Below are 72,089 nucleotides of genomic sequence, written 5' to 3' on the forward strand. Positions count from 1 at the left end.
TGCCACTAGGTGAAAGGTCTGCGTGCATGTAAAGCATGAATGCCGGTGCAGACTAGAGTTACATGACACGCCTTGCTGCTTTCAGTTATTAATGTTTTAGACATGCAGCACCAGCTAGCACTCTCGCCTTCCTCTGGCAGGAGCATGTGACGTCTCCATCCAGCCCAGAATGTGTTCATGGGGCAGCGGTGCCGAGACCTCTCCTCCTGGTAGGAGTGTTGTGCTTTGTGTCACGTGGACGTCTCTCCCCCACCACGGAGAAATGTGCGCACGAACCATGCTAATAAGGCTCCTTGAGCGATGTCCCAAATACACGACAGCATAATCTGTCTTCCAAAAGTGCGTGAGGTAAAAGGATCTAAACCCCTGAGCCCATGCCTCTGCTCGAAGGGAAGGGGGAGCAGACAGAGAAAAGATAGAAGCAGTCATCTGTGGGCATTACAGCTGCTGCAAAATTGCAGTGCTTGTGTCACAGCAGAAGCACGGAGGCGCGCGTAGCATACGGGAGTAAGAGACACAGTGCTTTGCTTTCCCTTTTCTCCTCTTTGTACATCGACACCATCTCAGTCCCCATTGATGCAAGGTGTGATCCTGGTACAATGACATCGCATAATGTTTCATATTTGCCAGTGTTTGTGGAGTGATTTGGTATAACCCTGTAGCAGACAATGGGCAGGAAATTGGCAGACTTAGGGGTCGTACCTATATTGACTGTTTAACAGCGCACCATTTTATAAAACGTTCAATATGTTAATGGAAAAGTAATGGTTGTTTTTATTTAAACATATCTTAATGCCCCATACCCCTAACTACTTCCCGGCTTTTAGAATGCAGCGTGGTGTTTCAAAGGTACAAGCTTGAACATATGAGATGGAAGGGGGGAGGACGCTTAGTGTCTGACTATTTGTCTGCATTATAATTCCTATTATAAGATCACTTTGGGTGTCTCTGCTTTACAGTTTCAAGACTGAGATGTGTCTGTTTGTGTGTATTTGTCTGTCTACTTAGCAATCCTCAGTAGAGAGGAGTGTGTACACCTGTAGTGAGCATGAGTCTCTGTGGAGCTGGGTGAAGGTACAAGAGCAAAGCTGTGTGAAGTGAGGGGAGGTGCAGTGACCGATCTGTTTATTAGGTCCAGCACTAATTGCTTTATTAACCTTCCTGCTACCTCAAATTTGCTTAAAAATGCACCGTTTGTCCTCTCTTTTTTCAAAATTTTCTTGGGATGGGGGAAGCCCCCCAAACCTCCAGTAGGTTGTTCGAGCTCGCTCGCTACCCTCGCTCGCCGCAGTACGACAATAATGTTACGCCTCACCACTTTCAAATGTCACCAGCCGCCACTGAAAGAGAGCAACATACTAATGGCCTAGAGCGGAGCCCCTCCCATGTGAGGTGCTTATTAGCATTCTTCCTGAAGAAGTCAGAATTGGCATTGAGGGATTGTCCTAGAATAAAGCCCCAGGTCCTGATGGGATTCCCCCGGACCTGTTTCGAAATAATATAGATGTGTGAGACCCATTCCTGACTAGGGTATTAAATGCAGCAGTATTGTCATCTATACTCCCATCTTGGTCTCCTGCTATTATTGTCCTGATTTTCAAAAAGGGTGACAGGGATAACCCTCACTGTTACCACCCTGATCGACTCTACTGCAAAGGTTATGGGTCGAGTCCTATTCAATAGGCTATCTGAGTAGGCAGATATAAATCAAATCATTTCGGAGGTTCAATATGGCTTCCGCATAGGTAAATCAACAGTAGATCAATGTCTGAACATTTATCTTTTGACATCTAAATATACAATCTCCAAAGCAGGTTCTATCTATCTAAGTTTTATGGACCTTACTGCATCGTTCGATAGAGTGAACCTCAATAAATTGTGGATGTTACTAGATGAGTTAGCAGTCGAGCACGCAATTATAAACATTTTAATATTACTCTTTATGCCCATACAACAGCAGCAATCAGATTTACTCAAGAGAGGGGACTCACTGACAATTTTAAATATTCAAGAGGAGTGCATTGAGGGTGTATTCTTGCCCTTTTTTATTCACTTTATACATCAATGGGTTAGAATCTGCCCTGATATCCCTGGAGGCCGGTACCCCGAGAATACGCAGTAGATCAGTGCCAGTTCTGTTGTATGCAGATGACGCTGTGCTTATAGCACATACTCCCAGAGCATTGCACATCCTAATTAATAGGTTTGTTTCCTTTATGAATGGGCTTGATGTGTCTCCTAATTTCACCAAATCATTTGTGATGGAGCTGGGTTGCTGAGAGACTAGTATGAAAACTTACAAGACAGGCACTTTTAGTTTAGCCAAGGTCCCGGCTTTCGCATATCTTGGTGTTTTAATTGATGCCAAACTAAATTGGAATAACCTGAAGGCAGAGAAGCTAAGGGACATGAACAAATCCCTGGGAGCCATTGCAAATTATGCACACAGTTTGGGCACATGGTCCCGGGGGGGTGATCATAAAATTATATCAGCCCTTTTGTATTTCCAAGGCCCTGTACCGGTGTGAGATCTGGGGGTACACGGCAGTCAACAAATTACAGACGTCGCAAAATATATTTTTTAAGGCAGATTTTAAAAGTCCCCCAGGGAACCCCCGATTACTCTGTACATGAGTAACCTGGGACTAAGTATTTTACTGATTTAGCTGAGTTAAGCCTCTATTGTGTTGGGTGAATGTTTGGTCTAAGGAGGAGGTATCTTTTAATCGAGCAGTGATTTTGGACTGCCTTGCACTGGACAATGTTTTTAAACTTCCATGGTTAAAATAAATTAAGGAAACCCTCCGGAGCCTGGGAAGATCAGACATCTTTACGAAATATGACACACTGAAGTGACAGGATAAAAAATTGATTAAAGATTTGTTTTTTTAAAAAAGCCATCTCAAAGCGTGAGGGCATGGAGCTCAGTAAACCCACTGTAAGAGCACATGCTCTAGTCAAATCAGTGCAGAGAATGGAGACTCATCTTAACATTTTAACTAGTGCCCATGATAGATTTTTAATTACTCATTTTAGATTAAATATGTTCCATCACTTAGTGGCTTCTCCTCCAGGCTTTGTATCACAAGCTGAGGATAGAGGGCCCTGTGGCTGCGACAATAGGTCTTCACATGATATTTAACATTTTATCTTTTTATGTAAATATTTTACGCACCCTAGGCAACTGTTTCTTAAACCTTATTTAGAAGAAATGGGACTCAGGCCTGCTCGTATCGCTCTTTTGCACTTGCAACTTTTGCAGAATGCCCGCACACTGTTTGTTGTTACGAATTTTTCAAGAGTAATATTAAAGATCAAGAAACTCTAGATACGATTGAGATAGACAGGGACATTTGTGATTTGTATTGTGATGAAATATGGTTTTAATGGTTTTGTCATTGTATTTTTTTTGCTCTATTGTATATTTCATGGCAGTGTTTTACTGCTGAATAAAGATTGTATATGTGTATATATGTGTGTGTGTGTGTGTATTTATATAAATATATACATACACATGATAGGGATTTATAGTAATAAATTAAAATACATTAAAAATATATATGTGTGTGTGTTAATAGATATAGATAAAATACATACACAAAAACAACCATTAAAAAATTATACAATGCAATGCCAAAATATATTAATTAATTTATGCAATAGATAAAATATCAAAACCTTAAAATCCACAAAAACACATTTATGAAAAACACTATAAACATTAAAACAAATATAAAAATAAAAACAAATAATAATATAAAATCTATTTAACCACCATCAGAAAAACAATTGAGGTCAAGACTATTAGATATACTATTTCCGCTCCAATTTATGCAACAGAAGGGAAAATGGTGGAACTGGAATGGGTTAAATATTAAATGAGAGAACACAAAAATAAATATATTTATTTATAAAGAAATGGCTAACATATAACTTGATTAAGAAAACAAACAAAATTGCAGATAATAATAACAACTTCAATAACTATAAAAAATAACTCCATAATAAATCATCACTTATTTATTTATTTTTAAATAATGAATGAAAAATATATGACCGTTTTTCAGTGATTCTCTTCAACCTTCTATTGCCATTTTATGTTTTCTCTCACTTGTTCTGGATCAAAGTCTATGGAGGAAAAATAGGTGCCAGTCCCCAGAAATGAGTAACGGGGAGCCCCACCTGTAAACACCAGCTCAAATTAAGCATTGGACCCAAATCAAAAAGCACCAATGAGTCAGAGTCTTCCTCACTCAGCTCCCTCTAAACCTTTTGAGAATGAGAGGTAGCTTTGGTAGAATGGATCAGGAAGGGAGAAAGACTGCCCTTATACTTCAAGGGACATACTATATCCTACCCTCCATACCTCAGTGGCTGGTCATTATACAGCACCTCAGGAATGCTTTGGAATAGGAATGGGCATAAAATTCCGCTCTGTTCGCAGAGCTTGCGGATCTTTCCCTACTCTGCTCTCTGCGTAGCACACAGTGTTTTCCTCGCTCGCACTCGCTAATGTTAAGTTGATGAGTGAGGAAAATCTTACTCCAGACCACCTCCATGCAAGATTTATAAACTTGGCGGTCATTCATGGCCGCTACCGCTCGTGGTGTCATTTTAATGCCTATTGAATTCATAATTGGCTCTACTTGTGGACATCTCTAAATTAGCAAAACATTGCCACCATGTTGCAGATTGTCATGAGCGCGGGTGTTGACAATTAAGTGCCGGTGACCTGCACCAGCTCATATTAAGTACTTTACTCCACTCTTCAATCCCAACTCTGAGGTTTATCACACATTCCTCATTCCCCAACAGTAAGCATTTAGTTTCCAGGAGCCTGGGTCAGCTGGGAACATCCCTGTAAGTTCCTCCTCAAAACGCATTGCTTTGTGGTCTTACAAGTGGACAGCAGCCATAGAGTTTTATCCAGGCTTTATCTCTCAGAAGGTGAACCGGAAGTCAATCTGGGAACACACTGAGGCTTCAGGGTGACTGTTGGAAACATTCCTGGCATTCACCGCCAGGCCTCCAATGACATCCCATCTGTTTTCAAATTGAGTAGAGGGGTGGGCCAAGGCCCGGGTAGGAGGGGCATACCAGGTTTATATTTCATGAGGAGGGAAGCTAAAGAGGCTTTTTTAGGCCCTGGGATTCTATCCTCCGAGGGCTGCTGAGATTAAAATTGGGCCGAGGGAATGCACCACCCTCCCTGAGCCTCAATTAGGCTACGGGCCCCCATCATCCCTTAGGGCTGATATTTATAATTAGAGGAAGGAGGCATGCGGTCCCCCTCCCCAAGCCTCTTAGAAGCCCCAGAGACCCCATCCTCCGGGGTCCACATTCCTAATTAAGCAGGGGGTATAGGGCCCCCTCCCCAAGACCCAATCCCCTAGAGCTGACTATAAATTTAGGGAGAGGGCTGTGTGGCCCCCTTTCCTATAACCTCTAAGAGGCCCCAAAGACCCCTCCCCTGGGGCAGATATACTTAATTTGTGGAGAGGACCGATTTGGACAAATTTGGATAGGGGGATATGCAGCCCACCTCCCCAAACTAGTCACCGGTCACGAGGACCCCATTCCCCAGGGGTCAATGTTAGCAATGCCCCGCAGACTCTATCCTCTGGGACCTTGCTGTTTCTTGCATGGGAGGGTGCGGGCATTCCCTCCCCAGGGCTGGGGGCAGAACTTTGCTCCTGCCTGTGTGGGAGAAGAGAAAATGCTGCTCTGGCTGGGCGGGAGAAGAGAAAAAAGCTGCTCTGGCCGGGCGGGAGCAAAGTGAGAGTTGGCTGCCGCCGGCACCATAATGGGTGGTGGCTGGGAAGCCGTCAGGGGATGCAGGGGCCTTGGGCTTACACCCCCCACTCCAAGTAAAAAGCGCTTTTTACTTAGAGCACTCTGTTACTTTGTAAAAGTCTCTAACATACCATATTATGGTGAAGACTGGTTTGAAAACACAGGTCTCTGAATGAACAAATACGGAATACGTTGCACTTGGAGTTACAGATAATCTTCCTATTTTATTTTTGCCCTGAGGAAGTCTATGGGTGATGTCCCAATGACGAAACACATGTTGGCTACACTTATCATCTGGCTGTGACTGTATCAACCCAGTGTATTAGTGAACTATTGGATGTGATTCTACTGAAATACAAAGTGAACATTTGGAATTAAAGAAGAAGTTTTCAACAACAACACATATACATACTCTTGGACATTATTATTATTTTTGCTCAGGATAAATACTTATTGTTACTTTTGACTTTGGGGCTTTTTAGTCCACACATTTTCTTAAAATGAGGGGTGGCCGTTCTTCCTTTATCCTTAGGAGCATACAGTGAATTTGACGAACGTTGATTTAACCTACGGTTCTTTGTGCAGAATTTGACCCAGCCATGCACGTCATGAAAATAATCTCTTTCCAGTTGTTCTAAATCTAACAAGAGTTACATATCGGCAACGACCATATCTGTTCCCGTTGCTTCTCCACTTCCTTTTGGGAATATATATATCATAATATCTTTATCTATTTATCTGTTGGTTTGCATTTGCTTCTTGAACTCAAGAGCCAACTGCATTTTCCTGGCAGACAAGTATACTGCCACTAAAAAGATAGCTCGGTAAAAATAAGGATGAAGGGACTTTGTCAACTAATGACTGATAGTACCTATGAATACTGGGGGGCTTATTTATAAGAAATTGGCATAGGGCAGTGCTGCAAGGCTTCTTGCAGCTCTGCCCTATGCCAATTCAAAAGGGCAAGAATGCACTGTATTTACAGGATACGATGAATTCCTGTCCTTTCAGCCAGTGCAAGGACACAATTAGCAGCTGTGCACAACTCAGGCACTCTAGCAACACGCTGTTCAAGAAAGATCGGAAGGTGCACTCGTGGCGAAGTCAGACACGTAAGCAGTGATTCCAAAAATACTTCTTTTATTCAATTAGTCTCTAAAACCGGCACACAGCCAACAGGTTTCGTTCCCAATTGTGCCAAGAGGGAACTTTATCAGGGCTGTAACAATCATAGACAAGACATAACATTACTAATACGTAACCAACGTTTAAAGAATCAACACACAAAATTTACAAAATGACCCACAAATTTAAACAGAAATTCATTACCACATAAATATATACAAACATATCAACATAACAATAAAAATAAAGACCACACAGATACCTCAAAACTATATATATAAAACACTATTAACATACTTAATGTACGTAAAAATCTTTCCTAGACAAAAAATGACATATTCATCAATAAATACAAGAGAGAAACACGACACCAAAAATAATAACGTGACCATACCCTGGGGGATAAAGAAATATAATAACAGTGTAACATAGAAGAGAGAGAATTGCAAGGCTGTCAGGTACATGTACTGCAAATGCTTTCATATTAAACAAAAAGAAAAAATCATAATGCTTATAAATAACACAATAATCCCAAAGAAAGCAAAACAACAGCATAAATAGTGCTATTACAAACTAAAACAAAGGCCGATTGTAATTTGAGCACGTTTTTCCACTATTTCTCACCTCTATCCAATCAATAAGTGGTAATAAACAATGTGTTTGGAGAAGTAAGGTCTTATTGGGCACAATCCACCTGAGACAAAATATGTGAAGTAGAAGTCTAGAACAAAAAAAAACATCATTTTAAAATGCTGGAGCGTAAAATAGTCTCGGAACACAGAGATATGTCAAAGTACATATAGCCAGTCAAGGTAAGAGCAAAAAATATAATACTGATTTAGCAATGAAAGCCGCTGAATATAAGTACCCGCTATATCATGACAAGAAACTGAAAAGATAAAAAATATGTACAAGGAAAACATAGTACCCCTGCAGTGAGAACAACACTGGTAGTATTGGAAGAAAGAATGAGGGAAGAGAGGACAAGGCCAGGATGACATAATTAGGTCCGCCTCGCTTTCTGGTGAATGTAAAAGCCGATACTATCAAAACAGAAAATATAAAATAAAACCAAGTTAAGACTCACCTTACACCGAATAATTTGTAGAAATATCTTGGAGGATTCTCAATAGTAGTAAAAGTCGGATTTCGGGTCACCACTTATTTACCAATAGATCCTGACTCTATTAGACAAGGAAAGTACGAATGTTATAAAAAGCACTGCATGTGCCGTTGCATCAAAAATCAATAGAGATCATTATATTAAGTAACCACACTATAAGAAACGTGCGGTATCTACATTCAATACAAAAAAACAATAATGCCGAACAAATCAGTAACATGAACCTAGTGTGGTTGTATGACGTAACAACGCATTCCGTTGCAACGCATGCCTTTACAACGCATGCGTTACAACGCGAATGCCATTGCTACGCATAACCTTTACCACGAAAATGTCTTTACCGCGCATACCTTTACATTGTAAAACGATGCGTGGTAATGGCATTTTCTTGGTATAGGTGTTCACTGATCTCTACCCTTATTCCTTTCACTGCTTCTCTGTGCCCTCCCCCCTCCCGCTCTCTTTTTTTAAATATATTATCCCTTCCCTGTACCCTTGTGCGACCTTCTGCTCCAACCCACAAACCCTTCTATTAAATATCCCTGCGCTACATCACTCCCTCATTCCTTTATTACTTTTGAATTTAAACCCCCTTACCTTTCCACGTCCTCTTTTCTTCAGGCTCTTCAGTGGTGCGTCGCACGTCGTAAAGAGGAAGCGGAAGTGTCTTTCCGTTTCCTCTTAACGACGCCGATTGCCTGCAGAAACAGAAACAGGTGTGTTTTTTGGGGGGGGATACCCCCAAAGCCCCCTTTTTTTAACACACGCTTTATATTTTCTTGGGGGGGAGACACCCCCAAGCACCCGTTTTTTACGTTTAGCCTTTATCACACATTCCTTTACTACGTATCTCGTAGTAAAGGAATGCGTGGTAAAGGCTATACGTGGTAACCACGCATGCGTTGTTATGCATGCGTGGTTAAGGTTAAGCGTTGAAATGGCCGCATTGTAGTGGCCGTTTCGCCCCTGGTATGACATGCCCAAGAAGAAGAAATAGCAATACGAGGAGCAGATACCGATGGCCACATTGAGCTCTCATTTAGCTATAATGCATCCTAAGCGTCAAGTTGGAAATATGGGAAGAATAATTTTTAAAACCTAGGAATGTGTTATCTTATCAGCATGCCAGCAAGCGTGAAGCGCAAACACGTGAGGGGGAAAAAACTCACAGCGGTATAACATGTCCTGGATATTGCTTTATAAACATAAGGAGATTTGAAGTACGAAAAGAGAAAATAACATCTCCTAACGCGCTTGCATAAAAGATCTATTTTAGGTATCATTAAATCAGCATAAACACAAGTGTGAAGCGCAATCACATGGAGGAGAAAATCTCATGGCAGTATAACACAACCTGAATATTGCTTTAAACATATTAGGAGTGAAGAAGAAAATCATCTCCTCTTAACGCGCTCTCTTATGACGAAACAATATCTTATTAGCTTTCCAAAGATGGAGATCACAGACACGTGCTTTACAACAAAATGGGCTTTAAAGTTTAAAAAAGGGGGGGAGGAGGTGTAATGTCCCTGTACCCGTAGTTCGCTTACCTCTGAAGCGTGTTTCCAACGGACGGCATGATAACCGGCAAAGCTACTCCATGTGCGGTCGCGCCATTATTTAAAGCCAAAATGGTCTGCTACGTCATGTCGACAATTCCAGTTGCGTGAACGTAAATGTCGGCGTGATGGCAAAACCTAAGAAATAAATGAGGGACATATACCGCAGGTAGTCCTCTTTGAGGAACATATGGCGGCCGTCTTATAGTGACAAAAGAAGTGTCGGTTATCTAGCAGGAAAAGTGGAATGAATCAACTCAGTTGAACATGTGCCTAAAGACTGATGAAGCAGAAACAAAAAGTGTCAAAAGGGAATTGTCACCAAATAGTCCACAAATAGTACTATTTTAAGTAACTTATGGTGGCCATCTTATAGTGGCAGGAAAGGTGCAGGCAATCTAACAAAGGAGGAGGAATGATCCAGCTTAGTTAAGTAACAAAGTATAAAATCGGCAGAGTTGATTTTTTATTTTTGAAAAATGTACCTTAATGACTAATGAAACATAAACAAAAAGTAACAAAAGAAGCATGTCACAAGATCATTTTATTCAAGACGCGCAGTGGTGGCCATCTTACGCTAGCAACGAGGTGCCAAGAATAAAAGAAATGACAGAGATAGCGAATCAGATACGTAATTGACACGCTCGCAAATTATTTAAAGGAATATATCTTAATGCATAACATTTAGTTTAATCCTCAAAATACAGAAACTAAGGAAAAAACAAGAAGCATGTCACAAGATCATTTAATTCAAGACGCGCAGTGGTGGCCATCTTACGCTAGCAACGAGGTGCCAAGAATAAAAGAAATAACAGAGATAGTGAATCAGATACGTAAATGACTCACTCTCACATTATTTAAAGGAATATATCTTAATGCATAGCGTTTAGTCTAATCCTCAAAATACAGAAACTAAGAAAAAATAAGAGAAAAGATTGTATCAAAAAGTCATCAACACAACAGAGCCATAGTAAGTCCCAATTCACCAAGTGACATATACAAAAGCAGAAGAAAAAACCGTCTCACCAAAACGGGTCCTAGATAATTCCGGCCCATCAATAGACAATCACTACTTTTCAAGTTCAAAGATGTATGCTAACACTCTCAGAAAGGAGTCCTAGCTAGTATGGTTTAGAAAAAAAGCTAGAAATGTAAATGGACACCCATGACCTACTGTACAAAGAAGAGTGAAAGGGGCACAAGAATACAACCATCATGCATTATCCCAAAAAGTAATGTAGTTCCCCCTGGACAGAACACATCGTGTACTGGGAGAAGTACATAGACGGCATTATCTGCCTATGGTCAGGATCCAGAGATCAACTGCAGCAGTATTTCTTGTACCTTAATTCTAATGACTTCAATGTCAGGTTCACCATGAACTGTGACAAAGAGAGAATTAACTAGCTCGACATACAGTTTTACGTCAAGAATCAGGTAGCTGAAAGTACCCTTTACAGGAAGGATACTGCTTGCAATGGGGTGCTCCATGCTGGGAGTGCTCACTCGCGGTCTGTCATTAACAATATCCCCTTTGGGGAAATGACAAGAATCCGCAGGAACTGTAGCAAGGAAGAGACATATCTGAATAACTTATATGAATGTGAACAAAGATTTTTAAAAAGGGGATATACGAAGGAGATTTTATCCAAAGCACTTAACAAGGGAAGGCACTCTTCGTGACAACCCTAAAACAAGCATTTACAATGCAATGGTCTCGGCAATATTATAGGTAGAGCTATTGGTATTGCTCATTATTTTTTTATCATTTTTGTATCCCTAAATAAATGGCATTGTCATTTCTATTGGCATTAGTTTTTTTTTTTGCATATGTGATACCTATTGCATTAGCAGAGAGAGAGTGAGGTAGGCAGATAGAGAGTGAGGTATTGAAATAGAGAGTGAGGTAGTGAGAGAGAGTGAGGTAGAGAGTGAGGTAGTGAAAGAGTGAGTTAGTGAGTGAGGTATTTTCTGATGTAGTGAGATAAAAACAGTGAGTGATGTTGTGAGAAAGATTGAGGTAAGGAAAGCGAGAGTGAGGTAGTGAGGGATGTTGTGAGGTATTAAGATAGAAACAGATAGTGATGTAGTGAGGTAGTGAAAGAGTGAGTGTAAGTGACTTAGTGTATTTGAGAGAGAGAGTGAGGTAGTGAGATAGAGAGAGTGAATTAGTGAGTTAGAAAGAGAGAGTGAAGTTGCGAGGTAGTGAGAGAGTGATGTAGTGAAGTTTTGAGAGAGTGTGTTGTGATATAGTGAGGTAGTGAGAGTGAGATAGAAATAGATAGTGATGTAGTGATAGAGAGTGAGGTAGTGAGATAGAGAGAGAGTGCATATAATGTATTTTAACCTGCGTGATTGTTGGGAAATCTGACGTATATACCCCTCCCCCCCAATCTTCCTGAAGAAGTTACCCCCGTGCATTATGCGAGGCTGACTGCAAATAATCGAGTCCTGTATTTCACAAGAAGCATTGACCAATAACCACTGACAAGAAGAGCTTGTGCCCCAAAAACTTGCCCAGGGCTGTCTGCCTTGCAGGCCAAAGAAGGCAGAGTTCCCTCCCAAGCCGTGATCTTCGTGCGAGCAAGCAAGTCCTATCTGCCGCCATTTACTGTAACCTCACAGACTTCACTCAGGCGTCCCTGCAAAGGACCCCCAGGGGTGAAGCTTCCATTGGTGCAGCAGGTGCAGTGGCACCAGGGACACACTGAGCCTTGAATATTATTGTATTTCACACTTCAAACAGCAGCCGGGGAGGCATGTCCTTCCTTGCACTAGGACCACTGACACACTGACTACAATAACAACACTGTGAACCCCGCTCAGTCAGGGGGCAAGCCTCGATATCCGCATCCGGCACGAAGGCGCGGTCCGACTGAGGAAACTGCGCACTCCGTGCCCCTTTGAGGAGGGAGATAGACAGTTGTGTCAACAGAGCTCAGTCCTCAGGGGGACATTGTGGCGACGAGATTAGTAGCTTTCTCAGTACTGTCTGTAACGCATGCGGGGCCTGAACTCAGCTCAAAATTCATATTCAACATCAGAAATTAGGTATTGCCTGAAACCGACTCAAGCGGGCATTGACTGCTGGTTCACACACACTGGACATAGACGCGCCGCTCGTCCGCACTTAAACTACTCTGATAACTGCACAACGTGCACGTCAGTTCTTAGGTTTCACGCGCTAGAGGAGTTTATGGAAACTGTAACCATTAGGGAAAGCCCCTCTGTAATGGTCACGGGGACACTACACCCTCAGTGCTCAGTCTTGTTAAACACTGATATAAACTGTGTCGACGGCGCATCACTTGTTAGTATGACTGACGCAAACTGACCACAGCTCAATTTTTAGTCAAAATGTCGTTTTTGTGATATAATGAATATTTCTTGTAAACTGTAACAGTTACTTTCGCAAATCTTAATTTTCCATTTGAATGCCATATGGAGTATTTATTTGTCATTTTGTTTGAAAGTGTGCACTTGTGGTATTTACGTGGGCTGCATACATGCACCTCGCTGCTCCGGTGTAATGTGATGAGAGTGGTATATTGTTAACTTTACCCACGCGGTGGGACTCGTGGTACACAAGTACCGATTTTAAAGACGCCCCATGTTCATAATGAAGCGCTAGGATTTGCATGTTTGTTGTATTGGCAAAATGTGCCCATTCTGTAGTACTTTGGGTAGACTGGCACAGACTCATTCAACACACGCCTCGGTTTTCAGAATAACCCCGGCGAGGACTCAGCAAGACCGGGGCATTGTGTTGGAATGTGCGAAGATGCCCTTCCGGGATGGGGCATCTCTTGAATGTCAAAGCCCCTTTTCCAGGGGGTCCGGGCTTTGTTTATATCCAGATGGCGCCGATTACTTCCCAGTAGGGACAGTGGGCGGTCATTAGCAGCTCACTGTGAGGTAAATTGGTAGGGGTCGCTAGGGATACAGTGGGGGTGCTCCCGTGTGGGCGGGGGCGTGCCTAAGGTGGTGGTGGGCTGCATGGCTTTTGTAAGTGCGTTTACATAGCGCCTCAAACCTGCCGAGGCGCGAACAATTAGGGCGTCGATGTTGCAGGGTCAGATTCAGGCAGGGACAGAAAATAGACCCGGGCTGATTGACAGAGACTCGTTGCACGGCCTTTTCACAGAGCCTCGTTCGCGTCCTTTCAGCTGTGGATTACGGGCGGGGCAGCCCCACTTCTGTGGAGATTTACGTGGCAGCGCGCGCAGCCAGTCACCCTGGCAGCGGGCGAAGCAGCAAAGCTAATGCCGCACAGATGGTGGCATGGCGTGTGTTTCAGTCTGGAGCAAAACAGGGCTTTAACAAAACATTGATTTGCACACTTGTATGATTTATTGTCTCTTTCTAATGTATGCGTATGCTCTAAAGTGCTCAGATGCCCCATATTGGGATGAGAGAGGTATTAAAGAATTAAATTAAACATAAATTAGTGCATTTAACTTGTTATTTGTTTTGGTATTCATACAGACAGATATATCCGATATTCTTACAGTGAATGCATATCTCTTACACACAAAGTCAAAAACATGTCTCCAAATCACAGTTTCTTTTAAGAATTTATGAAGTGATAACCTAAGAGCCTTTGTTTCCCTCCATTGCATTGGCATTTAGATGCTACGATCAAGATCGCTTCCAGCCAGGACGATACTGGAACACAAGTGAGACTGGTGGCTCTTTAAGTGAGGCCTGTGCGTTTGGACCCAGTTGTAAGTGAAAGTGGGAGAGACGCCTCGTCACCGGCAGGCTGCTGCTCTCTACGGAAAGCATACCATGCTACAAGCACATCTAGAATGCATCCCGGTGTTGGCAAATTCAGCATACTCCATCAGGCCAGCAGAACCAGAGCAGGCTCCATAACAGCTGCTGGTTCCCTGATCTAGCTTGACCCCCTCACTTCCTGCACTGCCTGCACGTACCATACGAATCTATGCAACAAAGACATTAACCCACTGAGCTCAGCTGTCTTACATAAAACACATCTGTAACCGACATTTATAGGCGATGCTGTGAAGCAGGAACATTAACCTGCTGTGTTATTGTAAGAGCTAAACATGAGATGAAAGCCCACGCAGGTCACTCCTGCAAATGCATTTAACACCACAGTCACCGTCTTCCACCCAACAAGTCCTGGATACGCACCGATCGTTGCAACTGGTGCCTTACCCCGTAACCTAGTGTAAAACAGAGCCTGCCTGTGACTAAAGTAAGCCAGAAGAAATAAAATGTACTATCCAACTTTTCCCTGCTGCTAATTTCTCTGAGGAGGGAGTTTGTAAAAAGAAATAACACATAGCTCTCATGACTACCGAATTTCTGCAGCAGCCTTCGCTGAATATATATCGATTGTCCGAGCATTGTTTTATTGCTCATCACCCCTGCTCTCGGTTGCAGCTAGGTACATTACTCTATAGGGGGACTGGAGTTCGTAGCTATCACTTCTGAAACGGTGAAAGCAGCAGCACCGAAACATGAAGGAAAACACACGACGAGCCAAGAACAGCGCAGACACAAGCAAAGCCGGAGTTCGTGGACGGCGCAGTTCTCTGCCCGGCGGGTCTGTTCCCAGATAATAACATCGCACTGCGGTCTGCGGCGGGGTACGCAGGACAATCTCTCGGAAAGGGAGGCGCTGGCCGAAAGTTCATGCACTCTTTGGAGAACCTACTTTCATACACGGACCCAAAGACCTTTCATTTGACAGTCATCCCATTTCGACACTGCGCACAGTTTATTTTAGTGTGCAAACTGCATGTAACCACGCTGGGCAACCTACACTCGGATGGTGGTGCTGTGTCGTATCACAGCCCCCGTTTTTCAAGGCGGGCCCGACTTGACGTTATGTTACGCCTTATCACTCGCTCGCTGTAAGCTGAAGCGCCTCGCGCTGGAGGCAGATGTCGCCTGCCACACAACGGAAAACAGGCAGGGATTTGTAGGAGAGCTCCATACAATTTAGCGATAACTTCAGGCTCGACATGAGGCTGCATCACATAACAAACACCTACCTGGTTACTCCTAAAGCAGGTCAAGCCACTTAAAGTTTTGTACGCTCAACATGAGAGGACTTAATAAACCGGTAAAACGCAGGTGCTACTGTCCTAGCTAGGGGGAGAGGACGCCATGAACACCACCGCCTTTCTCGAGCGAAGAAGAAATGCCTCGGAGAAAGGCAGCGGCCGTTTCAGATTCGGGGGCGTGTTTCTTTTTCTCTCCTCTTGCCATTGGCTGGAGGAGAGAAAAACACGCCTGAGAAAGGGCGTGGCTAAAAAGTAGAAAGAACAGCAAGAACACGCCCCCGAATCTGAAAAAGACGGAGCCTATTTGGAGGGACGGCTCTCTCCTCCAATGCCTGGCCTCCGTTTAGGAAGCCAGCCAATGGATGAGAGGCAAAAAGAGAGGCGGGCTAAGGAGCCACTCTAGGAAACATTAAATCTCGACTTCCGGTTCTGCCTTCGGCAGACCGGTAGTCCTCGACCTAAAGATGAAGGATACTGTACCAGATAGGCCAGTCAGCTTAGTCACACAATATAATCTTAATAGTGGCAAAGTCCGGAACATTTTGAAAAAGAACTGGGGACCGTTATTAGGTGTACCAAGTTTGAGAAACAGTATCTCAACTTTGACATATCGTAAAGGTAGAACATTACGCGATACCTTATGCCCTAGCTATGTCTTCAACAAACAGGGTCATAACACTTGGCTCCCCCCTAAACCTTTGGGTTTCTACACTTGTGCTTCTTGCAATATCTGCCCTTTTGGCCGCAACAAAATCAGCAGTTTTACATACAATAACTCTAAGTCCTACGACAACGGACACTTTTTAAACTGTAATACGACCCATGTTATCTATGTTTTAGGATGTGACTGTGGTACCATTTATGTTGGTAGTACCGTCCACTAAAGGCATGTATACAGTAACATCGAAGGGCAATACTCAACAGTGACAGTCGCTACCCCCTTAGTGACCATTATAGGGACATACATCCCAACAACAACAATTTCTGGTTTCATGGTATTGACCATGTCCCCTCTGGAAATAGGGGTGGGAACCGGGAACTGCTGGTTAGACAAAGGGAGGCAAAATGGATCTGTCGCCTCCAGGCAGCCCTGATGGGACACAATACAGACAGGGAACTACATTACTTTTTGGGATAATGCATGATGGTTGTATTCTTGTGGCCCTTTCACTCTTCTTTGTACAGTAGGTCATGGGTGTCCATTTACATTTCTAGCTTTTTTTCTAAACCATACTAGTCTAGGACTCCTTTCTGAGAGTGTTAGCATCCGTCTTTGAACTTGAAAAGTAGTGATTGTCTATTGATGGGCCGGGACCCACCCAGGTCTCTGTGCTGTCTTACGGTTCCTATTTTCTTGTATGCAACTTACATTATCTAGGACCCGTTTTGGTGAGACGTTTTTTTCTTCTGCTTTTGTATATGTCACTTGGTGATTTGGGACTTACTATGGCTCTGTTGTGTTGATGACTTTTTGATACAATCTTTTCTCTTGTTTTTTCTTAGTTTCTGTATTTTGAGGATTAGACTAAACGCTATGCATTAAGATATATTCCTTTGAATAATGTGAGAGCGAGTCATTTACGTATCTGATTCGCTATCTCTGTTATTTCTTTTATTCTTGGCACCTCGTTGCTAGCGTAAGATGACCATCACTGCGTATCTTGAATTAAATGATCTTGTGACATGCTTCTTGTTTTTTCCTTAGGTTCTGTGTTTTGAGGATTACACTAAACGTTATGCATTAAGATATATTCCTTTAAATGAATGAATGAAAAAATGTATTGTTCAGTTAATAAAAACTTACAATTAAAACACCATTATGCAATTCTTCTTACATTTCACACATTATTAAGACCACATAATAAAAAGATACTTTACATCAATTTATATAACCAAGTATATATAAAACCATCCTCATTGTCCACAGTTAAGCAGTTTCTTCTCCACTTTTTCTATAAACTTCAGAAGTCTGCCCGGAAATTGCAAAGTTTCTCCTTGTAAACTAGCTATGACTGCTTGTCAGCATGTTCGTATCATTTGACAATTAAAGTCCAACCTTAGCAGCCTCCTACGTTCCTCTATTAGTTCAGGGCAGCTACAGGTGATATGGCAAATATCTTCCTCTTGCAATTACAGAGGCGACACAACCTCTCACTACTCATCAATTTCCATGCAGGGGCGTCTCCAAGAAATTGGCTATTTCCAAATCGGAGATTCATAAGCTTCAGCTTTGCCCTTTGGCTAGTTGAGTCTCCTAAATGATTCTGAGGTTTTAACATACCATACGAAGCAATAACTGTCCATGCATGGGATCTCTTTGCCAGTACTGCTTTATCCCATAAAGACGACAATTTTTTGCTGCACTCATTTATGGCTTTATTAAAAGCCACCTGTGAAAGAGGTAAGGCCCATAGTTGTTCTGCCTTGAACGTATCTATCACCAGTTTAAAATATTCATGTGTCTGCTTATGTTTATTATCGCATATTGCCTCCCAGACTATTGTCATAAGCCAGGAATTATTATCCCTTCTAATTTTATGGCAGAATTGAAAATATGCTCTTAAGCTATTTAGGTTCTGTCGTTTAAGTCCAAACTCAAGTCGGATTTGTGCTGGTGAAGTATGTTGCGGAAGATTAAACAGGCGTCGGTAGGTCCCTGTCACTGGCTTATCTATGGTGTTGTCAGCACATCCTCTTAAGGTCTCTACTCCATATGCGAGAGTTGGCACATGTTTAACTGACATAATTTGTAATAGTTGGTTAAGGGGAAGCCCTTTTAAGTTATTCTGGAGTATGGAAAATGCGTCAGTTAATGAGTTATTTCTTCTCTGTAGGGCCGCGCACTGGTTTTTACCCATGCCCCTAGTATCTATTATAACACCCAGATATCTATATTCAGTGACCGATTCTAAAACAGTACCTTCCATTCTCAATTTTGGTCTTACAGCCAACCCCCTTGTCATCAGCATTGTTTTTGTCTTTTTTATGTTAATCTTTAGGCCATGAGTGGCGGCGTACTGTGCACTTTCATTAATTATTCTCTGCAGTGCCACCTTGGTGTAACTTATTAAAACAATATCGTCGGCATAAAGTAAATGTGAAACATTAGAACCTGCCACAGTCGGTGAGTGAGAGTTAATTTCACTATGCCTTGATGAAATCCCAGCTAAATACAAGTTAAATAAGGTTGGGGCCAAAACACACCCCAGCTTCAGCCCGTCCCTTATCGCCATTTTGTTAGACAAAACTGTGCCTTGGCCCAACCTTACTCTCGTCCAAGTATTAGTATATAACAATTGAATCGCTCTCAACAAACTCGGTGAGATTCCCATTTTCGTTAGTTTGTTCCAAAGAATATTTCTATGCACAGTGTCGAAAGCTGAGCTAAAATCAATAAAACATAAATGAAGGTTCATCTTACGGCTTCTGGCCATTTCCATTATAAGAACTAGCATTTGAATATTAATAATCGTCCCCATGCCTTTAATAAACCCTGTTTGATTTTTTGGGAGTAAATTACTGGCAGCAACCCAAGCCATGAGTTCTGTTAGCAGACACTTAGCAAAAAACTTTGCTTCACAATCCATTAAAGCTTTGAGTCTATAGTTAGCAGGGTCCGAAGCTTGACCAGCTTTGTAAATCAGAGCCAAAGTTGAACCCCTCCATTTGTCTGGGACTTCTTCCTTCATTAAAACATGATTGAATAAGTTTGGCAAGTTATTTGCCCAATATTGTGGATTTTCTTTAAATAGTGCTTCAGGAATGCCATTTGACCCTGGTGCACTACTCCGTCTACTATTCCTTTAAATAATTTGAGAGCGAGTCGATTACGTATCTGATTCGCTATTTCTGTCATTTCTTTTACTCTTGGCACCTCGTTGCTAGCGTAAGATGGCCACCACTGCACGTCTTGAATAAAATGATCTTGTGACATGCTTCTTTTGTTACTTTTTGTTTATGTATCATCAGTCATTAAGGTACATTTTTCAAAAATAAAAAATCAACTCTGCCGATTTTATACTTTGTTATTTAACTAAGCTGGATCATTCCGCCTCCTTTGTTAGATTGCCTGCACCTTTCCTGCCACTATAAGATGGCCACCATAAGTTACTTAAAACAGCACTATATGTGGACTATTTGGTGACAATTCCCTTTCGTCACTTTTTGTTTCTGCTTCATCAGTCTTTAGGCACATGTTCCACTGAGTTGATTAATTCCGCTTTTCCTGCTAGATTGCCGACACTCCTTTTGTCACTATAAGATGGCCGCCATATGTTCCTCAAAGAGGACTATCTGCGGTATATGTCCCTCATTTATGCCGTAGGTTTTGCTATCACGCCGACATTTACGTTCATGCGACTGGAATTGTCGACATGCCGTAGCAGAGATTTTTGGCTTTAAATAATGGCGCAACCGCGTATGGAGTAGATTTCCCGGTTATCATGCCGTCCGTTGGAAACACGCTTCAGAGATAAGCTAACTATGGGTACAGGGACATTACACCTCCTCCCCCCTTTTTTAAACTTTAAAGCCCGTTTTGTTGTAAAGCACGTGTCTGTGATCTCCATCTTTGGCAAGCTAATAAGATATTGTTTCACAAGTTCGTCAAAAGAGAGTGCGTTAAACGGAGATGGTTTTCTTCTTCCCTCCTAATATGTTTGAAGCAATATTCAGGTTGTGTTATACTGCCATGAGATTTCCTCCTCCATGTGATTGCGCTTCACGCTCGTGTTTATGCTGATTTAATGATACCTAAAATAGATCTTTTATGCAAGCGTGTTAGGAGATATTATTTTCTCCTTTCGTACTTCAAATCTCCTTATGTTTATAAAGCGATATCCAGGACATGTTATACCGCCGTGAGTTTTTTCCCCCTCACGTGTTTGCGCTTCACGCTTGCTGGCATGCTGATAAGATAATACATTTCTAGGTTTTAAAAATAAGCGCACTAGGAGGAGTTGTATTTACGTCTATTCTTCCCGTATTTCCAACTTGGCGCTTAGGATGCATTGTAGCTAAATGAGAGCTTAATGTGGCCATCGGTATCTGCTCCTCGTATTATTATTTTTTCTTCTTGGGTATGTCACACCAGGGTCATGTTACTGATTTGTTCGGCATTATCGTTTTTTTGTATTGAATGTAGATACCGCACGTTTCTTATAGTGTGGTTACTTAATATAATGATCTCTATTGATTTTTGATGCAACGGCACATGCAGTGCTTTTTATAACATTCGTACTTTCCTTGTCTAGTAGAGTCAGGATCTATTGGTAAATAAGTGGTGACCTGAAATCCGACTTTTACTACTATTAAGAATCCTCTGAGATATTTCTACAAATTATTCGGTGTAAGGTGAGTCTTAACTTGGTTTTATTATATATTTTCTGTTTTGATAGTATCAGCTTTTACATTCATCATAAAGCGAGGCAGACCTAATTATGTCATCCTGGCCTTGTCCTTTCGTCCCTCACTCTTTCTTCCAATACTACCAGTGTTGTTCTCACTGCAGGGGTACTATGTTTTCCTTGTACATATTTTTTATTTTGAGGTATCTGTTTGGTCTTTATTTTTATTGTTATGTATATATGTTTGTATATATTTATGTGGTAATGAATTTCTCTGTTTAAATTTGTGGGTCATTTTGTAAATTTTGTGTGTTGATTTTTTAAATGTTGGTTACGTATTAGTAATGTTATGTCTTGTCTATGATTGTTACAGCCCTGATAAAGTTCCCTCTTGGCACAATTGGGAACTAGACGTGTTGGCTGTGTGCCGGTTTTAGAGACTAATTGAATAAAAGAAGTATTTTTGGAATCATTGCTTACGTATCTGACTTCGCCACGAGTGCACCTTCCGCTCTTTCTTGAAAACTTTGGCTGTGATTTGCACCTTGGGACAACGGGTGCAGGAAGTGTTTTTGCACCACCCTGTAATTTATTGTACATGTGGGCTGGTTGAGCTGGACCTTGGTTTGTCGTCTGTTCTTGTTGTGCTAACTCTAGCAACATGGTGCAATGATGTCTGTAATGTTGGCCCTACTTTTTGTGCAGGAATGGGCACCTTCCTGCACAAAGACATTCACGAGAAGCATTTTCCTCGTTCTATGTGTGCTGCAGAATGCAGCACACGTGGAAAGAGGGAAAAACATGGAGAAATGTGAACATTTCTCCTCATTACATCTGCTCTAGGGAGTCGCAAGGTTTTGGCACTGGCCCAGGTAGACCTGTTATTGTAATTCTGGGGCGGTGTCAAATTCCATGGGTGTTGAGTGAGAACACCCACAGCAACACCCATGAAACATCTCTTTCACGCAGCATGAGGCAAGGCAGGGACTTGCGCTGCGCTTCCTCACTCCATATCTACAAGGCCATGAAAAGCCACACAGAGCGGCTATACGTGGCCTTGTAGATATGGCTAAGCCCTGTGTCCAACCAGAACATCACAAAATTAATCAAGACATTAATGAAAATTGTGATATTGAGTCATCAGCATACACCAGCATTGGCAAATTTACTTACCCTATAGAAGACAAGCACCATTCATGAGAGTAGCAAAAGTGTAAATGTACATTATTATATTCGAGTCAGGCCCTCTCAACTATGTGAAAGAGATTCTAAGAAGTTGCATCTGACTCTCGAGGGACATCTACTCACAATGTGAGTTATTGTAGTTTTGAGCTAAGAATTGTTAGGCAGTTGCTTTTGACTTGAGAGGGCAGAGCCGGACTGGGAACCAAAACTGGCCCTGGCAAAGTGGTCGGCCTGCCTCGTGGGGGTTTTGGGCTGTGGCCAACTGTTTGCCAGGGCCGGTTTCGGACGTTTTTGTTACAGGGGCGAATTGCAGCTATGCTGCAAAAACAGCCCTGTAACAAAAACGGCCCCAAAGGGGCCCAAAACCGGCTCCCACTGTAGTGTAGTTTCTATATCCCTGATAGGCTCTGCGTATTGGAATAACATACACTATAGATTTGACATAGGAGTAAGGTCTGTATGTCTCTATCGAGTATATTAAATTGAATTACTTGTGTGTGCCAGCTAACTCAGAGGTCCCTAGAAACTTCTCGAATATACAAGAAGGGATTAGTCTCTGACAACCGAATAAACATGACAACTTTGTTTCCCTTTAGAATCGGAACAGTCTCAGAATCGTGGAAACAATAGATAACAGTTTCACTCAGTCAATCGTGCATGCTTCATTTCTACAGAGTTGCACACAAATAGAGAGACGGGCGTTTTCAATAAAAAGGGTTTATTGAACAGTCTTATTTCTCATGCAAGAGATATGAGAGAGGTTGGAATCTCTTTTATGGACTTGATAGTCTAACCTCCCACAAAGGAAGTCAGAGAGCACTGGAGCTGGATTCTCTGTGAGGAGGATGACAGCGTCTGGTCAGTGCATCAGGCTAGAACTCGATCTCCTTCCGAACTTGCCGTGGTAAACCGCGTAGTCTAGGTTGGATCAAATCCTCTGGGAACCGCAATTTGCCAAGGCAAGGGCTGGTATATTTATACATTGAAGGTGTCTAGGAATGCCAGTATTGACGTAAAAGTCGGGCAGAGGAACGTCATGAATGAACCCCTAAGGAATAGATGTTCATGCATACTTAATGAGTTCTTGGAGAAATCAATATTCAAGCTGAGGGAAATTCCTAAAGGCTTAAGGGTCTGGTTTTCCAAGAATTTGTTGTGACGTGGATGGACGGATGTAGGTGGCCATGCCTGTATTTGGTTTGTACGGACAATGTCTAAATAAGGGCCGGATTGCTATGTCCAAATAAGGGCAATGTGAATTGTACCTATATAAGGGCATAAATCGGGATACCTATAAACGGAATCTAAATCTACACACACCACCACCCTGGCGGCCAACCGGGGAAACGCCCAGTGCCTGCTACGGCCAGTCTGGCCCTGTGAGAGGGGCATATAATTTTGAGGAAAAATATTTGAAAAGTGTTTACTCAATTCAATTTCAGCTTTATTTCGACTTATTTTGTCATAAAAGCAACATACATAGGTTAAAAAAAGAAAAGCATAATACATAGTCCAAAGTTCCAGGCAATATGATGGAGGTCAATCACGTTCAATTCTGTCACAGCAATGCTAAAAACATATAAATTAGTTAAAAAGCCAGATAATATATAAAAAGTTGTTAAAATACATTTTGCAAAGGGTGAAAGGGTAAAATTCATAGTGTCAAACCAACCAAGTACATTAGCTAACCAGTCTTTAAATATTATAATTTGTATCCTTTCTTATTCCTTATAAGATATACATTAAATAGGAATCTACTTAGACCAAAGACTATTAATTGTGAAGTATTTGCTTTGAATGTACGTTCTGCCTCTTTGAAAAGCCTAAACCCCAGATTTATACACAGGGGTTTAATCCATCGAATTCTTGGTTTTTTGTAAGCTGGGCAGAAAAACAGTACATGAGCGTCATTTTCTATTGCTTTTTGTACGCAAAGGGTGCACAAACCACTTTCATCTTCATTGCCCCTCCAACTACTAGTGTTTGCAGCTATCTGTAAAACTCCATATCGGTATTGAAGATACAGTGTTTTAGCTAGTGGTGGTCTTATCTCATCCATGAATTGTTCGAATATAGGGGTATCCTTAACAGATAAGAATTCCTGTGACAATGTACCCAGTGTAGTATTAGTGGATACTTCGTTCTTTACATATATCCAAAATGCAGATTTCAAAAGGTTTTTTGAAGATGGTGACATATTCTGAGGGTTTTCCCAAAGATGAGTAAACCCAAGCTTTTTGAACCACTGGGAGATGTGTTTTAACCAGGGGATACCATTATATTCGTCAATTCTAATTATTTCTAGCAATCCGTTCTTATAATCGCTCAACTCAGGGGTTGTCCATAATCTAATCCAATAGAGTAGAGGCCTTAGTCTAGCTTGATGGTCAGTTCTCTTAAGATTAATATCCAGAAAGACTGGAATTATCGGTGTTCTTACTGGTATTTTTAGTAACCTGCGTATAAAGTTGTTCTCTTCCTTCCTAAAGTTGTTGTTGCAGGAATAACCCCAGACCTCGGCACCATAAAGTGCTGCTGATTGGGCCTTTGCTTTAAATAATTCGAGTGCCGGCGTGATTGATTTAGATTGGCTACTGCCGTGCACCTTTAGGATGGGCATTGAATTTTGTTTTAAAATTAAGTTACTTTTTTCCAATTGCCCTTTCCAATTGGGTGTACTGTCCAGCATAATGCCCAGGTAATTAAAACTCTCAACATATTCCAGCTTCTGGTTGTTTAGGGCCAAATTCTTTCTAAAGGATTTCTGGGGATTTATGGACATATACTTTGTTTTAGATGAATTAATTTCTAGTCCCTTTTCCACACAGTAATTATTAAAGGTGTTTACTAAGTTTTGTAAACCTTGCGGGGTTTGCGAGATGAGGATTGTGTCATCAGCAAAAAGTAATGCGGTGACTACCTCATCTGCTAATTTCGGGGAATCATGTTTACAATCTTTAAGATAGTTAGGTATATTGTTAACGTATAAGGAGAAGAGGGTGGGCGCCAGCACACACCCTTGACGGACACCCCGCTCCACAGGGATCTCTTTTGAGATTTCTCCTCCCTTACCCCATCTAACCCTAGCATAGTTTCCTGTGTGGAGTCTAATTATTTCCCTGAGTAGCTCACTAGGGACTGCAATATCTTTGAGAGTGGACCAAAGTAATTTACGGGGTACAAGGTCGAAGGCAGCCCTTAAATCGATAAATGCTACGTACAAACTTCCCTTTCTTATATTAATATATTTCCAGCAAATACACATAAATCTAAATACTTGATCTACTGTGCTGGTTTTTAGCCTGAATCCTGCTTGGTATTTAGTTAAAATCTGTTCCCCTTTTATCCACAATAAAAGTCTATTTAAGATATGTCTGGCGAAAGTTTTTTGTAAAAGATCAATTAAACTAATGGGGCGGTAATTTGCTGGATCATAACGATCCCCTTTCTTAAAAATTGTTACAATTTCAGCCCCTTTCCATGAATCAGGGATTGGTGTCCCAGCCACTATAGAATTACACAAAAAATTTATATAGGGTCCCCAGATTCCTACATCGTGCTTTAGCAAGTCACCTGGGATTTTGTCAGGACCTGGTGCTTTACCCGATTTAATAGCCAGGAGTGCCTCAACAGTTTCTTCATGGCTAAAGTATAGACGGGTGTTATTATCAAGTAATCTATTTATTTCGATATCATCCATAGCCATCTCCTCATTTGTATTGCAGTATAATTTAGAGAAGTCCTTGCACCAGGTTTCTTCATCAAGATATATATCCCTAGATGATCTGCCTTTTTTATTTCCTTTGGAAATTAAGTTCCAAAATGTGGCCTGTTCTTTCTGGTGAGCTGCAATTAAAAGGTCATCCCAAAGAACATCATCCCAGGTTTTTTTTGCTTGGGACAATGTCTTTTTATATGCTAGTCTACTCTCTTTAATTCCCTGTGCGTCCTTTACTTTTACAGCCTGAATCAGATCATTTTTGGCCTTGCGACAATCTTTATTATACCAAAGATTTGTTGTCGCTGGATTGTTATCTTTCTGACTCAGATCCTTTTTGTAGCTTTTACTTAGATGGAGAGTCAGTGCATCTACAAGTTTATAGTGTAAGTTAAGGACATCCTGGGTACCTAGAACAAGCATATGACTTCCCTCCAATACGTCAGCAAATGAATTATATATATTTAACATCGTTTCATCTTTAGCCAGAATGTGGGGCCACTTAATAGCACGTCTATTATTGGAGACCTGGTGATCTCCTACTGGGACATTTGATGTATCTGCCATATTTATTTTCTGTACGAAAGGTTCTGGATGTAACCATAAATGGAGGGGGAAGTGGTCGCTCTCTATTCTATGGTCTATTTTAAAATCTTTTATTAAGTACCATAGATTCATAGAAGCCATTAAGAAATCTATATGGGACCTATAGTTCCCCCTACCAAAAGTTGGAGCCGCTGGTCTATCTGACTTAAAACGGCCATTACACGCCCTTAATTCGTGGTTTACAGTAATTTGTAAAATCTGCATAGCTGCTCTTGAATTTTTTACCATATTATTGGACTCTACAGAAAGGACATTATTAGCTCTATCCTGTTCCTCAAATAAGGTATCCAAGCCCAATATCGGCTCATATTGACAGTTAAAATCTCCACCAACAATTACCTGCTTACTTGGACTTAAAGTGTTTAAAAAGGAGTCAAGGTGGATTATCACCTGTGAATCTTTGCTATGGGGATGCGGTCTATTATAAACATTTATTAAATATATTGTTTCTTTCCCCTTAGTCACCATTCTTAATCCCATTATATCTAGGGAATCAATCGGCAGTAATGTGATTTCTGCCTCCACAGTAACCCTTATCCAAATCACCAGACCGCCAGATGCTCTTCCTCTCGCGGATGGCACTGCGCCCCGACTAAAAGTTTTATAACCCAGTCTATGCGGTGTATCTGTGGCCCATGTCTCCTGGAGAAGAATAATATCAAAGTTTTCAATGTAGGAGCACCAACCCTCATCCTGCATATTCCTTGATACCCCTGCTATGTTCCATGATATTAATCTAACAGATGGGAATTCGGCTACACCGTCCGCAATAATATGTGATACATTATTTCCATGCGGTGGTGAGTTTACGATGGTTGGACCCCCATCCTTAGTGTGCCTGATACCAGATTGTCTCTTCTCACCCAAGCTATCAGTAGTTAACATGGGGACCCCCACCCCTATTTGGGCAATTTCATCACTAGCTACCACAGTGGACAAAGTCATATTTCCACCTTGAATTGTTAGCTTAGATTTCCTATCTGACACAGGTGGTGGAGTTAGTCAATCATTCGAGTCCAGGGAACTTAGTGCCAAGTACCTATTATTCATGTTAATCTGGAATGGTAAACCTTGGAAAACATTTTGAGATATGCTCGGAGTGGTAATCTGCTTACCCCTAGCTAGGTGCTGGTAGAAATAGCCTAGCGGATGTGCACCCACACTATTCTCTGTCGGTACCAATGATGCTGCTCTGAGTAGTACGGTCGCCACGTGTTGAGGATGTTTAAAGTTGATTATTATGCAATCTCCTTTACAAGCTTTCCTGGCACTCCCAATCCAAGGGACCCGTCTGGTTGATAAGATCTGTTCCGAATAGTTGACAGGGAACCCACAGTTGTGGTGTAGCCAGGAAACTGTTTTCCGTTTAAGACAATCGTGTGTTTCATTTTGCACCTTAGACTGCATAGTATCTAAGGGTGGCACATTTGTAAGTACTACAACATATGGTTCGCATTGAGGGGGTAAATTAGTAGAGCGGGTTTTCTTTGCTTGAACCATTGTCCAGCCTGAAGGGGATGGATCAAAGTCCGGGGCAATTATTTTGTCTGGCAAATGTTTGCTTAGGGTAGAATTAGATGGGGGAATGTTCTCCTTGGACGGGACTTGTACATTTCTTTCCTCTTGCTCATTTGAACCACCCTGCGATTTGGTCTGAGTGTTAATCAATGAGGATAGGGAGCCACCTAGTCTGAGCACTTCTGCGGATAATCTATCTATTTTTTCAACTAGTGGTTTTACCACTGCCTCTATTTTGTCCTCAAAGGCCTTAATAATACAGGACATAGTGTCGGGTGAAAATGTATCATTGCCACAGTTATCAGTCATAGTCCCCTTTTGGGTAAAGGGGTTTTTTGTGGTGACTTGACAGTTCGATTTCTGCTGTGCCCCACCTCTGTTTTGTTTCGTTTTCCTACACTCCCTTACAACCCTTTTTTTTGGGGAGCATTCGGAAAGAGAGACAATTCCAGTTTCTTCCAACAGATTCAGGGTTGTGGTGTTAGAGTCTACAGGCATAGGTACAGGACGCTCTAAGACTACAGGAGACTCAGGAAGCGCCGTGAACTCTGTTAACAAACACTCAGTCACAGGGACATTAGGCGTCACAGTATTTATAATAGTGTTACCACTGTTACTCAGAGTGCCTAAGTTGGTAGAAGTAGTATCTTCGCGGCCCAATGACTTCCTTCTATCCTTATTGATTTGGCTTACTACTTTCACAAGGTAATTATCCATAGTTGAATATTTCTTTGCCATAAATTGACAATATGGATCACAATTAAATTCAGAGCCCTGTTGCTTAGCTCTCTATGTCCAACCTTAATGCCCTGCGCCTCAAGATATATTACTTAAGCTACCACCACAATTACAACACAGTAAATAGTAAATTCTAAGTTGGATCACACACAGAAACAAAAATCCAACACGTGTCCTCTTATTGCACTATCTAGATTTAACTGCAATCATGTACCAAACGTATTAGGGAACCTCTGCCAGTAAAGATTGGTGAAATTACCAAGCAAACCTTCAACTAATTGTGCACCATTTAGTAAATGTCCACTGATAGGGTCGGTAGTCTCTCTAACAAACTTGTAGCCAACCAACTCTCAGGTTAATACAATATGCAAGCTTGCATGGGAAAGTCAATTCCGTGATAGTGAATATATTCAGAGCAGATGGTGGTATAGTACAAGGGGTATCCAATTGTGACGAGAGCACTTGCCTTAGAGGGATGGCCCAGCCCGGCCTCCTTCGGCCCCTGACGGCCACAGACGGCCCGCCCTCTGCCCGGGCTCTGCCCGGCGGCGCCCGCGCGCGTCCCGCGACGCGGATGGAGCCTCTGTTTTTATGGCGCCTCCGGGCGCGTATCAAGCCGGAAGGAAGTCCTGGCTGGCGCTTTGACTGCTGGGAGCTGTAGTCCCCCCCCACTGCGGCCAACGATCACTGAAGGCGGCGAGGGGGACCGACAGCGTGTGCGTCCCGTCCCTGGTGGCCTAGCGGCGTTCCTGCGGCGTCAGAATGATGTGGCGATGCAAGGTGAGTCCCCCACTCCACCGATGGAGCCTCTGTTTTTATGGCGCCTCCGGGCGCGTATCAAGCCGGAAGGAAGTCCTGGCTGGCGCTTTGACTGCCGGGAGCTGTAGTCCCCCCCCACTGCGGCCAACGATCACTGAAGGCGGCGAGGGGGACCGACAGCGTGTGCGTCCCGTCCCTGGTGGCCTAGCGGCGTTCCTGCGGCGTCAGAATGATGTGGCGATGCAAGGTGAGTCCCCCACTCCACCGAGGGAGCCTCTGTTTTTATGGCGCCTCCGGGCGCGTATCAAGCCGGAAGGAAGTTCTGGCTGGCGCTTTGACTGCCGGGAGCTGTAGTCCCCCCCCACTGCGGCCAACGATCACTGAAGGCGGCGAGGGGGACCGACAGCGTGTGCGTCCCGTCCCTGGTGGCCTAGCGGCGTTCCTGCGGCGTCAGAATGATGTGGCGATGCAAGGTGAGTCCCCCACTCCACCGAGGGAGCCTCTGTTTTTATGGCGCCTCCGGGCGCGTATCAAGCCGGAAGGAAGTCCTGGCTGGCGCTTTGACTGCCGGGAGCTGTAGTCCCCCCCCACTGCGGCCAACGATCACTGAAGGCGGCGAGGGGGACCGACAGCGTGTGCGTCCCGTCCCTGGTGGCCTAGCGGCGTTCCTGCGGCGTCAGAATGATGTGGCGATGCAAGGTGAGTATTTGAAAAAGAGCAGTGTTTACTCAACTTTCAAATTTTACAGAATGTAATGACGTAATGTCAGACAAACAGTCCAGTTTCAGACCAGGCAGAGGCACAGTGTCGCCCGTCCTCAATTTGGGTTGAGCCAACACTCACAGTGGACAAGAACGGAGAAGCTGCCCTATTCCTTCTGGGTTTTTCGGCTGCATTTGACACTGTCCATCACCACACACTACTACAAAGACCCCATCTTCTCAGAATAAGGGAAGATGCTCTAAAATGCATTGCTTCTTACCGCAGAGACAAAGTGTAGTTTATTTACCACCTTTTACATCACCTCCTCACTACCAACACAGTGGCATCCCTCAGGGTACCATCATGCCCTCTCTGTTCAAAATCTACAAAATCCTCATATGAAATATGGTTAAATCATTCATCCTCACTACGCAAAAAACACCCAGATCATTCTAGAAATGGATGGCCAGTAAGATCTCAACAACACAAAACTTGATGACTGCATTCATGCCATAAGCACCTTGATGATGAAGAACCATCTAAAGTTAAAAACTCCAAAGACAGAGATCATGACTTGGTGACAATGGCAAAAACAGCATCTCACCCCCATTCAGCCTGAGGAACCCGGGGCCCCTCCTACAACTCAAGTAAAGTCAGAAACCTAGGGATAACTATAGATTCAGACCTATCTTTGATGCCATATGCCAACAAGGTCACAAAAAGTGCCTTCTGCACAATGAAAACTGCGTTGCATCGTCCCATTCCTTCAATACCAACAAAAACTAGGAGCCATTTTCACACTCTTGATCTCCAAGTTTGACTATGCCAATAACCTATGCTTTGGCACACCAGGGGCATAGTTACAAGCCCCTATCGCCACAGGGATGTCACTTTTATCTACGTTGTGGTGGCGATAGGGGCTTCGCCTTATATATAAGGCGGGTTAAGCCACTTAACGTGGCTTAATGCTGCCTTGTGTATAATGCACCATTTCACACTATACTTAGCGTGAAAGGGGTGGGCAATGGGTGTTGCAGTGGGCGTTCTGCCGCAACGCCCATTAATTTTGACGCTGCCCCATATTTGCAAGGGTGGCATAACTATGGGGCAATGCCAAAATTAAGACCAGGGAAAACCTGTTCTAAAGCAGGCGAAACGAGGAGAAATGCTTAATTTCTCCTCGTGTTTGCCATTTCTATGTGTGCTGCATTGTGCAGCACACATAGAAACAGCAAAACACCATGTATGATTTTTTATGTGTAGGAAGGTGTCCCTTCCTACAGATAAACAATCATTTTCCACAACGCAGGCACCCTTACACTATGGTGCAAGGGTGCCTGTATTGGCACTAGGCAGCTAAATTTTGTGCCAGTGCAGGGATAAAAACAGGGCTGCACCATATTGTTGTAAATACAGTGCGCCCTAAAGTGACGCAGTGCGGCGTTAGCCTTCTTGGCTTAATGCTGCTCTCCGCCACTTTAATTGTAAATATGCATCCCAGATTCATCATTACTGCTGCTATAAGGCTCTTTCTCCGTCTTCACTCAAGAGAACGTATGACTCCAGTCCTGTCAGTGCAAATCGCCAAACTCTGGAACTCACTACCAGCCAAGATGCAAAGCATCCGAGAGCCAACGCATTTGAGAAGACATTCAGATATTGCAGGGCTTGTCCATCACCCAGTACTGCACCAGCCAATAAACCAGCCATCACCAAATGAGCAGGCATGGAACAACTGAAGAGATCTTTCACACACTGATGGCCAACAAGAGGACTCTGATATTTTCCACCAGTGCAGGTCCCAACTAGCCACAAACTATGACGCTTCTTTACATCTCACAATGACAACTAGATATGGGATGATAGTAACAAAGCCCATCCCAGCAGCTCTTCCCGCCACATCTCTCTGCAGCCATGCCTGTTCAGGACCAAGAACATGATCATAAGAGCAGAGTTGCTCAAAGGTACCGGCTTACTGAAAACCATAAACTGTGCATCTGTCTCTCACTACACTGCTAAGCTCTGCATCCCACATCACGATAACCACACCTCGGTGGTCACCACGCACGACATGGAAGCACTTTCAACATAGGATCAAAAACAAAGTCAATTCCCTTCAAATCACACACCTTATATAGATTGTTGTCGATGTAAGCAAGCGCTCCAGTGCCCTACACAGGCGTAGGAAGCACTGTATAAATGCTCCAAAACAATACATTTTCAAGGTATATATGTGCTACTTTAAGTATTGCATAATTATACTTACGTATATATACTCCCTTAATGATATTTTAGTCCTTGATATGTAGACTCAATACTTTGGCCCGACAATATTTTGCCATTGGCATTCTGGGAGGAGCCAGTGGATGGTGCGAGCTCTGGTGGACTCCTAAGAGTACATTTAGCCCTGGCACTGAGTTTTTACAAAGAAACTCTGGTTCCAGTGCAGGTGTGTGGGGAAGGGTTTGGATTCACGAGGAGGAAGATGATGGAGGGTGCAAGTAGTGCAGCAACAAAGACATCAATGATGGTCAGGCAGAGGAAGGTTTTGCTGGACAGGATTGCTGATCCATGGGTGAGCTAGAGAAGAGAGGTTTGTGGGAATGGGTGAGTGGAGAAACCAGTGAGGTGTATGAGACAGCATGATAAATGAATGAATAAGAACATGTATTTGGCACACGCCACGTTTGACAAGATCTCATGGCTGAGCTCATGCATTTGTGAAGTATGTCACCAAGGAGGTGGAAGAGGGGGACAGTGGAGAATGCTCAGGACAGGGCAGCGCTCCAAAGACACACCATTTAGGGCAGTGAGTCATAGAGGAGTACAATGTTCAGCATGGTGGAGATCAAAGGAACACTTCTATGTGCTAGATTCAAGGTGCTGAGAGGTCAAGGAGGGGCTGGACTGCTGCAGAGTGTCTCATGAGGAATAAGTCCTATCCCACCTCAAACATGGTGTTTCCTGTTGGGCTCACACATGTGCAGACAAACACACTGATTCTGCTTGCCTTGCAACAGCAGAGCTAAGACCTGCAGAGGGCAGTGTGGCTCTGAGCACATGCTGCCCACCAATGGGCCGGCCACCTCATCCTACAGGAATTACTGACCAGCTCAAGGTTGGACACACCAGTGCATGTGCACTCTGCACCACATGGACTTCACACAGCATCCTTCCCTGTACGGCGCTCACGTACGAAGCTCGCTATTCTCTTGCAGATGTAGAAATGTGACATTGAGCTCAGAGATGAGAGATTCATCCAAAACAAGCGCTTAACTAGCTGCATGATGAAGAGTTTAATAAACACGTTTTTGGACCAACCATCTCTCCTAGAGCAGATGTGACAGATGCACTTGTCTTCCCTTCCCGCTTCTAAAGTAGTGTCAGCTGTGACGCCTTGTCCCCTTGGGAGACACTGGGTTCAGGTGGGCCGCCTGCGAGACCCTGCACCGCCTGCCCAGAGGTCTCCCTGTGGCGCTCATTGGCAGAGGCTTCGATGGGAACTCGTTGACGCCATAACACTACGAGCTCCCTGCGCTCCATCATTACTCCAGCTATGTACGGATTATATATTCATGGCCAAACTGCGTCACAAGGGGAGGGGGGAGAGAGGCAGCTGTAAAGGGCACTCCATCTGCGCCAGTCCAGTGGGGAGTAGTTATAGAGCTTTCAGCAGGCAGGCGCGTGGGCAGCGCTATACACAACAAGGCACCCCCTTGACAAAAACTAGAGAAAACATACACACGCGACCTGTATTCCTTCTCTGTAGGCCTCCTGGAGCTCTATGGGCTTCCTACTACTAAGATTATTAAGTCATGGACATAGACAAACTGGTATTTATCATTTTATTACATTTTGAAACTTGTTCAAATTTTTTCTCTATGGGCTTCCTACTACTAAGATTAATAAGTAATGGACATAGACAAACTGGTATTTATCATTTTATTACATTTTGAAACTTGTTCATATTTTTTCAATGAGTTTTTCTGATTATACAAAGTAAAAAACTTGAAACCACAAATAATTCATTAATACAAATATACAGTTTTTCCACATTGCAATACATCAGATGCGTGTCCTATGACAATGAAACACATTTGAAAACAATACATATGTGTTGAAACATATAGTGTGCCCCCTATGGCCAATGACACGACACCATTCTAACCTCATATGCAACAACACACTAACACTCTCATTGCATACATGGCCAGCCCAACAACAATGACATGCACCCCAACAACAATGACATGCACCGATGCTAATCACGGAGAAAACACTTCAAGAAACATCTGTAATCGTGTTGTAGGTTGGGATTTCACAACAACTAGGTCAACGCACGTTTCGGTGGAATTTCTACCTTATATCCACCTCCATCTGGACCACCCATGTGTCTGTTCACAGGTGAGTGGTGGGGGGTCGGCGAAACCTCTGCTGCTTCCTTTGAAGTGCTCTGAAGGCTCACAGAGATTAGAGAGGAGACCGATACATCCCGCCGAGGCAAGGGGACGGTTTATGTATTTCTTTTGCAGATTCATCAAAGGAGTGCCAAGAGTGTACAGAAGTACAGCCTCACTGAGAGCTTCCCTTGCCAACTGTATTCTTACAGTCTAGACGCTCTAAGCAGGGCACCAAGAGCCCAGGCGGCCGCCTTGTTTCCAGGTTATAATTCGAGAGCCTCGCTGCCTATACCGCCGTGCCTGTGTGCGGCCGCGTCTCGAGTCAGCACGTCTCACGTCGATGGGGAGAGATGCGTCACATTGGGGAGGGAGGCAGCTGTGACGGGCACTCCATCTGCGCCAGTCCTGTGGGGAGTAATGTAGGGCACTCAACAGACAGGCGGCACGTGGGCAGCGTAAGGGACCGCGCGCTGCTCTTCTGAGGTCACTATCTACGCATCTATGACGAGGGCGGCCATTTTAGGATGAGCCACTGCCAGGCACACTGAAGATGAGGGGTGGGCCAGTTGTTCCCAAGGGGATACGAGGCTGTGAGAGGGGTGCTGGTTCCAGACTGTAGATGTAAGAGTTTGCTTAGCAGAAATGTAAATCTTTTGATATAGGCCACAATTCCAAGTTAACAATAGATATTTGTGGAGATTACGGATGGGCAGAATTGCCATTTCCGGCTTCAATCTCGTCACAGGTTTACTTGTATTATGAGTTAAACACCATTGAATGTGGAATAACTATATGGACCCAGATTTCCAGGCATAACACCACATGGAATTCCCAGATCCATAGTGTTTTGCGCTCCCAATTAACACTTGATCAAAACATATGGTAAATGGGACCAGGGTCTTCAATGCGGCGCGTGAATGTAGGCGGGGGACGAAGAAGTATGGGAGGGAAAGAGAACATTAGTTCTGGCATGGGAGCATTGAATTTCCCCCACGTGCCATAGAAAGGAGTTCTAGGTGTCAAGGGGGACGAGCTGCTATTGAAGGCAGTACCTTATGCAAATGAATCTTCCAGAATGATTGTGTTGCACCTGGAGGTAAGAGTCTTCATACAAGAGTCTGGAGCCGTTCAGGTAAAGGTGAGCTCTTTAGTCCATTTCAGTCTTAGGTGACAGCCATAGCCTGGTCGGTCTCATTAGGGCTCCATCCTTCCTCCAGCTATGATTATCTCTCAGCTTCCACATCGCACCAACCAACTAACCAAAAGACTACAGACCATAGAGGACACAGTAGCCAGACTGGTCGTCATGTTACACCAGAGCCGAGGGTACTCCACTGGTTCCGATGCATAAGCTGGCACATTTCAGACCCTCACCCACACATGCAAAGCAATATGCACCAGGCCCAGCCAGCTTGAACAGCCATGTGCATTTCCACCAACCCTCCAGACACCTCCCCTCAGCCGGACTCTCACTAGCACAAGTTCACAGTAGCACTATTACACCATTCACTCTCAGTATTCAAGACACCTGCTCAGACACACAGGGAAGGAGGACATATGGGCCACTTGACCAAGGGTGGGTGGAATATTTTATTCCATCAGTGGAATTGGAGGAATTTAGTAATTCTGTGTTACTCTTATAACGTGCAATTACTAATAAATTCTGCTGCTTTGCTCCGCTGGCGGAATTAACCAGCACTGAGACTTCACAACAAAGGGACCATTAGCAAACCCTCCACCCGACTCCTACTCAGGCCCATAAAGTTGAACCAGTGGGTAGTACAACTATCTAATAACAGGATAATATTGCCAAACTCAGTGATATTAAATTCACTGGCCTCCAAAGGGTGGGAGGTTCAGTGGGCCTATCAGATTCATACGGTTAAGTTAGTGTCTGCATTATGTAGCAGGTTAATGTATATGTTAATCTCGTCCTACCCCACGTGAAACCCTTTGGGTTGCGGATTACAATTACAACCGGTTGGGCACTGTATTTTGGTGAGCCTTTCTATACTGTCCAGCCCGATGAGCTGTTTCCTGATATTCTTTCAATACAGCACAAGAATTGCTGTAGGAAATGCTTTGACACTGCATTATCATATTCTGGTTCACTCCATATAATGCACATGTAAAACAAATAAAAATGTTTGATAATAAAAAAAGAATAAAAAGAAAATGCAGCGGTCATGTGTAAGTGAAATTCTGCTTTAATGAAAGCTAAATATCATGATTTAGTAAACTTCAGTGAAAATTGACGTGTACTAGAATATTTCACTGAAATTTGATAAGTATTTTACTACTCAGATACGACTGGAAAAGGAAGTGAACTCTGCAAGGGGCATATCTACCAGAATGCCCTGGGGCCTCAGTGCAGGCACTCACCAGTGAAATGTCCTTCACTGCTTTGTAGGAGTGCTTCTGTTATCCGTGTTAATAAACACCAATGTCCCCAACGAATTCGAGTAAAAATAGTCCTATTCTATGAGAAAAAATAAAACAAAAGTCAGTAGAAAATAATAACACAAATCATTTACTGGTAAAAAAATATGTTGAGTTCAAAATTAATGGTAATGAATACTGATTACTAGCAACAATGAATTTATAAAAGCATTGCATTAAAGTATTAGAGGATAAAATAAGTAGTTCAAACAGTGACCACACAAGGTAAGCGCACTTTCACATGTACATGTACATGTCTGGAAAGAGTCTTGGCCGAAGCCTTCGGTCTGGTAAATTTCATGCATTGTCTCTACAGATGCCCAGGGAATTCTCTTCTGTTTTCTCTTCCTTTTCAAATCTCAAACAGCTCAGATGGGATTCGCTTCACCTTTTATGGAAAAAATACTAGTACAAGATTGGGTCATGAAAACTAAAATGATGCATTTAAGCTCTCGTGGTATTTCATTTCTGGCTTCCTCGATCCACAGAGACTTCGGTGTAGAATCCAGTATGGCAAGGTTCTTCCTAGAATGATACAGTTCCTAAAAACAACAAGCATTTGCAATGCAACAGGTCTCGCATCAGTTAGAGTTAGAGCTTTTAGCGTTGCAAATAATAATGCAACACCAACAGATCTTAATGTTCAGTAATGCAAGACGTAACTATGCCACTATGATCCCATTATAAAATGAAAACTACAAGACCCAAAAAAGTAAAGCTTAAGACTTGTACAGAAGGAGTGGATCTGGGAAGCTTAAAAGGTCTGGAATAGAAGGGAGTGTATGGGGGTGGGGGTCTGTCTGGTTAATCAGCAAACGAAGAAGAGAAAGGGCTAGTCTGAGATCTGAGCACAGAAAAGCGAATGAGGGTATTGCACACTTTATTTAACAACAAATCCAGCTCTGTTTTTCATCTTTGTACAACTGGAATTTGGTAAAATTACTCACCGTTTGAACACACTCATATCCCTCGCACAGGAACACGTTGCCGCTCTGAAACGTCATTATCAGTGCCCTCTTTCTCCCAATTCCGTCTTTGTTTCGGTTTCTGTTCTTCGAACTGAAAAATGAAGCACGCGCTGAGAGCCTGTAAAACAGAGAGGAGACTCCATGCGCGTGCACATCGCCTGTCCGTGCGCGCGCATGGTTTGTCTCCCTTCGCTAGCAAAACCGACATATAGTCTCTGCAAGGCGAATGCAGCGCATGCGCTGTGTTCGCTAGGCGAGACCTAATAATAAAAAAGCAATATGGTGTGGCCAACTTTGGCCTCATCAGTGTCTTTTTCCCTTTAAACCATTTGGCACAGCAGACTGCACTGCTGTGCAATATGTCTAACAATAGCGCAGGGGTTGGTGGGGGGTCAAGCAACAAAAGGGAGGAGGGTGCTAAACACGAGAGTAAGAGGAGGACAGGAAGGGTGAGAGAAACATGACGTGAGCAGGAAGGAGGGTGTGGGTTTGGAACCCCCAACATTATTAATAAATACAACAGTCTGGGACTGAAATGGAGGGAGGGGACTCGGTGCTGACTAGCGGGTCTTAAGACGGCGGAGAATATGAGTGAAGGAGCCTGGAATGAATCAGCCTGCCCTGCTAACACTGATCCAGGCTGAGGTGAGCGCAGGGGGCACCGCCTCCTACAGCTGAACACAGACATCATTTGTCATCCGGGACACAGTTAAACAAGCATTTGCAATGCAACAGGTCTCGCATTTACGCGAGTTTGAGCTATTGGCATTGTAAATGACAATGCCTTTTATTTATGTTTTGTTTTTTGAAACATAAATACAAAGCAATGTCATTGACAATGCCAATAGCTTAAACTCGCGTAAATGCGAGACCTATTGCATTGCAAATGCTTGTTTTAACTTTGAGAGGTTAACACCTAAGTGAAGCTGCTATCTTAAAAAAAACAATCAAGAAACTTCACATACCCCTACTTTTAGCTAAGCAATGTAACACAATAGACTAAAACATGCATGATTTTATATGCGACTTGAGCATTGTCTAAATTCTACTGGAGGAATTGTTTTCACGTGCATAGATGACCCCGAGAGTGGCGAGAGATAGGTGCTCGACCGCTGAACTCCCTCCGGTCGTGAACATTCCAATCGGGGATAGTGTTAAAACAGGCTGTGTGATGCAGATGGTGTTCCGTATGAGCACAAGCCAAAATTATGTCAAAGAGATAATGTTTTAATGAAGTGAGGCCCGTAACATTAGGCTTCCTCATAACACTCCGTGCCTTCAACGTGACGACCTTTCACGGATAGAGTAAGACAGGACTGCGTGTCTCTTCATTTCGGCACGACTTGGTGTCGCTGTCATTCCCTTGCAGCATACATAGGGAACGTGTCTGCTCTCCTTTCAGCTGCTATCAGTTACGAAGAACTAGGCAATTCTAAGTGTTCAGTGTGAGTGGCAAGACATCACCTGAGTTTTGAGATAGCAAGGGACGAGGATGGATCTGTAACTCAACTTATGAGACAAGCGCGCGCGCCTCGTAATGCAGCGGTAGAGAGAGGCGGATGGGTGCACCCGCAAGCGCGCTGGAGAGAGCTCTTTTTCAAAGCACATGCTCGTGCTTGTGGCGCGCCGCTGTGCACTCCTGCAAGGCGTATGCTGCCACAAGCACGAGTATGTGCTTGGAAAAAGCACTGCACAACGGCTAAAGGTCTCCTATGCAGTGCATGCGCACTGCGTAGGCTAGCAGTGCATGCGCACTGCGTAGGCGAGACCTAAAAAGGGTTCAATAGAAACTAGAGTTTACCTCCTAACAGAACAAACACACTTAAAAGTTTAAATTGGAAATCTTGTTCCTTTTAGACATTACTTCCTCCTGGATGTGTTGGGCAGACTGGTCATCCTAGCTGATGAAAGATCATCATTTGTTGGGCAGTAGGAGTTTGCACAGGTGGTTATAACAACACTGTAGGTTTGCGTGTCACATTCTCTATTCGTAAGGTGAGTAGATAGATAGTGGATAGTTGTGTGTTGACCTACATCATTCTTCTACTCTCTTCCTTGAGTTCTCTTAGATTGTGGTGGCTTGCTTGGTGTGTGTCTCATGTTGCTTCCTGATGGTTGGTGGTCTTATGATCGTCATTGTCGTCTTGTTGGTTATTTTCGAGTTTTTGGGGTTAGGGATAAGCCTGATGGAAGAGCAAATAATTTCCTTGCTTGTTGTCGCTGTAGGAAAGAGCCATTTTTCGGCAGTTTCCTGAAGGAGGAGTGGTTGATTGTGGTTCAATTGTGTCTTGGCAGTGTGATCCTTAGTTCGATAGCTTTTTATGAGAATCTATTTCAACGACTAGTGTTTTTTTAAATGTGGACGTCTAGTTGCAACCTAGATCCAGTGGTCTGAATCCAAGCCTGGATGATCCAGACTTTCAACCATCTGAAGTAGATAAAAAGAATGACCACCGCTTCGTGAACACAATATCAGAAATTTATAACCGTCTTAAGTGAAAGTATGTGATAGAAGAGGGTGTTTGAGTACAATATTGTATCTCTTTCTCCAGCCCCGTGGGCTTTCACCAGGTCCCTTCCTGCTCAGGGTGACATGCGTGGCCCGCCTCCACCAGAACCTCTAAATGGGCCATATAGATTCTGCCTTCACCAGAAAACCTGCTTCTTACAAACATTGTTCCTGCTCCAGAGCCTTTGTACCTCAGAATTTCTATTTACTACATAGAGAAGCGCTATTCTCACAACCATTCTACTTTTGAATCCTTACTCATGCTAGATCCCTGCCTGCTCCACAGATCCTGCAATCTCCATTACCACAGCACGGTGTACAGGTCAATCTACGTCTGGGCGCACTCTGCTCAGTCGCAAACTCCAGCTGCAGCTGCACCTCCGGGGTAGAGTCCTCGATTGTCATACACCCTGCCTGCTCAAGAGGTTCAGCATCCTGTGGAGCCTGTAAAGGCTCTAGAGCTGCAGCAAGCCCTCCGGGGTAGATTCCTCGTTTGTCATACACCCTGCCTGCTCTAGAGGTTCAGCCTCCTGTGGTGCCTGTAAGGGCCCTGGAGCTGCAGCAACCCCTCTGCGGTAGAGTCCTCGATTGTCATACACCCTGCCTGCTCGAGAGGTTCAGCCTCCTGTGGAGCCTGTAAGGGCCCTGGAGCTGCAGCAGCCCTTCTGCGGTAGAGTCCTTGATTGTCATACACCCTGCCTGCTCTAGAGGTTCAGCCTCCTGTGGAGCCTGTAAGGGCCCTGGAGCTTGTGGTAAATAAAATTCCTTTACCGGGACTGAATTTGATACAGAAACATTATAAAATAGCTCAGTAAAATGAGAGGCAGAATCCGTGATATTAGAGTTTCGGAATGGGCTTTATTCCAGTAATCGATTATAATCGGTTGCTCCAAGTTCCATCACCACGGGGGTTCAGGAAGTGAAGTACATACTTTATTGACAAGAAATGACTTTTATAGTACATACATGACAATGAAGCGAATGCAGTAGGCGTAACAATTGATAAGGAAAATGACGATTTGTTCTGCGTAACCAGAAATGGGTGTAATAAGGCGTAAAAAGGAACATAATTGGTTATGATGTCACCTATAGGCGGATCTATAAGATAATACTTGGCATAGATGCGCGCGCAGCAGTATGACGTGTAATTGACGTGTAACTAGGGGGTGAAGGGGACTTGACATTTAGCTCTACATGTGGAGACAAAAAGTCTGGGGGGTCAAGTCAACCTAATCCCAAATCATATCTAACATCCTATGTTTAAAGAACTATGTTATCCAAGAAAGAAGGACTCTCGGACAGAATCTATTCTATACTGACTGTGCGTGCGTGTACAAGCGTCTAAGTGTCTACACTGAATGCGAGGGGGTAGGAATATTCCATAGTGACAGGGCTATGAATTACTTGCATAAGGGCAGAGAAGCCGGGCCTTTTGCTCGGTAACTGGAAGAATGTTTACTTAAACTACTAGGCAGGAATGCATCGGCTGAGGGGGAAGCAGATAATTCGAAGGTGAAATACAGTTTTTTGGCAGAGAATAGGCTGATGTCAGGCTTCGTGAGCCGCGCAGAGAATGAGACAAAGTTCATGGTCACAGATGCAGGCTCAGACTGGAGCTTTCAGAGGCAGAAAGCAAGAAGAGTTTTGATGACAGAATCAGGGCCTACTTGCCTGGACTGTAAAATGGCATAAGTGAACCATATAAAGCTGGTGGCCTTTCATATTTAGGAATGGAATATCCGGCCTATTCATGGCGGATCTGACAGAGGACATGTTGACGTTGGACGCACATGTATTTGCGTCTTCATAACTGGAACTGGAGGGAACATACATGTACTTGTGATATGCACATAGAACCGTTGGGGTCCAAGATAGGGGACATAACTGACCAGAAAAATCCATATTTCCACATTCCCTCCTTGTCCCCTACTTGCCCTTCAAGAGATATCAATCTTCATTAATCCATTGATCTGTTCATATAGCATCATTTGTTCTTCTTTCTTCTTCCGTGACGAATGAAATCTTGGTGGTGGAATACACGATGTGGCACACAGACCACAGATCGCTGGTCCACATTGTAGACATAGACAGCAACTGAATAGTATGAGAAGGCCAATACCTAAGAAGGATAAAACTCTCCATCCCCAGGCTGATATCACACTCCAAAACCAACTGGACCAAGTCCAAGTCCCTGGGTTCTGGTGTATCTGGCTTACAATCTTATGAAGGCGAGTGATGGCTTTATATACAGATGGCGAATTTTCTGGTATGAATACGCAGCAGCTTGATCCGATGACCCTACAAGCTCCGCCCCTATCAGCCAGGATGACGTCAAGGACAAGACGATTTTGAAGCACAACAATCCGCATAGCAGACTGCTCTTCTGTTAAATTGCCTAAGGCGGAAATAGTCTCATTCACTACTGCTTCAAGGGTTCTAGTTAATCTACGTATCAGCTTACTATTAGTAACGGTACCTATGTAGGGAAAGATGCCTTTATTAAAATCTACATACTTGTCCCATGCCGTCTCAGTGTAATCGACAATGGGGAGATCTCTCCGCTCTCTGTTGTGTACTAAATGAATATTTCTGTAATAATCAGGAGGAGCTAGGAAAACAGGTGGCAAAAGGAATGCAATGTAGCAGGTACCATCCCAATCTAGAGGTAAACGCATATATGCAGTCTGACCACATACAAAGTAGGAATGGCGAGAAGCTCTAAATAAAGATTTGCCTTGATCACTGAATTCTACTGTAGTGGTGCATTTACTATGGCCCATATGTATGGAACCAACTTTTCTTACACATAATTCACCCTTCGCTGGGAATACTGACATGGTGGGCAAGACTAGTTCAATTTCGGATACGACATTTAGAATCATGAGATTAGGTGTAAAATTACCTAATCCATATACTTCATTTTCTAGATCAGTTCCTGTTCTTTTGGGGCGACCCTCCTTGTCGCGGTAACAGACCTTGAGTAAAACTAGGTTCAGGTTTCCCCATACCCAATGATCTTGGTAAACTGCTGTGTCTGAGTCTATGGAATTGATTAAACTAAACCATGCTCCACAGGAGCCATTGTGTGTAAATGGGTGTGGAAAGAATGGCAGGACTCCTTCATAATTCTGATAGGGAGGGAGCCGACCACACACCCAACAATTAGTAGCATTACTAGTCTGATGGGAATGATGTAACATACTAATGAAAGTGTTATTGCGCAGCGCAAGTCTATAAGACAATTCATGTGGAGGTAAGTCACTAAAAGAATGTTCAGCAGCAACATTATAAACATGTCTAGAAATAGGGTAATATATGTGCAACAACATACTTGTAACAATTATTAAAAGACTTAATAAAAACAGAATTAATAATGTCACTATGCAGTGGCTACGCAGTGATTTACAATACGCCTGTCGTTTCAACATTTTCCGGGTATTTTCTCTACTCAGGTCCAAGGGATACATGTCAGAGACAATTCAACCGCTTCACCTTGGAGAGGACTTAAACAATCAAATTGCTCGACTTGTTGGGCCTAAGCTTTAGTTTGTAAAGTTCGGTTTCAGTTTTTTCAACCAAAGGAAGTTTTGAATCAGTCTGTGAGGGAGTGCAGGGCACAATGTCTATATCCGAGGATAGTCCATGAAATTTCTTGATATGACTTGAATGAATCCAGCCCTTGCGGCCCTCGATCTTCACGGCTGTCCTTGTGGTCAGCAGGACCAACTTGGGTGCTTTCCACCTGGGCTCCAGCTGAGTCTTTCGGTCGAAATTCCTCACAAAGACCAGATCCCCCGGAACCACGTCATGGGGTTTCACCTCGGTGTTGTCGGGAAAGGCTGCAGCTACCTGTGAACGACAAGATTGTAGTGCAGACATCAAGGAAGCCAAGTAATCTGTCAGCATATTGCAGTCAATATCAGTTATTTTGCGTGGTATAGGCGTCCCCCACATATTTGGTGGTCTACCGAAGATCACCTCATACGGGGATAGCCCTGTTCGAGAGTGTGCTACCATTCTCATGTAAAAGAGTGCAACTGGTAACGCTACTATCCAGTCGACACCTTTCTCTCTGCATATTTTGGACAATCTGATTTTCAGTATCTGGTTATGTCTTTCTACGAGACCTGCTGCCTCGGGGTGTCGAACACAGTGGAATTTCCACTGATAACCTAACAGAAGTGAAACGTGTTTCATTAATTCGGATGAGAACGGCTGGCCATTATCTGAGTGAACAACACGTGGTAAACCGTATCGTGGGAAGAATTCTCGAACCAACTGTTTGGCAGTAGTCGAGGCAGTGTAATCTGAAACCGGGTACGCCTCTGTCCAACGGGACAGAGCGCAGACAACTACGAGAACATATTTGAATCCTCGACATCGTTCCATCTGGATATAGTCCATCTGGAGTACTTCAAAAGGATTATTAGGAGGATGAAATCCACCCTGTTCTACGGGAACGCTTTTTCCTGGGTTAAACTGGCAACAGATCATACAGGTACGGACCTTTTGTTTGGCTGCTGCTCGTAAATGTTTATTGAACCAAATGTGTTGAATGCTGTCTAGCATAGCTTTTTCTCCTAGATGTGCTGGACTATGTATAGTGTTAATTATAACTTGGACCATTGAATCAGGAAGGAACCACACAGACTTTTCCTTCATCATCCATCCTTGGTCCGTTTGGATCCCTCCTAATTCAGTCCATTTCTTTATTTCGTCTGGTGTAGCATGTGTCTGTATGTCAATCACGTCAAGAGTAGGATCTTTAACTGTCATACAATGTGTCGGTGTCGGGACTATTGTCTTTGTCATGTCGGGGGTTTGAGTTTGAGCAGTCTGTTTAGCTGTTCTGTCGGCTAGATCATTGCCTTGGGAAATGATATCAGTAATCTTTGTATGAGCCTTACATTTCATAATAGATATTGCAGTGGGTAGATGTATCGCATCTAATAAGGCATGAATGAGGGGTCCGTGCTGAATGTGGGCACCGTGGGAAGTTAAATAACCTCTCTCTCGCCACAGTACGCCGAAGTCGTGTACAACTCCGAATGCATAACGTGAATCAGTGTATATGTTGACTTTTTTATCTGTGGCTTGAATACAGGCTTGTGTCAGAGCGATGAGCTCTGCGGCTTGAGCTGACAAAGTATTTATACGATTAGTTTCAATGACTTCAGTATCTGTTGTGACTGCGTAAGCGGCCACTAATTCTCCTGCACTTGTTCTCATACATGAACCATCTACATACAACGTCAGGTCTGGATCGGACAATGGAACATCTGTCAGGTCTTGTCTGGGTTTTGTCGTTATAGTAATAACTTCAATACAGTCATGAGCTAGTGGGTCTGTTCCGGTTACTGGCAAAAGTGTGGCAGGATTCAATGTGTTACAGCGTCTGATTTCTATATGTGGCTGAAACAGTGTAAGTTCGTACCCTGTAAGTCGCGCTATAGTCAAGTGTTGTGTTTGTGTTCTATTTACAAGAACCTCTACTGCGTGTGGTACTTGAACTGTCAATGGGTGTCCTAACACTATGGCATCGCTTTGTCTGATTGCTAAAGCTGTCGCTGCCACTGATTTCAGGCATGCAGGCAAAGCCTGAGCTACGGGATCTAATGTACTAGAAAAATAAGCACATGGTTTGTGTGCTCCTGCTTGATCCTGTGTGAGTACTGACAAGGCAGTACCTTCGCGTTCTGTAACAAAGAGTGTAAACTGTTTTCTGTAACATGGTGTTGCTAAAACAGGTGCTTGACATAAAGCTTTCTTTAGGCTTTCAAAAGCTTGTGTATGTTCTTGAGTCCAAGGGAGAACAGTCGATGTGGCTGCCTCCTGTGTGGTTAACTGAATGAGTGGTTTTGCTAGAAATGCATACTGAGGGATCCACTGCCTACAATATGAAGTGAGGCCTATGAAAGCTCGTACCTCCTTTTGTGTCTTGGGTATAGGCATGTTAGCTATTAACTGAATGCGGTCGGGTGTAAGCTGCCTTCCCTCCTTGGACAGCGAGTGTCCAAGATAAACAACTCGCTGGACACAGAATTGCAGCTTAGAAGGGGACACCTTGTGCCCCTTTTCGGCTAGAAATTGTAAAACTGTCAGTGATGCTTTTTCACATTCCGGTTCGCTTTTTGCTGTGATCAGCAGATCATCGACGTATTGAAGCAGAACAGTGTTAACTGGCATGTGGATACTGTCAAGTTCTCGTTTCAGTGCTTGGCTATAGATGCTGGGGCTTTCTGTAAATCCTTGAGGTGCGCGTGAGAATTTAAAGCTACGTCCATTTAAACTAAATCCGAACAAATATTGGCTTTCCGGATCTATTGGGACGCTGAAAAAGGCATTCTTGAGATCAATTACAGTAAAGAATGTTGCTTCGGAATCAATGGCTGTCAGTAATGACGAGATATCTGGGACCACAGGAAATTGTGGCACAATGCACTTGTTTAATTCACGCAGATCAATAACCAATCGATATACTGGCGGGGCCTTTGGATCCGTTCGTTTAAGAATCGGAATTATCGGTGAATTACATACATTGGAGTCTGTTTCCACAACTACTCCTTGGGCAATGAGCTCGTCAATGATTTGTAGTAAAGCCACTACAGCATCTGGTGGTAACTTGTATTGTCGCATTCGTGGTAGCACCACTCCTGCCTTTAATGTGACTCTATATGGTGTAATATTCATGCATCCAACATCAGTAGGGCCTTGTGCCCATAGACGTGTAGGTAAAGTCTGCAGTCGGGGATCCATGTCTCTAGACACATAGTGACCTTTAAAATCACGTAAAAACAACCTTACACCTTCCGGAGAACAACATATTATGGCTCCTAGAGCTTTCAGGGTTTTAATTCCTAACAGATTTTCTGGACATGATTTAGTAAGCAATAAATCTGTAGTTCGGGTCAGAGGTCCTATCGTAAGTGGCAGTGGTTGTGACACTTCATTAACAATAGGTTTTCCTGAAAAACCAAGGGAAATATTCTGAGAGCCTGAGAGGGGTGCCCCTGGAACTTCACTACGTTTTATAGTTGTTCGACTTGCCCCTGTATCGAGTAAAAACTTCCTATCTTGGCCTAATAATTCACTATGTACATAAGGTCCTTCTTGATCTACAGGAATCTCGATAAGGGGTAAGTCAATTTCCCTCTCTAGGCTAGTTCATGCGTAACGCTGATACTCGGGATATTCATACTGTGCGGTCTGATACATTTGTCGTGTTGTTGTCTGTGTGGCAGTAACAGGCAACGGTGGTGCAGCTGGCACAAACTGTATTGGCTGTTGTGCGGCTGGCATGGCCTGAGCATGCTGCATAGCTCCTTGTTCATTCTGATCTTGTCTGAGCGGCCGTGATCTTTCTTGTGTTTTACCTATGGCGATATTATGTTTTAAAACTGGACAATCGTGTACGTAATGACCTGGCTTTTTACAATAATTGCATGTCCCTTTTACAGGTCCTGCTGAATCGGAATGTGTCATACCCTTTTTATGTCCTTCCGCTGGAACTGTCTGGGAAACTAGCATTTTCATTTTCGTGTCTTTCATGCGTCTGTGTTCATGTTCTTGTTCCTCTCTAATTCTATTGTGATGGTACTGTAGCATTTGTAACATTTGTGATGGAGTGTTACTTTGCCAGGTACTCTCGAATTTTAATACTCTATTCCTTACTGGGGGCAGGGCATTTTCTACTAATTTTGTTACAAACAGATGCGGGTATGATTCGCTACTGGCTTTTATGCCACTATTTATACCAAAACATTTTTCAAATCGGGCATAGTAATCACTAGTGTCTTCATCTTGCTTCTGCTTACAGGCTGAAATCGTTCCCCAATCTTCCTTTTTCGTAGTTAATAAACGTGGCAGTACCTGTACTAGTAAACCTGGTAATGCTTTAGTTTTATCCCCAAGTCTTGCTCCTGCAGTTCGGGCCTTTTCTTCCGCTTCTAACACTGACCACTCTATCTTTTGGTCACCTACCTCCCACTCTTTTTCCTTGAGTTTTTCATAAATGCCAGCAGGCATCAATACCTTTAATATTGTCATAATGTCGGGATAGGTATACTCTCCCATGAGTAACATGTCTTTAATTTCTCGGTGAAAACCCGCTGGATCTTTGTCATGACTGGGTACCACTTTCTTTATTTGTAACAATTCTATTTTTGATATGGGCGTATATACAAATACGCGCTTAAACTCGTTGTCCTCGCCTTTTATTGGGTGCACTTCTCGTAACGGATTCTGTCTATCCATGTGATACGTGGTTCTTTCCTTGACGGGCACTGAGACCTGCTCTGAGCATACAAAAAGAATATACTGCTTTCTTGATTCTAGAATTTCTTTAATTAATTTAGTACCTGGACCTCTCCATTTATTCATAAGCAATTCAGTCAGTATGTCAGGTAAGGGACCAGGGTCCGAATGCTGACTCCGATATAGTATAATGAGTTGTTGAATCATATAAATCCCAGCTAACCTCTGTTCATCTAGGGTGAGATTCAAAAATGTGCGTACTACTGTATCATCACTATATTTTCCGGGACTGTCCACCCAATGGACAGCTGCCCTGGCTAAATCTTGTTCATCCATAGAATCGAGAAAATGATAACCCCTTCGTTCTCGTAGTAGTTTGTCGGCGGTTTGGAACGAACGCTCGTTAGACCTTATATTAATTATAGGTATTTGAAAATTCCTGTTATTATCTGGACATATCGGACGTATCGAGTCAGTAAGACATCTAGTCTGATTCTTATTACAAGATCTTCCTCTACCTACATAGGCTATGGTGTCCGACTGTCCTGCGGGCAGTCCTGACCCTTCTTCCTCGCTTTGTTCGAACTCGTCTGCCTCTAATCTCTCTTTGTGTAGGCGTTCTATTTCTTTACGGATCTTTCGGCACATGGCTATTATACAATTTTGCTTGTCATGTCTCCCTTCTGATATATTCTGACTCCATCTGGTAAGAATTTGCATTGCTTCCGGGTCTACCCCCGGTCGGTCTACATTTCTGATCACACAGTTTATGAGGAAACGTAACAGTTCCCCCTGTATCTCTACTTTCTGGTACTCCATAGCTCTGTTAATACATTCTGGATCTCGTCCTGTTTGGACAAAATGATATATTTCGTCTAGATGCGCAGTCATTCCTGGTAACTTCGCTAAATACACTGCGGCTCGTCTGATACGCAATGAGGCCAGGGTCATTTCGTCCTCTATACCGGGCACCGGGTCATATCTACAATCTACGAGAAGTTCTTTAAGTGCACGAGCACTTACGAATTTGGGTGTACGTGAATGCGCTGACTCTTGAAAAGTAAGTTTATTTATTCTAGGTGGCGTAGAAAAGATATTGGTAGCACCTCCCGTGGCCCCATCTGGGGTGTCGGGTGTGAAAGGATTCGTTGAACGTGACACAGCAACTATAGGTGTGGACACAGCTATAGAAGTAGCTGTAGGAACAGATACAGAAACAGATGTGCTTGCCGGAACTTGTGACTCGATTTGTTGCTGTAGGGATACGGGTACTGGATCTTGGCGTAGGACCTCCCTGATATGCGGTCTATGTGGAGCGGAATTAGCATACTCGGGAGCTGCGTCATCTAAATATGAGGAAAGAAAAACATCTTCTGCGGTTCTAGGATGCCCCTTAGGATGTACCTTGATTGGGAATAATGGGGGTGGCAAGTCTTTCGGTATCTCTGGAGTAGCCTTAGGTAATCCTTCGGCCAGAAGGGGATACATACCATTCATAAGGGCATTTCTTTGTCTGTCTACTTGTTCTGATTTCACTCGGATACCTTCCTCAATTAATAGATTTCCTTGAACTTTATTTGAACTTTCTTTATTCCTTTCTTCCTGTCTACGTGCTTTTTCTGTACGTCTATGAGATTCTTTACGCCATAACTCAACGGCGTCCTTCTGTGACTGTCTGACTTTCCTTTTCCATAACTCTTCCTCGACTTTCATGATGCACTCTGCATCCCAGGTCCCCGCTGCGGGCCACCTCTGACTTTCTGGTAATCCCTTGGTATAGTCTACCCATAAATCAAGAAATAATATAGCGTCTAAGCCATGTTTGTGATACATGAAGTGCCCTGGAGTATCCCTAGGAGGAATAGGGACGGCTTCTTCGAGAACCCCTTTTCTAGTCGTGATCTGTCTTAATTTCGAAAAGAGCGGCATATTGACAACTGATCTGACACTTAATCTTGAACACACTTAATACAAAAGCACAATAATGAACAATCATTCATACCACAATATGCAGGACGTTTAACACATTAAACATTAAACATTAAACATTTTTTTAACTTTTAAAATAAACAACAATGATGATCGTCTGCATAACTAATCACCAAGCATAACTCTTGACACTAACTAGATACTTCGGAATACTTGATATACTGCTAAACAGTACAGATACACTGCTAAAACAGTGCAGACCGGATTTGTGTACCCAAACCCGTCTTGACCGGCACAACCTATGTGCACGTCAGAAATGCCTCCCCAGTAATGGTACTCACCGGGTAGCTTCGGAAACGGAAGGCCTCGGTAACTTGAACTTGAACCGGACTGGACTGGACTCGACTCGTCGGACACTGGGCTTGACTTCGAACTGGTGGGTCTCTGTATACCTCGGATCTTGCTCTCTCAGCTAGGCTCTGGTCGGGATACTTCGCACTTCTCACCGCCTCGTCTGGGTGTTGATCGCAGTCTCAGTCGCCCCCGCTTGACCGGAGGGAGATACAGGAAATCCTGCTGGTACGCGTTATTGTCCGTCCAGCTGTGGCAGGAGACCGGGCCTGCAACTCACCGCCGGCGCGTGAGATGAGAAAGTGTCCCTATTCGGGCGCCATCATGTGGTAAATAAAATTCCTTTACCGGGACTGAATTTGATACAGAAACATTATAAAATAGCTCAGTAAAATGAGAGGCAGAATCCGTGATATTAGAGTTTCGGAATGGGCTTTATTCCAGTAATCGATTATAATCGGTTGCTCCAAGTTCCATCACCACGGGGGTTCAGGAAGTGAAGTACATACTTTATTGACAAGAAATGACTTTTATAGTACATACATGACAATGAAGCGAATGCAGTAGGCGTAACAATTGATAAGGAAAATGACGATTTGTTCTGCGTAACCAGAAATGGGTGTAATAAGGCGTAAAAAGGAACATAATTGGTTATGATGTCACCTATAGGCGGATCTATAAGATAATACTTGGCATAGATGCGCGCGCAGCAGTATGACGTGTAATTGACGTGTAACTAGGGGGTGAAGGGGACTTGACATTTAGCTCTACATGTGGAGACAAAAAGTCTGGGGGGTCAAGTCAACCTAATCCCAAATCATATCTAACATCCTATGTTTAAAGAACTATGTTATCCAAGAAAGAAGGACTCTCGGACAGAATCTATTCTATACTGACTGTGCGTGCGTGTACAAGCGTCTAAGTGTCTACACTGAATGCGAGGGGGTAGGAATATTCCATAGTGACAGGGCTATGAATTACTTGCATAAGGGCAGAGAAGCCGGGCCTTTTGCTCGGTAACTGGAAGAATGTTTACTTAAACTACTAGGCAGGAATGCATCGGCTGAGGGGGAAGCAGATAATTCGAAGGTGAAATACAGTTTTTTGGCAGAGAATAGGCTGATGTCAGGCTTCGTGAGCCGCGCAGAGAATGAGACAAAGTTCATGGTCACAGATGCAGGCTCAGACTGGAGCTTTCAGAGGCAGAAAGCAAGAAGAGTTTTGATGACAGAATCAGGGCCTACTTGCCTGGACTGTAAAATGGCATAAGTGAACCATATAAAGCTGGTGGCCTTTCATATTTAGGAATGGAATATCCGGCCTATTCATGGCGGATCTGACAGAGGACATGTTGACGTTGGACGCACATGTATTTGCGTCTTCATAACTGGAACTGGAGGGAACATACATGTACTTGTGATATGCACATAGAACCGTTGGGGTCCAAGATAGGGGACATAACTGACCAGAAAAATCCATATTTCCACAAGCTGCAGCAGCCCCTCTGCGGTAGAGTCCTCGATTGTCATACACCCTGCCTGCTCTAGAGGTTCAGCCTCCTGTGGAGCCTGTAAGGGTCCTGGAGCTGCAGCGGCCCCTCCGGGGTAGAGTCCTCGTTTGTTATACACCCTGCCTGATCTAGAGGTTCAGCCTCCTGTGGAGCCTGTAAGGGCCCTGGAGCTGCAGCAGCCCCTCTGCGGTAGAGTCCTCCTTTGTCATAAACCCTGCCTGCTCTAGAGGTTCAGCCTCCTGTGGAGCCTGTAAGGGCCCTGGAGCTGCAGAAGCCCCTCTGTGGTAGGGTCCTCGATTGTCATACACCCTGCCTGCTCTAGAGGTTTAGCGCAGCCTCCTGTGGAGCCTGTAAGGGCCCTGGAGCTGCAGCAGCCCCTCTGCGGTAGAGTCCTCGATTGTTATACACCCTGCCTGCTCGAGAGGTTCAGCCTCCTGTGGAGCCTGTAAGGGCTCTGAAGCTGCAGCAGCCCCTCCGGAGTAGAGTCCTCGTTTGTTATACACCCTGCCTGATCTAGAGGATCAGCCTCCTGTGGAGCCTGTAAGGGCCCTGGAGCTGCAGCAGCTCCTCTAGGGTAGAGTCCTCGAGTGTCATACACCCTGCCTGCTCGAGAGGTTCAGCCTCCTGTGGAGCCTGTAAGGGCTCTGAAGCTGCAGCAACCCCTCTGCGGTAGAGTCCTCGATTGTCATACACCCTGCCTGCTCGTGAGGTTCAGCCTCCTGTGGAGCCTGTAAGGGCCCTGGAGCTGCAGCAGCCCTTCTGCGGTAGAGTCCTCGATTGTCATACACCCTGCCTGCTCTGGAGGTTCAGCCTCCTGTGGAGCCTGTAAGGGCCCTGGAGCTGCAGCGGCCCCTCTGCGGTAGAGTCCTCGATTGTCATACACCCTGCCTGCTCGAGAGGTTCAGCCTCCTGTGGAGCCTGTAAGGGCCCTGGAGCTGCAGCGGCCCCTCTGCGGTAGAGTCCTCGATTGTCATACACCCTGCCTGCTCGAGAGGTTCAGCCTCCTGTGGAGCCTGTAAGGGCCCTGGAGCTGCAGCGGCCCCTCTGTGGTAGAGTCCTCGATTGTCATACACCCTGCCTGCTCTAGAGGTTCAGCCTCCTGTGGAGCCTGTAAGGGCCCTGGAGCTGCAGCGGCCCCTCTGCGGTAGAGTCCTCGATTGTCATACACCCTGCCTGCTCGTGAGGTTCAGCCTCCTGTGGAGCCTGTAAGGGCCCTGGAGCTGCAGCGGCCCCTCCGGGGTAGAGTCCTCGTTTGTTATACACCCTGCCTGCTCGAGAGGTTCAGCCTCCTGTGGAGCCTGTAAGGGCCCTGGAGCTGCAGCAGCCCCTCTGCGGTAGAGTCCTCCTTTGTCATACACCCTGCCTGCTCTAGAGGTTCTGCCTCCTGTGGAGCCTGTAAGGGCCCTGGAGCTGCAGCAGCCCCTCCGGGGTAGAGTCCTCGTTTGTTATACACCCTGCCTGCTCTAGAGGTTCAGCCTTCTGTGGAGCCTGTAAGGGCCCTGGAGCTGCAGCAGCCCCTCTGCGGTAGAGTCCTCCTTTGTCATACACCCTGCCTGCTCTAGAGGTTCTGCCTCCTGTGGAGCCTGTAAGGGCCCTGGAGCTGCAGCAGCCCCTCTGCGGTAGAGTCCTCGATTGTCATACACCCTGCCTGATCTAGAGGTTCAGCCTCCTGTGGAGCCTGTAAGGGCCCTGGAGCTGCAGCAGCCCCTCTGCGGTAGAGTCCTCCTTTGTCATACACCCTGCCTGCTCTAGAGGTTCTGCCTCCTGTGGAGCCTGTAAGGGCCCTGGAGCTGCAGCAGCCCCTCTGCGGTAGAGTCCTCGATTGTCATACACCCTGCCTGCTCGAGAGGTTCTGCCTCCTGTGGAGCCTGTAAGGGCCCTGGAGCTGCAGCAGCCCCTCTGCGGTAGAGTCCTCCTTTGTCATACACCCTGCCTGCTCTAGAGGTTCTGCCTCCTGTGGAGCCTGTAAGGGCCCTGGAGCTGCAGCAGCCCCTCCGGGGTAGAGTCCTCGTTTGTTATACACCCTGCCTGCTCTAGAGGTTCAGCCTTCTGTGGAGCCTGTAAGGGCCCTGGAGCTGCAGCAGCCCCTCTGCGGTAGAGTCCTCCTTTGTCATACACCCTGCCTGCTCTAGAGGTTCTGCCTCCTGTGGAGCCTGTAAGGGCCCTGGAGCTGCAGCAGCCCCTCTGCGGTAGAGTCCTCGATTGTCATACACCCTGCCTGCTCGAGAGGTTCTGCCTCCTGTGGAGCCTGTAAGGGCCCTGGAGCTGCAGCAGCCCCTCTGCGGTAGAGTCCTCCTTTGTCATACACCCTGCCTGCTCTAGAGGTTCTGCCTCCTGTGGAGCCTGTAAGGGCCCTGGAGCTGCAGCAGCCCCTCTGCGGTAGAGTCCTCGATTGTCATACACCCTGCCTGCTCGAGAGGTTCTGCCTCCTGTGGAGCCTGTAAGGGCCCTGGAGCTGCAGCAGCCCCTCTGCGGTAGAGTCCTCGATTGTCATACACCCTGCCTGATCTAGAGGTTCAGCCTCCTGTGGAGCCTGTAAGGGCCCTGGAGCTGCAGCAGCCCCTCTGCGGTAGAGTCCTCCTTTGTCATACACCCTGCCTGCTCTAGAGGTTCTGCCTCCTGTGGAGCCTGTAAGGGCCCTGGAGCTGCAGCAGCCCCTCTGCGGTAGAGTCCTCGATTGTCATACACCCTGCCTGCTCGAGAGGTTCTGCCTCCTGTGGAGCCTGTAAGGGCCCTGGAGCTGCATCAGCCCCTCTGCGGTAGAGTCCTCGATTGTCATACACCCTGCCTGATCTAGAGGTTCAGCCTCCTGTGGAGCCTGTAAGGGCCCTGGAGCTGCAGCAGCCCCTCTGCGATAGAGTCCTCCTTTGTCATACACCCTGCCTGCTTTAGAGGTTCTGCCTCCTGTGGAGCCTGTAAGGGCCCTGGAGCTGCAGCAGCCCCTCTGCGGTAGAGTCCTCCTTTGTCATAAACCCTGCCTGCTCGAGAGGTTCTGCCTCCTGTGGAGCCTGCAAGGGCCCTGGAGCTGCTGCAGGCCCTGTACCCACTGCCTCCTGTAGCAGACCCTCTCTTGTGCAGTTCTAAATTCATTGAGTTGAATTTCCCTAGCTTTTCCAGACCCCTACCCCACCGGAAATCGCTGGAGGTCTAGACCTGGTGCTTGCTCTAGAACCTCTACCCGATACATACCTCTGTTTTCATCTTTCTTATTCATTCTCCCTGCTGCAGAGGTAACATTTGCTCTAGAGCCACCACCCTTTCCAACACCTCTCCTTGCTCGAGAACCGGTCCAACCCTATGTGGCCTAGCGCTTCAGTGTCCCGCCTGCCTGCTCGAGGCGCTGCAGATTGTCCTGAATCCATACCTGCTCCAGAGAGCCTGCAAGGCTGCACCCCTCCTTCCTGCTCTAGGGCCCAGGAGCCTCCTACCCAGATCACGTGCTGGTCCGACCCTATGCGGCCCAGCGCTCCAGTGCCCACCCTGCCTGCTCGAGGCACTGCAGGTTGTCCTGAACCCATACCTTCTCCACAGAGCCTGCAAGGCTGCACCCTGCTTCCGCCTACCCATATCACGTGCCTGTTCCGGATCCATTTCAGCCCTTGGCTGGGTTTCAACTGACAGCTTTACCAGTGCAGGGCTATGAAGACTGATGAAATGGGCTCTGGTTAAAGGTACTTAAGCCCCATCAATAATAAATGTGACAATTAATAGTTTATTGTCTCGCAGATGAGTCGTGGCTGCAGAGCCGCCCTTGGCACCGGTGCATGCTGGGTCTGTCTGGATTCATTAGTGTTTTTATGGATGCAAAGTTATGAAAATATGTGTTATGGGCAATAGCACAACAATCTGATGCATCATAAAAGGAAGGAGGCTTTAATGTGCACCCTGGGGGTGGAGGGTGAATAAACAAGTCACACACTGGGCCTGGGGTGGTGGGGGCGCGCACATCTCTGTCTAGTAAATACAAGTTTTGTTTGGGGCTGTGCTTGGGGATACTGGTGAAAAGACGTCTTGACAAATGGGGTGCCCCACCCGATGCAGCTCAGACCCTCTCTTAATGAGCTCCCTAACTGACTCCTGGGGTATATTCCATCTCTCATTCGGCATACTCATGCGTGCACACACAGCACGGACCTCACAGCTAGACACCACACCCCAAGGGTCAGAGCCCATTAAAACAAGCCCTTCCAGTCCATTCCCATAACGACACCTCTAACATTGAAAAGCTACCTGTTTTTTTGTGTTTTTTTTTTTTTTTCCTGAGTCTCTCTGCCCTGGTGTCAGAAATGCTCTTGTGATTTTGGAGATTAGCTTCTTTACTTCAATTAGATTCTCTTTTTGTGAATTTTGTCCCTTCCAAAAAAGGTTTAGACTTTCTAACCCTACCTTGAGTCATTGGGTGGGATTTTTTTTTATTTTGCTGCCTACCCCCAGTGAGGGGTACAAGGAAGGTCTGCTACAGCCATGGCAGCCCCTGGGCAGAAGCTCCTGGTGGGTCGTTGATTGAAATCTGTGGAGCAGCACCTGGGGGTCTTCTTCCACTTGGGTTGGCCTCCAGTGTGAGGAGTTCTTTCTGCTATGAAGTTCAAGTGTGAGGAGTCTACATGACTATGGATCAGGTCACTTGATGCTGTTCTTTAATGGTCTTTTTTCAGAATGGCCAGCTAGTGCTGGGCTTGTGTACTTCTTCGATTGTAGTCACTGGAGCGCGTACGTTTGTATGGGGTTAACCTTTAAATGACTTATGATGCCAACAGAGAGCGGAGTAACAGGTTCAGCGCCCATCACTAAGGGCAGTGTGCCCACAGAGGCAGGTGTGCAAGTAAAAGAGTTAGCAGGTCATGTGGATGACTTCTATGAGACCTTATGTTTTCAAAAACACCATCTATTTGATTCCTGAAATCTCTGAAAGTCATATACTGTCTGAGCATTCGTATGTCATCTGCTGTCTCCGCATGACATCTAGGACATTCAAATTCTCATGGCATTTAAATGTGTGTAATTCAATGAGGTGTGATAAGCCATATTGAGTTTTTTGATGTGGTGCAGATGAAGCATAGATGACCGAAACATGTCGAAGCCCATTTTTGGGTCTGTGATGATACGTGCGTGGCTGATATTCTGTCCCAGCATTGCCGTCCACTTCAGAGCCAAATTATCCAAGCCAGCTCCCCAATAATCCACAAGTATTAAATAAAAATGTGTTGATCAGAATACAATAGCGTTAGCGATTCATTCGGATCAATGCTAATAGTCGGCCGGCATTTAAATAAAAAATCACGTACCTGTGGTTATGAAAAACTCGTTATTTGGCATATGAGCGGCATCCTACAATTCACTAAATGATCCGAGAGTCTCATCCTAAAATAACCGCCCCAGAGTGACCAGGCCTAAGTCAACCCAGGTCTTTTGATCTTATCTGAAAACATGCAGAAGTGGATTCGCAAATGTGGTGATGATCAGCAGGTGAGAGGGGGGACCTGATCAGCAAAGATGGGGGTCATCGGCTCCCCCCTCAATAGTGGGCAGCCAAACTACACACACCAGAGAGAATACTTCTTGAGTATCAGGCGACATGAAAATATTATTTCTGCTTAGAAAAGAACTTGAAGCTGTTTGCAGGAATATGGCTGAATACCCCACTGGGGGCCGGTGATTGGTTGCCTGCCGTATGGTAATTGTTTCGTGGCTGTAATGATGCGTGTGTCTTGCTGTTCGAGTGCCTGAAGCAGCGGTTGGCAGGGGCGTAGCTTGGGGAATGAGATTGGGAGTGGAGGGGCTTCAGATTTTCCAGCAATCACGCTGGGATATCTTGTTAAAACACAATATATGAGAAGCAGGACATGAGGGGGGTCTCGGGGGGAGTGGAAAGAGAGAGGAGGGCGTATTTTAGGGACACTTAAAACATAATCAAACTGATTACATTTTTTTAGGCTTTCAAAACAGAGAAGAGAGAGAAAGCGAGAGAGAGAGAGAGAGTGAGTGTGATTTTGTCAGTGTGGGCCTGCGGCCACAGAGCATTAAAGAGAAAAGTAGGGGCTCTGTGATGCTGCTCGCAGTGGGGAGGATGAGGGAGTCATCGTCGAAATTAACCTTCCTGAGATTGGTGTCTTTTCACGGAAAGAAAGTGAATGGCTTTTCTTAAAATAAACATGTTTGGGCACGTGGTGCCCCTCAGATCCCCACCCCCCACTTCGAATACTGGTGTGGGCATGTAAACATCCTAGGTGAATTCGAACAGACACTCCACCACACCCGCCTGAAAGCACTTGCACCCAACTATTTACAACAGAATACATTTTTAGGGGGATGTAACACCCCAAACCTACACCTCTGAAGATTGGTGGCTTCTGCCAGTCTGTGCTGGGAAGAGCCTTCCCCTCTTGTCTGCGAGGTGTTTCAGGAATATCAGAGCACCCTTTGTGCACTGTAACAAGAAAAGGCAAACAAGGCAAGGAATGTGCCTCGCTCTTCTTTACACCACCCACCATGTGACTGTGACAGAAGCTGTGACCAATCAAAAGAGGAGAGACAGAGACCACCCATGCACACATGACCAGGTGCCTGAGAGAGCCAGTAGGTGTCTATTAAAGTGAGGAGGAAGCCAGATTTTCACACTTCCCTCCCCTGACCCTACCTGTCTCGTTGCTGTGCCACCTACCACGGGTGGACACGATGGGCTAACAATCCATTTGGTATTTAAGCTTTTTGAATGGCTTATAAATCGAATTTATTCAAATTTTAAATTCTCAAATTAGGTTTAGATAGTTTTTGAAAGATATTGTCTGTGTAAAACCCCTTTAATAATATATATTGTGTGATCAAGGTCTCAGGAAGAGACAGAAACGCGTTGGGGCGTTGTAAACAAACTTTGCGTACAAAATAAATCAATCTACAGCAACAAACCTATGAGTGCATCCTTTTTTCGCACGAAGTGCGAAAACGTGGAGTGAATATATATAAACGGAAGAATCGGGCACACACACAGGCTTGCTTCTGACCAGCAGATTTATTAGGACGGCATAATGCATTTCGGAATAGTTCCTTCATCGGATGCCTTCCCCAAACAACGAGTGCTGCCGGAGTCCAAAGTTAAAATAATGCCTAAGTCGCTTTGATAGGCGGAGAACACATGGTGGGCGTGGCAGGGATTCGGACACCTTCGGTAAGTACCTTCCCCCAAGTGGATGGTATTCACGTTCCTGCCAATTGCACCTGTGTTATAGGCATTAAACTGCTGCTTCTGTCTCCTCTGGAATCCCAGAGTGGAGTATCGGACCAGCTTGGATCCCAACAAGTGGTGCTGGATGTTTGAAGACAGCGGCGGTGCAGCAGCTTTCCAAGCGTATATATATTTATTTATTTATATTTATATATTACCTACTGGCGATCGCCAGTAGGTAGTTATAGTTAGAACCTAGTTTCCATAGAAAAAGCGTTTTTTGATTTGCCAATATCTTTGGCACCGGTTGACGAATCTTCGCGAAATTTTCTAAACTAATGGCCCGCTCCATTCAGCTCCTGTCTGTAAAGTTTGGGGGTGATTCGTCAAGTGGGGGCCGAGAAAAAAGGGGGGTCCCAAAATGCGTTTTCTTCATTTTAATTTCCTTTGGAAATTTTGGAACAGGCTACAATCCGAACTGCTGAACGGAATTACACAAAATTTGGGAAAAAGGTAGCTCTTGGTTCTGTGTTCATGGTTAGCCCTACTGACACATACTGAAAATAGTTACATATAGTTCTACCCAGTTTCTCCAATTTATTTTTTCTGACCTTTTTTTAGGTGTTTGCTTATGAAATATTGATTATTTGCATAAACCTTCTTTTCTACCTTAAATTTTCTATTCACTAAACTCTGTATCCTTTTGAATTGCTGATCACTGCCCCTTGGCTGAACCCTGGGAGTAAACCCCGAGCGTGGCCTATGCTGCTGGAGGTGAGACAAGGACAGTTTAAGAAGACCTTTGACTGGCATCTGTGGAGCTCAGCTAAAGCACATATCAAGCTCTATGCTCCCTCCTCCACCCTGGACGTCACTTCTTCAAAATAGGAGAAGTCCCAGATGTGAGATCACGCACCCTTTGAACTCTGATGACACCACAGTGCTGACCCCTTGTTTGCCACCCTTCTCCCCTAAAGAGCCTTCAGTTTGTCCTTGGAGGGTAGTGTGGCGTAAAGTCTGCAAACTACAGAAACTAAGCAGGTATTTGTTGCTTATTATTGGTTCATGATGCTGTCTTCATGCCACCTGAGACCGGAGATTGGAAGAGCAGTGTCAGTTACTAAGATTGACACGTTTTGTACAACTTTTTACATTAATTGTTGATCTCTGTAGAGGTCTTAAGCAAGAAATAAATGAAATGAAATCTTGAGATTTGAGTCCAAGTCGGAATATTGGATAATGAAGCAAGGGCTAGGAATATAGGAAACATTGGCCTGCCTGCCTTGGGTTGTGAAAAAGAGTTTATATCGTACATACCCTTTACGTAAGTCAGGGGCAGCAGCTTTTCGTCCTTAATGCCCACGTGCCCATCGCCGCCGGCAATGGAGTTTCTTCAAGTGTCCAGTGGTGTATCTTGTTGTTCAGTGTTCTAATTCCTGACCTCTTGCTTGACTCGCCTCTTCTCTCCTCTCAGCGCGGGGACACGCCGGGGTGCGTAACCATGCGCTTTACAAAATTCCATAATAATAATAAATAAATAAATTAAGGAAGCAAAGTTCTTCCAAGGGGGGCTGTTGCAGAGGCCACAGAGCAGTGGGGGCGTCACTTCAGAGAAGGATGGCTTACCTCTTCCACATTTGGAGTTGTCCCATGTTATGTATTGGTTGCCTACTTCTTGGGCCACACCCTTATGGGTGGTGATGGAACGTCGTACATTGCAGTCATTAATTACTCACCTCATTAATCCGGTCGCTCTCACTTCCCAGTACGCTCGGCTACAAGTGGCCAATGGTACATCCAGATGTGGGTCTCCTTTCACTGTGCCGCAGGATCCAAGCTGTACCTTACTGACGATGAGGCTGAAACTAGCCTGGGCTGCTTGTAGTCCCTTCTTGATGAGGTCATGGCTGATTTGCCTAAGATGGACCTCTTACTGGAGTGGCCCAGCAGACAAAAACACAATAGCTTGGAATGCTACGCAGAGCGGGTGCCAGTGATTTAGACATTTGCAAGCATCCCTCCCATCAGCTTTGGTGGGTTTGATGTTACACCTTAAGTGGCTTTGGGTATGACCAGACGTGGGTACTTTGCTTGTTATATTATAGGATTCAAGGTGTACCTCACTGACGAGGCCTAATAAGGCTGAATACGGTCTGCTGTGTGTTGTGTTCTCTTCTGGAGGGTCGTGCCTAGTCATTCAGAATGGACTGTTCCCATGAGGAGCAGGGTCAGTACTAGTTTGCAAAGGCGAACCACTGTCTGGAGTGGAAGAATGACAAAAAACGATGGACTGGAATGTTACCCCAAATGATTGCTGGATGCTTTGTCTATTTGCAAGCATTCCTTCCATCACCGTTTGTGTGCTAGAGTTTCTTCAAGCGCTCTTTCATGATGTGCAGTGCAAGGCGACCACTTGTTAGTGTGAGTGAAAACAAATGCAGCAAACACTGGCAAAGACCATAGGTCTAGCTTGAATTTTGAGTTCTGAGTAAAAAAATTCCATAAGCCTGTTACAATGAAGAAATAGAACACAAGTGCATTCTGTATATAGTGCAGCTACGGGATAGAAAACAAAGTGTCATGATTCAAAATGCTTTTGAGATTAAATATTGACCTTCGTGCATTGGAATATAAGCCCTCCATGGAAAGTGGAAGGATACACCAAACAGCAAATTGCGTGAGTGAATGCTCTCTGGGCGGAGCCAAAGTCAACTATATATATATTTTAGAGCATTGGTAACAATAGGTCTGGACTCCAGACTCAGCTGGAGTAACCACATAGAGAAGACTTGCCAGAAAGCAACAACCAAACTGGCTGCACTGTATCCACTCCTGAGGACCAAGACAATGCCCATGCAGAGCAAGGTGCAAGCAATCCACGCAATAATTCGGCTAACAATGACGTACGCTTCAACAGCTTGGAGTGGTTGCCATCCGAAGTATGGGAAAGACCTGCAGAGACTACAGAGCAAGGCCTTACGGATTGCAGAAGGTGCTCCTTGCTTCGCAAGAATGGCAGACCTCCACAGAGGTCTAGGCATTGAGACATTGGACGACCATCTCCACATACTCAACAAGACATTCCACAGAGGATTGGATCAAAAAGAGAACCCACTGATCAGGAAACTTGCTGACATTTCTGCACACCCATTTGACCGCTAACCACGTCCCATCACAGTGCTGATATTCAACTGTGACAACGTGTCACAGATCAATAAGAAAACCGAAAGTGCGACTAAAAACCTCAAAATGAATGTGGAGTAATGAGGCTACCACCTCGGTATCCAAAACACAACATTGTAGAACGCACCTGGCAGCCAAAGACAAGACTCAGCAGATAACACTAGGTCACTAGACAGCTGCACCGTCAAGCCAGACCTACTAAAATGGCTTCATTCTGATCAGCCTGAGAGCAGCAGAGCCTAATGCAGTGCCATTTTTCAAAGCCAGAAAGCTACATTAAATCATCATTTGAATCCGTGTCCCAAAGACACACTTCCAATCCACCCACCACTGAACCGCAGCTTCTCGCCTCCATCATCCATACAGTGCGCCAGGCATCCCTTAATAATTGACAGGGTAGATTTGCAAACAGATGCTCCCTGAAGCAGCTGGCAGTAATGCAGCCTGGTGCACGGAGGAGCCAGGGCTCAGCTGGTGCTAAGAGCGACAGAGGGATTTTACTGCGCTGACGCACGTGCCCAGTGCGGTGGGCATGGGGTAGGCTGTGAGTGTCTGGGCAGCCATCTTCCATCGATACATGGAAGGCCTGGCTCCCTCTGGGCCACGAGAAGCTGCAGGGAAAGGGTGAGGAGATTAACAGTGAAATGTGTTGCCCATTCCAACCCATGGTGCTCCGCACGCCCCCCCACCCGCAGGGCGGTTGATGGCACCGCCCGCGTGCCAACCCTGCCGAGGCAACACAACAGCCTGCAGCTTCCTTAGGATCATCCATCCACATCAATTATGGAAGCGGCTGGTAGAACATCAGAGAGGTCAAGGGTCACTCGGCACAACGAGTATTACCCACAATCCTCTAAGAACTGAGCAGTGCCTTTAAATACTTCTTGCCACGCGCTGCGGTGCTGCGTCTGTTATGAGGGTATCTGGTCACCAGGGTAAGGGTAATCTCTGTGTTTAAAGGGCACTCAATAACGCCACGTCACCTATCTTTTCATATATTTCTGTGACGTCATTCCTAGTCACCAAAGGTCATTTGATGCAGTTTAATGTTATCTTTATGCTCATTGGTGATTTTGAAACCAAAGCACCCACCTTTCCTCTTTTTGGCCTCATAATGTTGGTATTATTTATTCTGTATTTCATGACCAGCTGGTAAACCAGAATCCTTTTATATAAAACATACGCGTCCAGTGGGCTCTTGCAGTAGATTTAACCAGCCACAGACTTTTCATCCCCCTCAGCCAGCTGAAAAAGACTAGGTGACGGCCCTGTGAGTACGTTACATATGCAAACCTCTCTATGAGAGTGCACAACGACTTTTCAAACGAACAAAGCATGTTTCACAATTGATTTACTCACATTAAGGTGTTGTGTATGTACATTTGCTCATAAATAAACAAGTTTTTATCATAACTATTTATCTACTGCTTCACTATGGAATTGCAAAATAAATTTATAAAACAAATACATTGACTTGAAGTACAGCAGCACTTGAAAGTCTGAGTTTATTAAATACAGCTTAAATCTACTTATGTTACCTTCCTTATACATATATTCCTTCCATGTACTGATGTATCTTTATATTTATTACTTTACATTTAATCTAGAATTTCTAATGCACTGCCCTATTTCTCACCCTATCCTTCATCCATAATATCCTCTTGCTGCGCTCTCTAACTCATCCCAAACCCATCCTACTAATATGATCCCCAAAATAACCCTTTCTGGACTCTTCCCTCCTCTACCCCTCCTTGCATCTTCTCAAACCTTTTTAATATTCAGACCTCCCAAATAAGCCTTTCTAAACCCTTCATTCTGACTCTTCCCCCTCCAACTCCCCTTTACTCATCCCAAACCTCCTCCTACTGCTAAGATCTCCTGAAAATACTTTCTAGACCTTTCCCTCTTCTATCACTCAACTATCCTTTTCAATCCACCTAACAGATTTATATGTCCACCACTGAAATTAACTTCATATTTCCCTGTAGTACTTCCCAAATAATCCTGTTTGGGTTCTGGAATAGTATGCTACCCACAGAAAAGCGCTTCAACACCTCATCAGAGGTAGCAAGCGCTATATAAATTCAAACCCTTCCCTCTCTTATCCCTCTACGATCCTTTTTCAATCCAAAAAACAAACTCACATGTCCACCGCTCACATGTCCACCGCTCAAATCAATTTCATATCTCCCTATACCAATTCACCACTAATCATCTTTGGGTTCCGGAATAGCGTGCTACTCGCCGAAAAGCACTTTGACGCCTTCTCAGGTTTAGTAAGCACTATATAAATGCAATTACAATGTTAAAACCAAGAGTATCCACATATGTGTGACAATCATGATGCGTGTGTGCGACTGCATTTGTGTGTGTCTGTGCACTCATGTGCATGCATGTGCACTCGATTCCGTGCGTGCGGCATGTGCATGCACGTGCTTGTGTTGGTGCAGGCTTAGTTACTGGAAACACGTCTCTCCTTTACGACTGCCGTTCACTCATCTGGCCATTGCGCACTATTCCAATTTTTCTCAGCTCTCCAGACTTCTTTGCTACAGACATGACTGTTTTCCTATTGTGATCACCTGCATTATGCCTGCAGTGCAAACCATGTCCCGCACCAGGACTTTCCTCTCTGTGGAGCAGAATGCACCAGCCGAATTTCGTTCTCTTAGTTCACAATACAGCCCTTTTCTTGGAGTGAATTCGTCTGGTGCACTCTATTCCACATGTGGAGTTTCCTTCAGAAACTGGGCAGTTTCAGTTTCCTCCAAACTATAAGTGAGTCCCTTGGGATGGGATGAAATGCATGGACTATCACCTTTTTGGGCAGTGGCCCACAGATGCCCTGATTAGAAATACTCTTTACTAGAGTTGGCAGAACCACACCTGATCACCATAAATACCACCAGGGTGCTATGTGTACTGAGTGAGGCATTACCACCTCATTCTGAGTTCTACACCTTGGATTGAGGGATATTGTGGTAATACCACATATTTTACCACTAGTGTGATATGTGTACTGGGTGCAGCATTACTACCTCATTCTGAGTTCTGCACCTTGGAATGAAGGACATTGTGGTTAAACCACATATTTTACCACCGGTGTGCTATGTGTACTGGGTGCAGCATTCCACCTTTGAGTTCACACCTTGGAATGAGGGGCATTGTGGTAATACCACGTGTTTTACCTCCGGAGTGCTATGTGTACTGGGTGCAGCGTTACAACCTCATTCTGAGTTCTGCACATTGGAATGAGGAATATCGTGGTAATACTACGTGTCTTACCACCAGGGTGCTATGTGTACTGGGTGCAGCGTTACCACCTCATTCTGAGTTCTACACCTTGGAATGAGGGATATTGTGGTACTACCACGTGTTCTACCACCGGGGTGCTATGTGTACAGGGTGCAGCATTCCCATCTTTGAGTTCCACACCTTGGAATGAAGGATATTGTGGTAATATCACGTGTTTTACCACTGGGGTGCAATATGTACAGGGTACAGTGTTACCACCTCATTTTGAGTTCTGCACCTTGGATTGAAGGACATTGTGGTAATACCACATGTTTTACCACCGGGGTGCTATGTGTACTGGGTACAGTGTTACCACCTCACCCTGAGTTCTTCACCTTGGAATGAGGGACATTGTGGTAATACCACATGTTGTACCACCAGGGTGCTATGGGTACTGGGTGAGGTGTCACCACCTCATTCTGAGTTCTACACCTTGGATTGAGGGATATTGTGGTAATACCACATGTTGTACCACCAGGGTGCTATGAGTACTGGGTGAGGCGTTACCACCTCATTCTGAGTTCCACACCTTGGATTGAGGGATATTGTGGTAATACCACATGTTGTACCTTAGGGGTGCTATGTGTACTGGGTGAGGCGTTACCATCTCATTCTTAGTTCTGAACCTTGGAATGAGGGATATTGTGGTAATACCACATGTTGTACCACCGGGGTGCCATGTGTACTGGGTGAGGCGTTACCACCTCATTCTGAGTTCTGCACCTTGGATTTAGGGATATTGTGGTAATACCAAGTGTTTTACCACCGGGTTGTTATGTGTTCTGGGTGAGGCACTACCACCATATTCTGAGTTCTGCACCTTGGAAAGAGGGATATTGTGGTAATATCAAGTGTTTTACCCCCGGGGTAATATTTGTCCTTGGTGATGGATTACCACTCTATTTGGAGTTCTACACCTTGGAATGAGGGATATTGTGGTACTACCACGTGTTTTACCACCGGGGTGCTATGTGTACTGGGTGAGGCACTACCACCTTATTCTGAGTTCTGCACCTTAGAATGAGGGATATTGCGGTAATACCAAGGGGCATATTCTCAAGGAGTTATCGCCGAGTTATCGGCACTTTATCGCAACCAAAGTCGCAATAAATTTATCACCCCATTCACAAGCTGGTGCTAACAGCCCATAGCACCAGTTTACCTGCGATAGTAGCCACAAAAAACATCGCCACAGATGACCCCCGCAACTATCACTATTGAGATGCAGAGTAGGTGTTCCTATGCAAAAGGCCGCGAAAACACCACTCCGCAACATTCTCAACGACCAGCCAGATCGGTGATAAGATCACAAAACAGGCGATAAGGCCAGTTAGCTGCAGAAAATTAACACCTGCTCTGACCTGGTGCAAAGTCGGACCACACCCTGCACCACAAAACGGAGCCCAGCCCAGAGCCACACCTGAAGGGCAACAGATGCCATGGAGCCACTGATCATGCAGCTCGGAGCCCCAACAGGGCCACAACACCCACCGCCACCACCCACAGGAACCCCCTCCCCGGGCACCCCACTCCCTAGCCAAAGACATGCCACATAAACTGCACGGAATCATGTACCAAATAATCTGCCTGATGTCGCACAATCACATTTGGGGACATGCACGTGTCGTCACAAAAATGAGCATCACACATTCACCTTCGATGTAACAAATGAAAATGTATTCAAAGAAATACAGAACAGAAATGAAGACACATGGCGGCTCCCCTTGGGACAATCCGTAGGTCACAGCCTGCAAGACAAAACTCATGATGAGAAGGTGTGTCTTGCGTACGCACATCAAAGGACAGAGAGAGAGCGAAGGAGAGAGAGAGAGAAAGAGAGTGAGAGAGAGAAAGACGGACAGAGAGGGGGAGCGAGAGAAAGACGGATAGAGAGGGGGAGCGAGAGAAAGACGAACAGAGAGGGAGAGCGAGAGAAAGACGGACAGAGAGGGGGAGCGAGAGAAAGACGGATGGAGAGGGGGAGCAAGAGAAAGACAGACAAAGAGAGGGAGTGAGAGAAAGATGGACAGAGAGGGGGAGAGAGACACAGATAACAGAAGAGATGGGCAGGGTGAGACAGTGCCGACAATGCGCACCCAGGCCTTATTGCTCACCTGCTGCCACCGGTGTGTCTCCAACCACGTGCCAGTATGTAGTGCAGTTCACCGGGTCACACATCTGAAACAGATCCATCACCTGAAACCAGATACATGAATGGCAAAGTACATACAATTGCACAAGACATCATCGCCAGACCGCCCCTGCGCACCCAGGCATGTGCACCCCAGCCCCTCCCGCCACCCAGCGGTGCATGCCCGCCCCTGCGCACCCAGGCAGATGCGCCACAGCCCCTCCCGCCGCCCAGCGGTGCATGCCCGCCCCTGCGCGCCCAGGCCTCACTGCTCACCTTCCGCCCTTGGCATGTAACAATGAGGGCCCACCATGTGCCACTGCAAGCCACATGGCTGGGGCCCACGGACACGGCACCTTCCACATCATGCAGCCCCGCTCCGCAGGCCACCAGGTCTCACATTTGATTCTGGGTCTTGATTTTGCCATGGCAGAGGACATACCAGTGCACCCGGCTTCATCGCAGGCTGCACACCGACTTAGCCCTTGAGGTGCCACTAATTCTGTGATCTGGGATGCGACGCCACGTGGCGGTAGGCCCGCGCTGACCGCTGGCTCTGGCCTACACTGCGGTCCAGCAGGGCACACAAATCCTGAGCAGTCTGGACTGCCCCTGCCTCAGTGCACCCGAAGTCACGGTGTGCCTGTGCCAGCCGCAATGTATCTGGTGCCACCAAGTCTGTGCCCCAAAGTCATGGACCCTGTATGATTGGGTATCGTCTTGCGGATACCATCATGTCACCTCTGGTCCTGGGGAATGTGATGTTGCAGGGCCCGAGGCCCTCATGCCTACATTAACACCACACGGCTGCACCCAGATAGAGAGTGGAAATGGCATCAAGCACATGCACCCGGCCCTTTTAATTGCCAGGGTCACATGTCCTGTGACGTGTGTGCTGGATGTGTGTGATGTGGGTGTAAACCAGCCATGAGGGAGTGGCTGTGGCATGCTGACAACTAGACCTGTGAGCAGCAGATCACTACAGGGAAGACCTTGGACATGTAGCATTGCTGTACCCCCCCTGTGAGCGTAAGGGGAGTGGGCTGGCCTGGCGTATGCCAGTCCAGCGTAAGGGTTTGTAAATGACCCTGGGGCCCTGATCGTGGTTCCGTACTGGGCTGGAGAAGGAAGTAACTCATGCATGTGTCCCTGTTGTTGGGCTAAAAGCTGATGACCATCTCTTGCCGCTGGCAAAGAGACCAATTACCCAAACTGTTTTGTACGCTTCCCAGCACGCACCACACAACCAATGTAGAAGGTAACAAAGAACACAGTGTAGCATAGAGATTATGCATCTTTTCTTTCAAATCTCCATAGTCTAGATGACAGCAGCATCATTCCAAATAAACATCTGCATGGCTTTTGAGTGGCCGCTCTTCTCCCCCTTCAGTTAGAAGGCAATACCATGCAATGAACATGCCAAGGATGAATGATGTAGATAGCGGCCGAAATACAGCGTTGAAGTAACATGCTGGAAAACTAATTCTCTTTTGAATTACAGCGTTGTAGCAACTTTGCTAACAGACCCACTGCTCAGGGTCACACCAGTTATCTGCTATTAGAACTGCTGACAAGTGCTCAGGATCACACAAGCTGTCACAGTAGCAGGAATTCCAATTGTTTAACCAGATGAAGTACAAGCAGGCTGGGGCTGTCTGGTGAAAGAGACACTGGTGGGGCTGACGCGCCTTATACTTCAGAATAGGCTATACCTTAGATGTGTAGGTTTCCTTTAGAGATTTCTTCTTTCAGTAAGTCTTTTATGTAGCACGCAGGTTTTCTTTTCATGAATCGTCGACAAAAATCTGTAGTGAGGAAGTCTGTAGTCGTGATGTAGTTTTAAGTAGATTTATTGAGTTCATTTACATGTAGTTGAGCTGTAGAGATGCAGCCCCACCAGGAGCAGTCTGCCTGCTGCTCAGCTCATACTCCAACTGACACACTCCAGCATCCAGACACCCAAAAATTCCATTCAAGACTCTCACACCAACATTCCATGCATCACATTAACACTGGCTGAGCAGCTAGGGATAAAGTAACCAGATAAATACAATACAGGTTACAACACTCTAACTGTTGAATTGGCACACCCAGTAGGCAAGCACTTATCCCTCCTTGTAAATCCCTAGTAGATGGTACCAGTGGTACCCAGAGCAGGGGTGATAAGGGCTGCAGCACTTGATTGTACCACCCTGTGTGATCCAAGTAAAATTATGTCTGCAGTTCTGCCATTGAAGCCCTGCACGAGCAGCCTGTCTGCTTGAGAAGAGCTCTGCACACATCATGCACTGCAGAGCCACGCTGCTGCCTTTGTGTAAGTAAGTAATTCCTCAGATTGTCCTCCTAAGCCCAGGAGGTAGAGTGCATTATGCTAAAGGTGTGGATATATGTCCATACATATATACCACTACAGTAACCTTGTAAAGCAAGGTTTTACTTTAAGTGATCAGTTGTCCATAGAGTAACATGGCCTGGCTATCGGGAAAACTCGAGATAGCCAGCTCCATCATGGAAAGATTGGATTGTGTCATGTTTGGTATCAAACACTGTGCTTTTTCATCCCAACACAATTCTCATGTCCAGGGTGAGCTGGCATGCACAGCGGTGTCACCCTACGTGGGTACCCTTCCTGGGATGCAAAGTTCCAGTGTCTTGGCGGGCTTCCCCGAGCCATTTGTCACCAAGACAAGAGTCTGCCCTGCTGGTGGGATATGCTAGACCTTCCCCAGGATGGAGATAAAGATGTGGGCAGGAAGGAAGTCACACCTCCACCCTCCCAGGATGGCTAGAGTTTACAGTTATCAATGTTTTGAGCCTCAAAGGCTCCCGCTGCCCTTGATAACTAATCTCTTGCCCCCACTCAAGGACAAAGCCCTTCCCGCCTTGTTGAGCCCGACAGATGGGAAAATTAGTTATTCAGGAGGCGTACAGCCCCAAAAGTCTTACCACACCTTTAGGTGGGCTTGGAGCTCTGTAGAGCCAAAGAAAGGTTTTGCCATTTTGGAAGACCCTAAAATAGAGTATTCTGGGTAGCACAGTGACGTTCACTGCCAGAATGTTGTCACTACAAGGGAGGGTTAGCCTATTGGCCACTGGACCTAATGCCCTTAACACCCCCTAAACTAGGCTTTAAAACCAAACACTTGACCTTAAGATGGAGGCGCTTTGCAACCTCACTGGCTATACAATATGCTTTTAAGACCTGACCCTCATGAAATAAAATCAAAGGGAAGGGAAGCAAGCTTAGCATGCCTATTCCTTCAAAGGAGTTGTGCCACCAGTCAGTTTGGCCCTGATTAGCAAAGAGCTACATAAGAAAGGCAGAAATAAAATGCCTGACCCTAAGATGGCTGCCACCTCATACAAAGCATGCTCTCTAAGGATTTCTAAGGCTTTCTGTGGCTTTCCGAGTCGCCCAATGCAGTCTATGTAACAACAGAGGTTCTACTCCAATAACCATCAAACCAACTGCCACAATTCTTGCCACCAACTGCTCAGACAGGCTGGGAAGTAATCCACCAGTTGCAGCATACATGGATGCTTTTGACCAAACAAGTCAATAGGCTACTGTTGGAGATCTATTCGATTAACTCTTCAAACTGTTGCCTACACCAACAATTTTAGCAACCAGTGCCTAGCAATCAGTGTCGTCAGAAACCAAGGGGGCACAAACGGGAAAGACACTCAACTGTGCATAACTTCACATCAGGCTGCACTAACCTTGAAGTTCCAGCGCATGAGAAATCTCAACACA

The sequence above is a fragment of the Triturus cristatus genome, chromosome 3_2 (assembly GCF_964204655.1).
Source record: "Triturus cristatus chromosome 3_2, aTriCri1.1, whole genome shotgun sequence".
NCBI lineage: Eukaryota > Metazoa > Chordata > Amphibia > Caudata > Salamandridae > Triturus > Triturus cristatus.